This window comes from Nicotiana sylvestris, chromosome 2 (genome assembly GCF_000393655.2).
Source record: "Nicotiana sylvestris chromosome 2, ASM39365v2, whole genome shotgun sequence".
In the NCBI taxonomy this organism is placed as follows: Eukaryota; Viridiplantae; Streptophyta; class Magnoliopsida; order Solanales; family Solanaceae; genus Nicotiana; species Nicotiana sylvestris.
In genome coordinates, this window is record NC_091058.1 from 89,275,876 (window position 1) to 89,347,964 (window position 72,089).

Sequence of the window (72,089 nt, forward strand, 5' to 3'; positions counted from 1 at the left end):
TTCCAAATATTATGGAACCAAAAGAAATACCCTTTTTGAGGTAAAATTATAGTCACTTTGCCTATCTATAACAATATAAAAATTATCATTCTAATATTAAAAGAAAATTTTAAGGAAGAATAGCTATAAAAGTAATACTAACATAGTGTAGGTGAAATTTCTATTTCACTAAATTAATGAAAAAATTAAGGCATATCTCAGAAAATCAAAACGAAAGAAGATGCATAATTCAGCTTCACATTGAATTATGTAGATCTCAAAGAATTTAACCAGTTTCAGAAGCTTTCATTCAGAAAATTAGAACCAGCACAAAATTTCTACAAGTCACAAATGGAACTATATGCATGTAATTAAATAGTATTTGGTTCTAATTAATTAATACAGAGTTTATTTACAAAATCATACCAAAATATATCAGAAAATTAAATAACACAAAGTCCGGTTTTAATTCTAGTAAAACTAAAGTAATGTTATCCAAAAGTCATTTTAAAACAAAAAAAAATTCTCAAAAAACTAATCTAGAAAGCTTAATCAACAAGGAATCCAAGTGTCACCTAAGCTGATTGCTGCAAATATTTAATACCTAAATGTTGTTTATTATTATATTTTTCATATAATAATTCATAAATCACATATTAATCGGACAAAGATCACACCAAAGAGTAAACATGATCAAAATGCTAAAGAATTCATAAAATTCGAACTTCATGGATAATGAACTAATGAAGAAAGTAAACATAAAATAATCATGCCCAACTTCATTACAACACTTGATATTCAAAAGTAAAAACAAATGAAGAGCTAAAACACTTCGAATTCATCTTAATCTATTAACTAAAACTTAGAAGAACATAGGAGTTCAAATGAAGGTTTATTTAAGTATGGGTTTCGGCAATCTAGGGTTTGTTTAAGTAGGGTTTCGGCTGTTTAAATAGTAAGGCTTTGAAGACCTACTAAAAATATACGAAATACACAATTAAATACTAAAAATAGACGAAATTCACAATCAAATACATGTATATAGATGAATAATTTCGAAATATATATGTGTATACTACAAAAAAAAAAAAAGAGGACGGAAATACGTAAAAAAAAAAAAAAAAAAAGAAAGAAATAAAAGCTTTATGGGAAATAGGGTTTGAACCTTTAAGATCTTCCATGTATTGGGAAGACAACTATTAAATGGTGGGAGAAAAATATTCAAAATTAACTGAAAGGGCATTATCGGTATAAAAATACGTCTGATATCCTAATTGAGACGTAAAATTACCTTAATGACCTCATTTGGGTCAATCTAGCCAAAAATGGTGTGGCCAAAAGGATTTTTCCTTTGTAAAATTGTAAAGCCTGATAGGGATGTGTGTGTTTAGATTCGTGATGGTATGCAGATGGTTTCTCCAAATCAAGATTGAGAAACATATATTTTTAGCAGTTTTAAAAAATAATTGCTGACAATTTTTTTTCCGTGTATATATGCGTATATCTTTTCCTTTTTTACGTTATACTTTTTGACTAGCGAGTTCAATTAATTTTAGTCGATTGGTCAATTTTGTAATTTGATATTTTCTTTCTTTTTTGGTTGTAATATGCCCAGGCACCCACACTCTCCTTCCATGTCCCTCTGCCCTAATAACACTTAAATAATTTCTCGTTTGCTAATCCCTTCCACTATTGGCTTTTAGTTTGTCTTTTGCCTTTTCTCCTCTGAGTTTTCTTCATTCTGCAAATTCTTATCCGCCAATGGATTGAGCATTCTCTATATAATATTCTACTTAATTAATTAAGTATTCCATTAGAATTCATCGTTCCCTAATTTACGCCGTAAAGTGGGCATAATATAGGTAGGTTTTAATTTAACTATTGGGTGCCCTAATTAAGCTCCACCAGCCCATGCTATTAATGGCCTCAGATTCCACGTACCGACGAACCACTTCACTAGGTCAAACGCTTAATCAACTACAGTCAGTTATTTATTTTATTTTCCAAGTTATTGTATATAATTTAGCCTGATAGTGGTAAAGTTGCTGTCACGTAGCCAGGAAGGTTTAATCAGTATAAATAACCTCTTGCAGAAATATAGGGTAAGATTGCGTACAATAGATCTTTGTGATCTGATTCTTCCTCGGATCTCGCGCATAGCAGGATTTAGTACAAAGCGCTGCCATTTAATGTGTAATATACAGCGTAACTTTACAAAAGTTAAACTCGGCTAGTTACATGTATGAAGCGTATGGTTATTTGGCTGATGAACTCGACCTATATTGATTAACGAGCAAAATAAAAAAGAAGGAAGATTTATACGCTATAAGATAAAGTCGTCCTAAAATCTTAAAGGAAAAAGATAAAGAATTGATGCTCTGCTCTTTGCTATTGGAAGATAAGCCCTGATTTATCTATTCCAGAACAGCTAATTGTGTACGTGTATGGTTTGCTCAAAGGAATCTAAGCTTAAGCAAATGCCTATAATCAATTATATATACTAGGTAATTTAAGAGTAATAATCCGACTTATACTAGAGATATATATATATACATGGTTCAGAAATGAGTTACGTGTCCTTTCAAATCTTGCGGTCTTCTTTTAAGCAAATTTGCTAGATTTGAGCACATGCTCACCCACTTCCACTTACTAATTTTGTTCTTAATCACAACCCCATTTTTGAATTTTTGTACAGGTGTAGAAAGTTGATCTATGACTGTGGCCATATATCTATAATAATCTATGTTTTATTTCCAGATTAAGATTAAAAAGGGGTTGTGTATGAGTGTCTCAGGTTGTCCCAGATCCGAAGAAAATGGTGTGTGGAAAGCTAATGTATCTTTCTTCTAATGGCTTAGTGGTCCTAAGCTACAAGCTACGAGTTCATTGGTCTGTTTTTTGCTACTGCATTTAAATAAGAAAAAGTTTAAACCGTATAATAATTTACTGATTTTAGCATATTCTGGGCGGTTCATCCAGATCATGTTTGATGTTTTTTGGAAGAAAATATATAATACTGAAAAAAAAATATTTTTGTGGGGAAGGGATGTGTATGTGATGAGATGTTCAAACTTGAGGTTGAGATAGATAAAGTATCTTCTAGTTCTGTTTATATGCTTTCTTCCACTAATTTTTGATGTGCTCTTTTAAGTCATTGTTAATAGCTAAAAATAAATTTCTACGATTAAAAAGAATTTTGGAAAGTATGAGGCATGTAGTAAAGCCAAAATCACTAAAAAGGCTCATCACAAGTTAAAAGACTTAAATTTTGGGCCTTTTTAGAGCAATTGTTGGGCTCAATCATGGGCTAGAACCACCTTAGTTGGTTCGATTTGAAAACAAATAAATAAAAAAAGCCAGATCTACAACTTTTTCCGTTTCAAAAATAAAAAATAATTAAAATTTAATCACTTTTCATATAAAGATAAAATCTAAATAAAAATACCCTTAAAATCCGGAAAATATTCCAGCATAATATGCTGGAGTTCGAATTTTTTACATATGAGCTTTCAGCATAATGTGCTGGAATGTCATAATGTGCTGAAGTTCCAACATGGGAAGTTTAAATATAGGAGCTCCATAATCTGCATATTATGCTGGAACTTTTCGTGTGCTAGATTTCCAACACAATATGCTGGAAATGTATAAGCATGAGCTCCATAATCCCACATATTATACTAGAACTTTCCGTGTTTCAGCAAAACAAAGGTTATTTTTCAACGACTTTGTAAATGCTGGCTATTTTTCGATTACCAATTCGAAAACTGGCTAGCCCGTGCTATTTGGGCGTTCGATTTTTAAAATTCCAGATGATAATACCATGTTTATGCATGGAATTCGTACTTTCAAGTGTAAGAAAACAGAAGAAAAAAAATAAAAACAATTTGAGAAACCCCATGCTATGAATTATACGGCTCTTTCTATTTTCTTTACTTAACTGGAAAGCCAAGGAAAAGCTAGAGATAATACATCTTGCTTTCATATAGTTTCATAAATCGAAATAGGTCTAATATGTCTAGGAATATTTATGAAACAATAACATGATTTAAATTTTGCATCTGTGATATTCTTTTTACCCAAAATAGACGCATTACAAGACTATATAGAATGCTGTCCTTTCTCTCTTCTTCTTCTTCTTATTATTTTCCATAAATATACGATATTAGTAAGAAAATAGTCTTGTTTGGATCACATGCTTTGACGAGGCAGTTCAATATATTTTGGGCTCCATCTACGAGATCACTTGAACTATTTAGACAAGGCCCAAAACCCCAATAGGCTTTAGTTCCATCTCAAGTCTAACCATCGAAATTGTAGGTAAAAATTGCACAGTCGCCTTATTTGGTCGCCCTCATTTAATCTATACCCATTTTTTTAAAACTTTTAACTTGTACTTACTTTTTAAACAACTTCAGCCTTTTTCTCCTCCTTCGTTTTCTTCTTTGTTCTTCTACAACGATGACTTCTTTTTGACAAGCTCTCTTTGATTAATGAAGCTAAAACAAATATACCGAGGACTTCCACTTGGATTATTATAACATAAGTATTAGATCAAAGATCAAAAAAACAATGATTATGAGTAGTTTTGTTATTAATTGCAGCGTTAAATTTCCAGGGAAAACTAATAGCCCACCATGGAGTGGACTGTGCCGTGTAAATAGCCTTGCCTCAGGTGCTTAAATGTCTATGCAAATTCTAGTGAATCCATAAGATGAGAAAGAAATATATGATAGCAAGAATTACAAAACAGTAGAAGGTCCCTATGGAAGCAGAATTACAACGACACCAGTGATGATAAACTCGTCTTCCACAGTTGTAGCAGAAACCGGCACCACACCTATGTTCAGATGAAAATAGAATCAGATTAAAGTAAAACACTTGAAACTTGAATTACAAAAGGAGTAGAATTCTTAACAGAGCACAGGTGCGACAATATCAATCAAATTAATATAACATTGCATACATATTACTCAAAAAACACAAAAACAAAAACTTCAGCGCGCGAGTTACAAAACAAAAACTTCAGCTCATCGCCAATTACAATAACAAAAACTTCAGCAGTTACAAAACAAAAACACAAAAACAAAAACCTGAAGTTCGCGAGTTACAAAACAAAAACTTCAACTCTAGAGCTGAACTTCAGGCCCGGCTACTAGAATGCTAAAGTTTTGCGTGATTGTCTTTGCTACTTCAGCCCCGTATGCTGAAGTTATGCGAAAAAGCGGGTACGCTTGTAATTTTTTTGCAAAGCGGGTACAAGTTAAAACGTGACACAAAAAACGGGTATAGATGCAAATGCCCCAAATTGTAGCGCCAATTATAGAGTTAAGTCGAAAGGGCAAGAAGAGAATCAGGAAAATAAAATTAAAGAAACTATCAGCTATGTCCATTTATAAATAGTTTAATATAAAAATTGGTCAATTTATAAAATATTACTAGTATTAGCCAAATATTACTAATATTAGCCAATTAGCTATTTGTAGAAAAAAAATTAAATTTTTGCTTTCTTTTGTGTGGGTGTTATTAAAATAGATTGGATACATCTTAAGGAGCTTGAATCTCAGTTTTGGGATGATTTGGTGAAGTTTTGAGGTGGTTTGAATTGAAAATTCGAAGTAAAAACTGAACATGAAAAAAATGATATGTGTATCACACTATGTATCATTTGTGTATCACATATGTATCATATTTGTATTAATTATGTATCACATGTATATCCATATATACTTATGTGTGAGATACATGCGTGATACATGTTTGATACATGTGGCGCAGAAGAATTTTTTAAACTCGATTTAATTATGAATTTTGATACAAAACCAGTCCAAATCACCTCCAATCTTTCTCAATTTTTGTATATTGACTTATCTATTTGTTTTCAATGAATTTCTACTATACCCATTGAAAAAGTTCCTTTTTTTGGTTAGATTTTTGGATATTGTATATTTTTTTTTTTGTATTTCATCACCTTATTTGCTACCTCATCCATAAAATTTCATTTCCGTCTTGCGTCTAATGTTACTAATGACGGTGACTTTGCATGTGATTTTTTGAGAGAAAAAACCTTATTTATGTGGTTTTTCAATTTTTATGTGTTCGGCTAATTTTGGTAAGTGTGTGACTAATGGTTAGAAGTTGATAAATTGAGATTTATTTGGAATATTTGTGTAATTTTTTCTAAAATTAAAGAAAGAGACAACTATAGTCCGTTCGGACTTCGGAGTAATATATTTCATATTTTGCTTGACTGTTAGCTGTTAGGTAGGGAGAGAATATCAATATGCTACGTATAATTCTTATATTTTTCAACGGTTGAATACATACTCGACTCTGTAAACTTATTCGAATTTAAATTAAAGATTATTTCTATTAGACACCTATACAAACGGCCTAATAGGATTGGTGGAGCTTTTGTTGAGGTGCTTAATAAGAACAATCTTTAGTTCAATTATTTAAATGAAAAATTCCGGCAAATTTAAGAGGTTGCCTATGTAATTTCAAAATTGACAATAAGAAATTTTCACAAGTGAAACTGATTATTATCTTAAGCACCTTCGCTACAGCAAATTATCAAGCATTTAGTTTGAGTTTGGAGGAATAGTACTACCAAAAAAGAGTTCCAAGGCCATTGTTTAATTTGGTCAGTTGCTCTCATCTCCAATTTGGAATCTGTAAATCGAAAGAGACGATGACTGACACACTCGCTGCTCTGAGGTCTTTAATGTCCGCTCACTCTCCTCCTCTTCACGCTTTGATTGTCCCTTCAGAAGATTATCATCAGGTTCCCATTTTTTTTTTTTTTTTGTGTGTGTGAATCTATGTAATTTCATCGGACTTAGACATATGCAACTGTTTTACGATTCTATACGTTATTGGATGATGCGACAGAGCGAATATGTATCGGCACGGGACAAAAGGCGCGCATTTGTGTCTGGATTCACCGGAAGTTCTGGTTAGTTTAATTTTATTTTTCAATCACTTGATGTTGATTTTGTTGTATTTATCAGTTTTTAATTTCTGATTGCTGCTAATAACGTTTGTAGAACCATCCAGTGTGCGGATATTAGTTTGCATTGGTTGGTATGAAATTTGGTGAAATTAAGCAGAATATTGTTCCTATTTGAGTAGGTTTGGCGCTTATAACAATGAATGAAGCACTTCTGTGGACCGACGGCCGGTATTTCTTACAGGCAGCTCAGCAGCTCAGCGATCAGTGGAAGCTCATGCGTATGGGAGAAGACCCTGCTATTGATATCTGGATGGCCGATGTGACTACTCCTTCCTTGTTTCTTATAAATTCAGTTTACCCTGCATTAGTTTGTGCTTTTTGTAGATATATGTTAATCATTAGCCTATTCTTGACTGCAAAGAATATACCTTTTTCCCAGTCTTACTTGTTACTTAATCTGCATCAAAACAGTTATTGCGTACAGTCATTGGTGCCTAGCTGGTTTTGATTATTAGGAAATCAGCATATGTAACAGGACAAAAGTTCGATAGAGCTCCTACAGTATTTATGTTTTGTCATTTGTATCTCGACTGTGATGGAAACCTCTCAATTGATCCAGCCGATTAAGGTAAGTTTTATGGAAATGAAAAAGAGATAGACAAATTTGAAATTGATTCAAATTCCCAATCCTGTCCATAAAGTGCTGTAATAATCTTTAACATACGTAAACAGAACAATGCCTATTGATCTCAATGTTAATACTCTATATTAATCTCCTTGAAGATTCTTTTCTCGTCAATATGCCCATTAAAACTTACATGTGGAAGTGGTCATTCCATCATTCTCCTTTTGGAATGACAGTCTTTCAGTTCAATTCATATACCTGGTATTCGTGAAGAGAGCTTCATATATCTCCGAGCCAAGTTGAACGAGCATGTAGTATCCTACATTTACTCTTGCCATAATATAAGCTTCCCATCTTTAATTTAATCTCAGATCTTCTCACTTATGACTCTTTAAACTGTGAATGCATTGAAGCCAAAATCTCAATCTTTTACAGTGGACTATTCATGTGTACTGCAGCACACAAAATCATATAGAATAGGCAAAGACGTTTGAGTCCATTTTTGTTTCTCAGATCTCATGGATCATATTTCAGCTTGCTTCTACTATGTATATCTTAGATCTTTATTTTCTTCAGTCTTACTCTTGCCTCTCTTTACTTATTTCAGTAGATATATAGTTTGTTTGAAAACTTTGTCAGCATAAAGCCAATATCTAAATGATAATATAGGAATTTAGTATGTCAAACTGAACTTAGCAGGAAGAGAATATCATAACGCCATCTGTTGTGATTTTATTCTCCACCCTAGTGACTATGATGTCATGTGCCCTTTCAACATTTGTCCTCCCATGTCCAGATTTTATCTTCTAGACACTGTATCCTATGCAACAAGGTGCTGTAAATTTTTGAATCTGAATTTGCAAGTTAGAGGAGTGTGAACTTTGTGTCCCTGAAGTTCAGCTGATATGTTAATTGATATTTATGATGTGCTTTACTAGAATCTACCAACGGATGCAGCCATTGGTGTTGATACATGGTGTGTATCAGTAGATACTGCACAGAAATGGGAGCGTGCTTTTGCTAAGAAACAACAAAAGTTGGTCCAAACTACTAGGAACTTGGTTGATGAAGTTTGGAATAATCGGCCACCTGCCCAAGCAAATCCTGTAATTGTGCATCCATTGCAATTTGCCGGTCAGTCTGTTGCAGATAAGTTGAGAACTTTGAGGGCAAAGCTTGTACAGGAAAAAGGCCGTGCTATGATTATAACAGCACTTGATGAAGTAATTCCGTAACCCTAGACCCAAATTTTTCCATCTTATAGCTTTGGCTAATCTGGTCCTGGATATTATTTATTTCTCCAGTATAATTGCCAATTTACAGGTTTCATGGTTGTATAATGTCCGTGGCAGTGATGTATCATATTGCCCGGTTGCTCATGCTTTTGCGATTGTGACATTAGACTCTGCCTTCTTCTATGTGGATAGACGAAAAATGTCCACTGAGGTTGCTTCTACACTGCATAACCTTCTCATTTTAATTGAATACAGTTGCATTTTGTTGCCTTTTTCTACTCAGAAGTAAGCATGTACATACCATGCAGGCAAACTCTTACATTGAGGAAAATGGAATTATAGTGCGGGATTATGGTGATGTTAGCTCAGATGTCGTCCTTCTTGCATCTAATCAACTCACTCCTTCCCCCACTAAGGAATTTCTAAGGAACCTAGAGATTGATGGGGGAAATGCCGCTAATAAAGGAAATGGTGATAGTCATGCTGTTGAGTTTGTAAATGACCTCATTTGGGTTGATCCAGGAGCATGTTGCTTTGCTTTGTATTCAAAAGTGAGTGCTGATAAAGTTCTCCTTCAGCAATCACCTTTGGCTCTTGCAAAAGCTCTGAAGGTGATTAATACTACCTCTGAACATACTTATCCCCTAAAGTTTGTTGTCTGAGCATTTTAGGTGGTTGAAAGTCTCGTAGGTCTTCACACAGCCTTTGTTTGGTTGGTTAGGTGTCAAGTAGATCAATTGTTCCATCATAAGAAAATAATAGCAAAGAAGTGCTTGAAGTTGCTTGCTTGGTGTGTACACAATCAGCTATAGCTCCAATTTTTGTCAGCTAAAAGAAGGTCGCTGTGACAATTGATGGCTGTGAGCTTGATGAGCATTTCTTGTTCTATTATTATGCATGACCTTAATATGCTTTTCAACATTTTGAACTGAATCTATTTTAGGAGGTGTGGATGTTTAGGATTATATACCTCATGGCGTTATAATTTTCCCTGGATTAACATTTCTAATTTTCCTGTTATATTTAGCGGGAATACAAATCATCAATGTTTTTTCTTTTCTGAAGTATGATATGGACCTCGTGATTTTCCCCCTCCTTACCTCCTCTAAGATTTCTTGAGTAAAATACTAATCAATGATCATAATTTTGACAGTTAAAACCATCCATATTTTGCACTTGTATGATTAACCAAAGCTTGAATTGCAGTTCTATTTTCCTTGTCAATAATTGTTAAATTTGTCTTATTGGTGTCAAACTATTTTTTTTTTCTGAAAAATGAAACTTTTGGTGTGAGGTCGTTCTAATCCAACTAATTTGAAATCTTTATTTATTATTTTGTCTAATATGCACCATCATCTGTGATGGTCTTTCATCATTACAGTTACTTCCAGTTCCAAATCTACTCCCAACTATAGTTATTTCTGAAGGTATCAGGCTGTCTAACATACTATTTTCTTCATGTTATGTGATTAAAACAAATCTTTCTTTGTCCTTTTATGTCTTTTGCGCATTGCCTATGATCTGCTCACTGCAATATGTTTTTTCCTCCATATAATTTCTTTCTTGTTGCTATCAAAAAAGTGAAAGTTGTACTGGAAGATGTTACTCAGTATAAAACATTAATGCGTAGGGGAACAAAATTACCTAGATTTAGCAGTGACATTTTAAAACGCTCCAAGGTTATTAGGCTTTTGAAATGTCATCTGTGTTTTTGTGATCTTACTGTTGAAGTGTGTGACCATCTGATCTAAAAGCTTAAGCTGCAAGAGAGAGCATACTTTTATTTATTCAATTATGTCTTCAACACCCCCCCTTACGTGCAGGCTTGATTCGCTTTGATGAGCCAAACACGTGAAAATTCTTTTTGATATTGGGTGGCGTTGAGACTCGAATCTATGCTTTGATACCATGTTGAAGTGTGTGAAGATTTCATCTAAAAGCTTAAGCTGCTAGAGAGAGACTTTTATTTATTTAATTATGTCTTCAACACGCCTCCTCGTTTTGATGAGCCAAGCACGCGGAAATTTTTTGATATTGGGTGGCGTTGAGACTCGAAACCTAGAACCTCTGCCTGCTTTGATACCATGTGTGTGATCATCTCATCTAAAAGCTTAAGCTACTAGAGAGAGCAGACTTTTATTTATTTAATTATGTTTTCAACACTTACTTTTACTCTCAAACTTACAGTTGGTTGCTAAATTACTAAATTATAATTTCTAGAATCCTGTTGAGATGGAAGGATTGAAGAAGGCCCATATTCGGGATGGGGCAGCTGTTGTGCAGTATCTTGTCTGGCTTGATAAGCAGGTATGTCAGATTCTTAATTTTGATGCTCTCATAATCTTGTGAGTTACTGCCACCTACTGCATTTGCATCTTCCTTAGATTTTATATGTATGTAGGCATGTGTTTATGTATGTACTTCTTTTTGTCTGTGTGTGTGTGTCTGTATACATATGTGTGTGTATATCTGTTCTTTTGAATCTTTACACGAGTGAAGAGTGTAAGCTAGTCTTTGTTGTTATATTCTGGAAAAGCCAAATATGTTGGGGTTAGAAGTTTCAGTGTTTGCTAAACTAGAAGAGTAGAAGGATAATGTATCTCTCAGGAAAAGACATTAGATATACTTGCAATGCCTTTATGCAAACAATGTGGACTTTGTATTTTTAAGGGGGACTTCTTTGTTTTTAGGTGCAGACATACTTGATACAAGCTATCCCTGGTTTCAGTAGTTTGGCAAGATGAGTTTTAACGTTGTTCATGTGGTTCCACTGTTGATGAAATCAATATTTTCCAGATGCAGGAAATTTATGGGGCATGTGGTTATTTCCAGGAGGCTGAGTGTACCAAACAGAAGAAACAACTGTAAGTTTGATCTAGTTTCCTGTACTATTTCATGGTTTTGATTAGTAGGTACATGTTTAGCGCGGAATTGATCTGTTATAGTCCTCTAGTTCAGGACTTATCAAAAAAAAAAAAAAAGAATAGTCCACTAGTCAGGATCCAAGAAAACAAATTGAGGAGTATTGTTAACATTTTAAATTGGGAATTAATCTATTAGAGTCAGCATCTTGTGGTGATCGGAGGGATACATTATTCAAGAAAGTGGTTTCTTGGTTTATTGTCTGTATAGAAGTTTATTGTTGTGTGCTTTTGTGTATTTGAAAAGCTTGTAACATGTAAGACTTTGATTTCTTTGATGATGATAGTGCTAAGAATTTTAGTTGCCTTCGATTTGCTGAAGGAAGCTTCTGCAAATTACTGATCTTCAGCCAATATGTCAAGTGATTCATTGAGGAACTTATCATGAAGCATGGGATGCGTGATTTTGTTTTCCTTAGTGGTGGTTCAATGTTTTGTACCTTACCTTACCATTAATTAATATGTTAGGGGAACTAAAAGGCTGACAGAAGTCTCTGTGAGTGATAAGCTGGAGGAGTTCCGTGCATCAAAGGAGGTAAATCTTTGTATTCTGGTGAAAATCGCGCATGAAATTGTTGTCTCGTCTCTCTAGTCCCTATCTATGATTAAGTTATCATCATCCAGGTAGTTGAGCTGACGACCCTCGAGTTTTTTTCCAGTTTGTGGCTTCTGTTTTTCCGCTATGCTTTTGTATTCAGGACCATATGATATTCTGATTTTGACTCAAACTCTGTCCACTTACACACTGGCACAATTCTCTATCTTTATTCTTTAAAACGTACAGGTGTAATTATAGCATTTTTCTAATGGGTCCCCATTGCAAGTGGGTGTAGTTGAATTTAGAAGTAGAAAAATAAGGGGTTTGCCGAAAACAAAAGGAGGTAGAAATTATGAATATGTATTATCAAGGAGGACTTAAGATAATCTTGGGTGGATGTTTAGTTGCTTCAATCAACAAGAAACTTTTGCCTTGAGCTCTTCCAACAAGTGCAGTTCGGTTCCTTTTCTGATGGGTGTGATCTTGCTTGAAGTTCGCAAAATTATTAAGAAGCTTGTGTTTCAACATAGTATCTCCATTATCTTAATGTACTGGGACAATGTTGTTCCTATACATCTGCAGCACTTTAGAGGACTGAGTTTTCCAACTACCTCTTCTGTTGGTTCAAATGCGGCCATTATCCACTATAAACCTGAGACAGAAACATGTGCTGAACTCGATCCAGATTGCATTTACCTATTTGATTCTGGAGCACAGGTATGTGAGAACATATATTCGGGATAGGCTAGTTGCTTTACATACTTCTATATTTAACATGTCATCTTTCCATATATATGGTGGTGTTGCTGAAGTATCTGGATGGAACAACTGATATTACACGGACTGTTCATTTTGGAAAGCCTACTCCACATGAGAAATCTTGTTACACTGCGGTATGTAAATTCTAATGTATTTTTAATTATCTCTTTTTGCATTGATAATGATGCCAAACCATGTTGAATCTGACCATGCACGATGGAGTGAAATTTCATAACTTGAGTTCTGATTTCAGATTGAAAATCAGATTACCGTTGCTTATCTAATCTATTTTCAGTCTCCTTCTATACTTGGTTAGCCACCACTACGTTAAGACCATCCTAGAAGCTTTAATCCATTTTAAGCCTTGATCAGAGAAACCATTGGAGGCATTATCATCCTAGAGATCTATAGCTCTATTATTCCTGTGCTTGTATCTTGTAATCTTCATCTCTCCCTCCTTTTTTTTATAAAAGTTTCCCCTCCTGTAGGCGTGGAGTAAGAAGCAACAGTAAGTCGAAACTTTTCTGTGAAATGCTTTTGTCTTTATTCTTAAGAGTTGTTTTCTGGTTTATTTCTTGAGGGGTTAGTGGATGAGAAGGGATAATGCTTGCAACACTTTGAACCAATTTCTGTTAATATATATGTATGCAGGTTTGTCTTTTCCTTTTAGTTTTACTTCTCATACTACTTCTATATATGCTGGTTTTTCATTGTGAGATTGATTTGATAGAATCTTATGCTGGAAAGTCTTGTTCTTCTCTTTACCGAAATACTGCTTTAATGGCTAAAAAGTTCCTTTATTTTATTTAGGTGCTTAAAGGACATATATCTTTGGGCAATGCCATGTTTCCCAACGGAACCAATGGTATGATTATGTAGAATCATTCTTAGTATGTTCGATGTCTATAATTTATTAAAGCTTCTTCAGTGGTTGGATGTACTAATGCCTAAATCCACAGGCGATTTTTTGAAGGCCTATGCTTATCACTTGCATTTCATTTAACTGATGTGGCCCTCAAGATAGTTGGCTTATCAGATCATTGTGTGCTTGAATAATCTTTATAGGGCATGCTCTTGACATTCTTGCTCGAATTCCTTTGTGGAAGGATGGTCTTGACTATAGGCATGGTACTGGACACGGGATTGGGTCGTACTTAAATGTCCATGAAGGTAAGCCACCCTTATGACTGAAGAGGTACTTGTAAGAAGGTGCAATTTATATTTACATTCATTTACCTTTGGCAGGACCTCATCAAATTAGTTTCAGACCATCTGCAAAGAATGTGCCACTACAAGTTTCAATGGCTGTAACAGATGGTCAGTAGCATCTTACAACATTACGACTTAGAAGTAAAGTTTTCCTTATCATGATTATGCCTCTGCATACTTGGACGGATTTTCACTCTTCACATGAAGTAGTAGGCTTTAAACTGAAATGCTACTTTATGAAGGACGGTCATTAATAAATGTCCTATCTTAACTTAGTCTGCCCTAAAGTTGTTTATTAGAATTCTACAATTAGATAACTGATATGATCAGGGGAAATACGATGCTTTTTTAGTTGTATTAGTAAAAAGGTCTGTCATAAAATTAGGATAAACCACGTCATGCCAAGTTGTGCCAGCTTCCTGAATAATCTAATTGTCATCACCTTTCTTCCGCACACCTTTACGGTTTCTTGTTTCAACTTCTCAGGACCTAACATTCATATGTTATTTTCCAGAACCTGGTTATTATGAAGATGGGAATTTTGGAATAAGAATAGAGAATGTGCTAATTGTCAAGAAGGGCAATACGAAGTTCAACTTTGGCGATAAGGGTTACTTATCATTCGAGCACATAACTTGGGTGAGTTTGTAAACACTTTGTTTTATTTCTGTACACATTCTGATATGCTTCTATATGGATGGTTCTAGATGAATGTGTGTGGTGCTATTTTACTTTTGCAATCCAAGAGGAATTGAGATTCTTTGTTTTTATTTTTTTATATACGTTGATATTCAGTTTCACTTGCCATTGATATGCTATTTCATTTTCTAATTCCACAGGCTGGAAATGTTTGTGCCGTGAAGGTAACAATTTTCTTTGTTTAATCTAGGCACCATATCAGAGGAAACTAATTGACGTGAGCATTCTGGTGCCCGAAGAGATTGAATGGTTGAATGAATACCATGCTAAATGTAGGGAAATTCTTGCTCCTTACATGAATACATCTGAGATGGAATGGCTGATGAAGGCTACTGAACCCATTGCAGTTTGACACGCCCCTCTTACGTGATTGGAGTTAAGGTTAATCATAGGCCATTGTTCCTTGTTTCCAGCTTCATGCCCTTGATAATATGTAGGTGTTAATTCCAAATACTATTGCACTAATGCAACAACAAATCTGCAGGTTTTTTCGCATATTTGTTGTCGCCTTGTGGAGATGGAAGATTTAGCTCCTGATGATTTCACAAAGGGGTCAGCACATTGACAGATCTGTTGTGCTCTTTAGGATATGCCACAAGTCTTTCGAGGGTTGCGCAAAATTTGGTACCATAACCAGGAGCAGACTTCCACTTCCAACCAAGAGGTTGTGAGTTCGAGTCTCCCCAAGAGCAAGGTGGGAAGTTCTTGGAGGGAAGGATGCCGGGGGTCTATTTGGAAACAACCTCTCTACCCCAAGGTAGGGGTAAGGTCTGCGTACACACTACCCTCCCCAGACCCCACTAAGTGGGATTAGACTGGGTTGTTGTGTTGTAACCAGGAGCAGACTTAATTATAAATAGAATTTACTTTTGCTGGCTCGCTCTGTTGTCTCTCTTCTTCGTCCCCTCGTTTGGTATTATTGTAATACTAGATGGCGTGTGCCCTTGCGTATGCCCCACCATTAGAATTTGATACTGATATACATGACATATAAATGCTTATATACATACGTGAAGTTAATTCAGTAAAACAATCTCAAAGCTTAAAGCCAATAATAGTAGAGTAAAATTTGAGTACATAGTCTTATATATTCTATTGTCTAGAAAAAAAGAGATAATATGAGATGCTAAGTATCACCACGAGCATGGTGGCTATTAAAACAAGTGTGTATACGTTGCAAACTCAAAGGTGAGCTGCAATGTAAAATTCTTATAGATAAAACTTTTTAACGAATAAGAAAATGAAGGTAACTTCGTGTACTATAAGTATTTGAATCCTTCTTAAATTAAGACACACAGTTGTTGCACAAAAAAACACTCAAGGATCCTTGAAACATAAATTATTACTCCAAGTACCAAGGAGAGGTCCTACTGACAGATCGATTATATTCCAGGCAAACAAATTCAGCATATACCATTTAAGGTGCTTCACTTGGTCTGGCTAAAGCCATTTTGCTACCTCTTGTTCTTACAACATATATTGGTAAGAAAAAAAAGGGGCCAAATTCCTACAACACATCATCCGGTTTAAGATGGCATGCAACTCATGTTAAAGTCTGTCTTTTCTCGTGCTGAAGAAGTGGTAGAAGTCAGTCAGAAACTATCAAGGAAGTTCATTAAAACCAATACCAAAAGATGAAGACAAAATAATTCTTAACCAATAGCAAAAGTTGAAGACAAAATAATTCATTCTTAAAGCACCTACAAAATGAGAATAAAGGACAAGCAAGTTACTTCAAGTTTAATACTAAAGATGATTACTTAGCTATATAACTTGTGTGTTTCAAGTTAATTGAGCAACAAAAAATCGGAGACTCGAACCGCCGGTGATAATCGTCAACAGCGGTTATATTGCATCTTGAAGAGATGAAGGCAAAACTGGAGCTTTGATGACTGCTTTGTTGGCGCATTGAATTGGAAACAATATGTAGGTCGTGACAGGTAGGATTATAATTCATCACAAGATTACTATATTAGTAGCATGCTATGCTATGAAATGCACATAAATTGAGTATTTAGATACAAGAAAAGTTCAACGATTTACGAATTTAGTTGAATTAAATGGAGTTCTCTCCTCATTATATAGAGTATAGGACATGTTTAGGCTGGAAGTTAGTAAAATTAAAGAGGGATAGCACCCTGGTACTCCAAAAAACTTAGAAGTTTAATGTCATGTTGACTATATGCATCTGTGCTAAGAGAAAAGGCACATGCACATTTAAAAACGTACTTAATATAGTTAATAATGGAAACCTTCTTTTGGGGGATAGTTAGTCATTCCAAAACCTTAAGCAGCTAAACGGACTTGGTTTGATGAAAAAAATAAAGCTGAAATGAATCGTCATTAAACTGCTTAAAGAAATCGTCATTAGTTGGTGTACTTTGTTTCCACGGTGTAGTCGAATTACCTTACACGCACTTTAAGATATCTTCTCATCGTATCAATAAGTAATCGTTTTAAGTATATATAACTTTTAATTTCTGCATAAGGTCTTGTATTATATATATATATATATATATATATATATATATATATATATATATATATATATATATATATAAAGGAGAGACTTAAAAGAATGATGTGGCAATTCCTATGAGCAGCATTTATATTTATCTCTTTTTCTCCTTTTTCTTATATTTCTCCTCTTTTTTACGCAGGTTCGATGCGGTAATAAAGACTCCAAAAGCCACATGTCAAAACCCCGTAACTGCCAGAATAAAGGGCTGTAACTCCTTTTTCTTGTATTTCTCCTCTTCTTCTCCGCCCTCTCTCGAAACCGATGACACGGCTTTCTTTCCATTGATAGAGAATGACTTTTCTTTCCATTGAAAATCAGAGTAAGAGTACAAATTTTCAACCGGTAGTACCTTCCCTCTCTGTTGCTGCATCTTTCTATCCTCCTTTTTCCTTTTCCCTTCTCCCTTTTTCATTAGAGTTCCATCTCTGTCTTTTGATGTTCAGATTATTTTTGCAGATTTGATTCATTATCTTTTTTGGTCTAATGTGCCTTGCTCTGTAAAATTTTGCAACTTTATTGTTCAAATTTGTCTCACTGATTTGCTCAATCAAATCACTTATTTCCTCTTTTCAGGTTTCAGGAATCGCTCTCTACATCAAATCTCGGTTCTCTCGGTCAACATTCTGAGCGCTAATCTACCCATTTGGGTTTTCTGATTACAACTGCTTTTTGAATGTGTTTAACTACTTCGGTGAAACACTTCACTTATTCTCTTTTATCATGTTAATTAATTCCCTATTCCCTCTTATATTTTGATTATTTATACCTTTGTGACAGAGATGTGGCCAAGGGCAAAACAAGGGCCTATAACAGACACTCTTGGAACTTCTATTGGTTCATCATTTATACTTTACGTTTTATTTTCATCTGCTTTTTGTTTTCAACTGTTAGAGAGACTTATTTTGCCTATCATGTAATGTGGATTCTACATTTTAATTTTCATGTTAGTAGGTAAATTTGTCATTATTGGCAGCAAGTATTGCCCTCTCAGGTACCTGTTCATGTCATACTGGGTTTTTATATATGGCAAGTGTTAGTATAAGAGAATTTATGTATCTGAAACAGGACAACTCAAACTAATTCAATGCCATGTCATTGCGTGTGCACCTCGCTGCTGCTTATCACTTGCTAACAACTCAAAATGATATGACAAAGGTTGTGTAACAGCCCAGCCCGTTAGTGATATTGTCCGCTCTGGACCTAGGCCCTCACGGATTTAAAACGCGTCACTAGGGTCCAAGGCTTGTTAACTTATACACCCAGCATATGTCTTGTGTTTTGTCGATGTGGGACTCTGTCTAAAGTCTGGGGTGTTACATACACCCCCTCTTATGGACTCAGCGTCCTCGCTAAGGTTTGTCCCACCTCATGGGATTGGCCTAGACTCAGCACTGAGGTTTGTCCCGCCTAACCGGGATTTGCCTAAACTCAGTTGAGCTCTGACCCACCATCAGCATGGCTGACACAAGAGTGGCTCTGATACCATCTGTAACAGCCCAGCCCACTAGTGATATTGTCCGCTCTGGGCCTAGGCCCTCACGGGTTTAAAACGCATCACTAGGGTCTAAGGCTTGTTAACTTATATACCCAGCATCCCTCTTGTGTTTTGTCGATGTGGAACTCTGTCTAAAGCCCGGGGTGTTACAGGTTGGATAGCTTATGATTTATCTGTTACACCTCAGAAGGTTGATAATGTATTAGTAATTACTGTTAATCTTCTGGAATTTCTCATGTGGAGAATGTAAACTGTCACACCTCCTTTTTACACACCCGAAGGTATATAAGAGAGTTTTTCCAATTTAAGTGACATTATTCGAAATGAGATTAATTATTCAATTCAGAGTCACCACTTGGGATAGTTTATTTGGTGTCAAGTCACCGATTTATTTTAAATCCCAAATCGAGAAAATTTCGACTTTCCTTTTGAAGTCTGCGAACCAGAAATTCTGAGTAGGGAATTTTGCTAACCTGGGAGAAGGTGTTAGGCATTCCCGGATTCCGTGGTTCTAGCACGATCGCTTAAACTATTACAATTGGCCTATTATCTGATTTTTAAAACATGTTTCAAGGAATATTTTTAACTTATTAGCCGCTTTTAATTAATTTTTTTTTTTTTTGGAAAAATTCAACGTCATATAAAACACGTATTGAACCACGTCACATGAAATGCACCCGCGGTCCACGACACATTTTATCTAACGTTGTTGAGATTTGGATTTGGGTCACATAAAATGCACACCCGAGTTTAGGAAATTAATTTTTTTTTTAAAAAAATAGCGCGCCTAAAGCAATTACGCACTTTCAAGTTTGCGAGGGCCATGGAAAATTCAACTAAATGGCACGCCTCGATTTTTAAGGATTAAAATTAATTAAATGAGGGCCATGAGTTTTGAGATTTTATTTGGCATGGCGCGCCTCGATTATTCTAAAAGGATTGTATTCAATTTAAAGCAAACTACAAATATTCATGATTATGTTTCTTCCTAAAACTACTTTGAGATTATTGCAAGGTCATGATTTATGAATATGGAATTATTATTGAAGAAATATATGATTTGAGTTATTATGGACCTAATCACCCATGTCGGTATCAAATTTGCTATTGACTTAACATCCTTTAATTTGGATCCAAGCTATTACATCGTTCTCTCTCCATTTTGAATACATTTTCCTATCTTTCCCTATGAACTACAATCTCATTGAAGAAACTCATTCTGTCTTTCACGAATTCTATTTCTTGATGCTCTTCCTTCATTTTTTTTGTTCATATCTTTCAAGTTGGTAGATAACCAAAATATAATATACAAATCAAAAGGAAATACGGTGAAAGAAAAATAATGGAAACATTGGTTAAGAAAAGAATGAACCTTTTATAGATGAAGATCTTATTCAATACATATGGAGCAAACAACCATCAAATTTAATGTGCAAATGAACCACAATCAGAGGCAACGAGCGGAAACCTTTCGAACCGAACTCGACTTCGACCTCTTCGGGCTAGTATTTTGGGCTATCTTTTAAATTGAGTTTGAAGCTTTTGGATTTGATTTTTGGTGTGATTTAGCTCCTGTTTTTGAGGTATTTTTTTTAAAACAAGGTAATGAATGGCTATATGTTTTTTTTTTGAAAGAAATAGGTAGAAAGAATAAAACTAGTAGAAATTCTCTTTAGCATAGAAGAAGAAAAAAAATTTTCTCTCAATAGTCTTCCCTCTTCTCTTCTTTTCTTTTCTTCAAATATTTCTCTTCTATTAATAGGAGAATTTTCAAAAAAAAAATCAGATTTTTTTTTAATTTTTTAATTTAAAAGAAATCTCACTTACATTTTGCTTTTCTTTTTTTTATAAAAAGAATTACCACCTTTCTTTACTTTTATTTTTTAAATTACAACTTTAATTACTTTTATCTTATTTAAAATCCCACTTTTTTTACTTTTTTAAAAGAGAATTCCACTTATTTTACTTTTCTTAAAAAAACAATCCACTTTCTTTTACTTTTCTTTAAAAAAAAATTCTACTTTATTTTAATTTAAATTTTCAGCTACCTTTATATTATTTTTTAATTCCAACTTTCTTTTACTTTTTATTTTTAAAAATTTCCACAAAACTTTACTTTTTTTTTTTTTAATTTTTCACTTTCTTTTACTTTTTTAAAAGAGAATTCCACCTACTTTTACTTCTTTTTTTTAATTTCATACTTCCCTTTTTCTTATTTTTTTAAATCTCTCCCGAAAATTTAAAAAAAATAATAATATTTTTCGGATTTTTTATTATTATTTAAAAATAAGAATAAAAATAAAATAATATTAATAGTAATAATTCACCTTCTAAAATTTTGTATTTTTAACCTATAATAAAAAGTATAACAAAGCTAAAAATTTGTATGTTAAAACCCCCTAAAATATTTACATAGAAGAAGACAAAGAAAATAATAATTAAATATTGTCAAAAATTAGGTGCTCACATAAACCATAAGAAGAGGGTCAAGGAACTTGGAGCATATGTAAAAAAATTGTGTCTTTAGCAGAACCTTCAATACAGCACAACCACCATCATGCAAAAATTAAAGTAAGTACCATTTTATCATTCTTGGACGTAAGGATCAACGTCATAAAAATATTAATCATAATTTTTCCTACAGCGCTCATCTTACGTGACTTCTTTATTTTTATCATAGGAATAGAACAATTTACCGAATTTTCTGAAAGATGACCTTATTATTAAGTAGCAGAAACTAAGCAATTCCTTAAAAGTTAGGGAAGAGCTGGCTTACTTTTGTCAAACTAATGGACGAAGCCCTGCATTAATTAATATTGACAATCAGTAAATACGGCAGAACAAGTTAAAGATTAGTATTTCTATTTAATGTGCTTAGGAGGAATACCAATATAACTGTGCATAGACCTAATTGTTATTGGCATATTGTTGCTCCAATTCTTTAATTTTTATCAATTGACATTGGTTTTCTCATCATATGAATATCTGATGTAGGGTGCTGGAATGAAAAGACCAAAACCGATATTGCAGATTCAGCAGCTGAAAAAAGCACTTGAACAGCTCAAAACACAATGAATTCATTGGAAAGAGAACTGCAAGATATTTTCTTAATTTCAATCGTATTTAAAGAGGGAAAAAATTAAAAGTTTAATTCAGTCCCTTAAAATTCAAAGCATTCAAATGGCAATAAAGTATGTAGAATGAGGGGAATAATTCTATATAAAGAAGAATATTTCATTAAATTAAAATGTGATTTGATATCTTGTAGAATGGTTTTTTTCCCCCAACTTTTACTTCTAAAAGCTGTTAGCCACAGAATGTTAGACAATGATAGATGGAATCAAGAAGGCATTGGTCAACTCATGCTGTCTTCTCCTTATTTCTTTTCTGTTTTACGTATGTACTTGATTTGTTGGTACGAGACCTTGGAATTATTGGCCATCAGGATACTTACTAATTGAGTCCGGAATCAAAATGTGTTTTTTTTTACTCAAAATACGTAAATACGTGTTAAAAAAAAAGTTACCAAACTATATATAACATCACAAAAAGTGGCGCTATACAGTAACGGTAACTGCACCGTTACTGTATAGCGCCACTTTTTGTGGCGTTATATATAGTAAAACTGACACATCTTACATAGCGCCACTATTAATGGCGTTATACCCCTTATTACATGACCCTACCAATAATTTCTGGGTTCAATAACTCAAAAGCGTATAAAGCCACTTTTTGTGGCGCTATATACAAAAAAAAAAAAAAACCTCCGACTAGCCATTTCTTATATAAACATCGTAGAATCGCCACAACTTCATTCAAAAATTGTTTTTAACTCTTGTTGGTTTCTATTGTTGTTAAATTCTCCAACATTTTTTCATTATGTCTGAAGAACGTAGAATAAGAGTATCATTATATTGGGGGGTGAGGTTGTGATGGAGAATAACTCTGTGGGCTACAGTTTACCTGCTAAGTGTAATGTTAAATTGCCACTTTCAATGGAGTACGAAACATTGATATCGTTGTTATGCAAAAAAATGAGTGTGAGAAAACGTTCAGTGATACTCAAAGTAACCGGAAGATATCCGTATTCCGTTACGCCGCAAGGGGTTGCTTTTTACTCAGAGTTTAACATCGACGATGATGACACTTTGAGTGATTTCCTGAGGACTCCGGACGAATGCCGGGAATTTCTTGTAATCACAATGTTGGAGATGTACGTGAAGGTCGAAGACGTTCCAAAAAACGAGGTTGTGCATAGTAGAGATAACCCCCAGTCATCGGGTGGTTATTCTGGATCAGTTTTTGCCGGACTTGTTCCAGATGAAAGATTTTTTCTTGATTTAAATTTATCACCGTCGGCGAATGAGCAGCGAGAAAATAATTTATACCTTGCTTTCCAAAATTCACAAGAAGAGTGGTAAACTTCAATTTTAATTTGTGTTAATTATGTATATTTTTGGCGTATTGAATTAATTTAACGCTCATTTATTTAATAGGGGGTACCGGCCGGATATGAATTTTACAAGTGGCCCATCCGGTAGTCATCACCTAACTGAAAACGTCCATCATGGAATGTCATCACATTACGACTTGTAAGTGAAATGATATAGCCATATATAAAGCATTTATTAATTTAGTAGCTTATATTTTTGTTGAAATGTGCAGTGAAAACGAGCAAGTTGAACTACCCGTACTCACTCAATTGCCCGAAAACGACGTATTACATCAGGATCTGGTAGATGCACAGAGTGAGGAAGAGAACAGCGATTACGATAACAATGCCGATGAATCGGGAGACGAGACACCATTTGCTCGTGAGGATGGTGATGAAGAGGACGAGGAGGAAGGACCCGATTTGAAGAGAGCCCCCATAGACGAAAAGTGAACGAGTCTGAAGTGCCGTTTCATTCAAGGGAGATTCCTTATATTGATAACTTGCCAGCCGTGCCGGATGTGGAAGCTCTCACAAGGGATTTTGATGAAATCCGGACAGCAATGTGGGATGAGTCTAGACCAACGGTGCTTGCAAAGGGGATGCTTTTTTCCTGATAAAGCACGCGTAAGCAGGGCTTGTAAAATGCACAATGTTAAAGAGTGTCGTGAGATGCAGGTATCAGAGTCAAGTCCGACGGTATACAAGGCTATTTGCCGCAGGTGGTTTTGGCCATGTAATTGGATGTTGCGTGCGTCGAAGAAGAAGACAGGTATGTGGAAAGTGGGTAAATACATTCCCACCCACACATGCGAAATGGACACTTTCAACGGGAATCACTTCAACTTGGATATTGACTTGATATCTCTTGTACTTATTCCGCACATCGAAGCGTCCATAAGGTATAAAATCAAAGAGTGCATTACAGCAGTCCACCAGGAATATGGCCACACAATTACTAAAAGAAAGGCATAGCTTGGGCGCAAAAGAGCGTTTGAAATAGTCTATGGTAACTGGGATAAGTCATTTGCGGATTTGCCTAGGTACATGGCTGCACTGCAGCACTTTAACCCCGGAACAGTTGTTGAATGGAAGCTTGAGCAGAGTCCGGGTAAACCAGAATATATATTCAATTACGTGTTCAGGGCGTTTAAGCCAGCAATTGATGGTTTTCCGTATTGTCGGCCCGTAATATTCATAAACGGAACTCATGTCTATGGAAAGTACGATATCAAGCTATTGATAGCCGTGGCAGTGGATGCTAATGGACAGATATTTCCTCTAGCCTTTGCTATTTGTGCCAATGAAAGTACAAAGACGTGGACAATGTTTTTGAACCACCTGAAAGAGCACGTTGTCAAACAGCGTTCATGTATTTGTCTAATATCTGATCGGCATGGGGGTATATTAAGTTCTGTGGGGAACCTTCCTGCCTAGCAAGAACCTTATGCATACCGCCGTTATTGTGTGAGACACTTTAAGGCCAATTTCAAGAAGGCACATCCCAAAAAGGATCTACATGATTTGATGTGGATGGCAGCAATAGACCACCAACAACATAAATTCCGGAGGCATATGGATTTTATCAGGCAAGAAGACGAGGCAGCATATCGTTGGTTAATGCGACATGACCCTGAAAAGTGGACGTTGCATGCAGATGGTGGAAGACGCTGGGGAATTCTTGCTACAAACGTGTCTGAATCCTTCAACGGGTTATTAAAGTCGGCAAGAGGATTGCCCGTCACAGCCATGGTGCGTATGTCATTCAAGCAGATGGCGGAGAGGTTTGTGCAACGGTCTGCAGCTGCAACGGAATTGATGGAAATGGGTGTTGAATTTATGGCAGTGCCTATGAAGAGATTAGATAAATACAGACGGCGAGCACATTGGCATTCCTTTTTGCAATATGATAACGAACGAGGTATTTTTGAAGTTCGCACCGCTATCCATAATAATCGGGGTAATAATGTACATACTGTAAATGAATCTACAAGGTTATGCTCATGTGGGAAATGGTCAATCTACCACATGCCTTGTTCACATGCCATCAAGTGTTTTCAACGTGTTGGTTATGCGGAGACCAACTATATTGATCAACAATATAGTGTTTCCAAATACCTAAATACATATAGTGGTCAGTTGCAGCCAATGGGTGCTGAGCATTACTGGCCCCCAGAACCATTTAAAATGGTGTGTAACAAGTCCTATTTGCGTAAAAGACAGGTGCAGAAGAGAACGCGTATACAGAACCAAATGGATGTTAGTGATATCGTATATGCGCGCAAAATGTGGTATATGCTCGCAAACAGGACACGACCGTAGAAAATGTCCTTTGGGTAGCAACAGTAATCAAGCTCAGGGCGGGTGTTCTTCTATTGTACCTAATTACCCATGAGTTCATGTTGTAATAATTAGTTGTTATGTATACGATTTAAGTATTTATGAAATAAAATTTTCTTGTTTGTTAATTATGATTTGTACTTTCCCATTTTACCTATTTAAATAATAATTTAATATAATTATCGGTATATTTATTATGTGTGTGTTGTCTTGTCGACATCACGATATTTAATACGCAAAATATAGCGCCATTATATATGGCTCTATGTGTGTCTTGTCTTGTCGAACTGAAAAAGCTGAAAAAACTGACCAGCTGACATAAAGTCGTCTTGTCAACATCATGATATGGCGCCATTAGATATGGCGCTATCTAATATAGCGTCATTAGATATGGCGCTATATGTGTGTTGTTTCACCTATAAATAATGGGGTCATTGTAGTTATTTTGTGTGCTAAAAATTCCCCCAGAAATATTTCATTAAAAGTAAGTAAGGTTTTTTATTATAAGCAAATATTTCACAAATGGCTCAACCTGGTCGTCCACCAATTTGCTTCTGTGGAAAACCATGCATGATGGATTGTGGGTGGGAAGGTGCTAACGCTGGACGCCGCTATTGGTGCTGTATGAACACGTTGTACAAGCAACCCGACGAACCTACTTGTGAATTTGATGAATGGGCTGAGGAACCATGTTATCAGGAAAGCTACAGGGAGAGATTACAGGATTTTCATAATATGTGGTTATACCAGCAGAGAATACAAAAGGATGGAGATAGAATTATTACAGAAATGAGGGAGAAACTGAAGGAGGTGGAAGATAAAAATGGAGAGCAGAATGGAATTGTGAAGCACACAAGGAACACAACGAAAAATATAAACGGGAACTTGCAGAGGTAAAGGCGAGAGTGAAAGAGTTAGAAGAAGAAAAAGAACAAATAGAAGAACGATTTAAGTGGTTGGAGCGAAGAATAAATGACAACTGAGGATGGAGCATTGGCGTGTATGTGTTTAGTGTCATTTTCATATTTCATGTATTTTTATTATGTTGGCCTGTTATGTTTGTGTTTGTGTTGTAGTAATGTTTTCCTTGTTTGTTGTACTAAATTTTATTTTAATTTAAGTGGAAGTTAAGTTTAAGTTGTTGTGTTACTATACCAAATACTATAAAACGAAATGAGAACTAAAAAAAGTAACTGTCATATTCGATTAAATATTGTTGTTAATGTATACAAAAATATTATTTACACCAAAAAAACATAAAAATGGAAGACCGAATCAATGTGTCCCGCATCCGGTGTGTCTCAAAGTAGCCGTTGGCCTGAGGCGCATCCCCTGCCGCCCGGGTACGCTATCAGGATCATCATCATCAAGTCGTCTCCTTATGGCCGGATGCGGCACAGGATGACATGTATCGGTGGTGCTGTCAGGTCCAGTAGAAGGCTACATAATAATATCAAACTTAGTATAGAAAACTACATAACAATTCACAAAAATTTATATTGTCTTACCATAATCGTGTCTGGATCTGAATGTAGTCATCTGTCGCAGCATCGCATGAAGCCTAAAAAAGTAAATTAATAAAGTTAAAGAAAATAAATAAGTTATAGTAAAAACAGGAATAAAATTAATACTAATAAACTCATACCTGCGCATGTGATGAGCTGCCATAACTCAGTCGGTGCCCACTATCAAAATCTTGGATCGGTCGAGACTCATCAGTGGTAGAGGGCCAGGGAAATATCTACCCAACTCCACTCCTTGAAAATCTGAGCCCGTGATCAAGAATTGACCCGATGGGGTCACCTGCGACGTCCCTGGAGTGTCATAAATGCCAAGGCTGTAAGACGGCATGTCGATCTCATGCATGCCACCTCCCATATCAGCAGCAACATCATCAGCAGGAGCCTCAAAGCCCCCTTGCTGGGGACCTCCTCTCCGCCCACGACCACGTCGTCCGGCACCAACAGGTCGTCGTGGAGTAGCAGCAGCTCGTCAGCCACCACCTCATGGCATACCACAACCTCGCTGGTACGTGGCTGGGTCAACATAATCTGGCTGGTGTGCCAAACACTGATCCGATCGGCCTCGCTGCAGTGTCTGGGCAGCCACATCCATGAAGCGACGACTATAGTCCTGCATGATCACAAGATCGTGGACATAACTCTGCATCTGCTGCCCCATACGATATAAGGTATGCAATCCAATCGCCTGCACAAAATTTTTTAATATAAACTACGTATTTGACTCGAAATTACTATTAATGTAATTGATAATAACAAAAAACATACCAGAGCCTCATGTCTCTCGGCGTATGAGACGTACCGACCATCTACCTGATGAACTGGGTTCCCGATAAAAATTCGGGAAACAGTGCGGTACCATGCCATATAAACTTCGATAGGAAAGTGTTGCGGAGCTGGGGTCAAGTCCCCTCGGCTGTCCCAAATACCCAACTGCGTTGTCAGCCAATCAATAAATGTGTCGTCCACCCTCATCCGATCATCCCTCTCATAATGTAAAAGATCCCATGCAGGCCGAGTCGGTATAGGCTGCGGAAATCCAAACTGACGAAATACTCGCTCTGAGGCATGATGCTCGACAATATCGAGGCACGTGAGAGGGACGAAAGCCCTCCAAATATGGCGGCCGTGCGTGCAATACGCTGGCAGGGTACCTATCAGCTCTTCGCTGTACGGCGTCCAGATGATCTATCAAATAATAACACAAACCGTTAGTATGCGCAACACCTAGTTAAACAATAATTGGTAAGTTTAGTTAGATATTCACCTGTGCGTCCTCCAGAAAATCCAACACATCCCTACAGAAGGGGAGATTATGATGGCCATGATACTCTCGTGCAAGTCTACGACGCAATACCCACCTACAAGCTAGAGGGAGATCAGGAATATGTACATTAGCCGGTAGCTGTGGTAGAGGTGGCCGAAGCTGCAGAAATCGCTCCCACACCCAAACCTAACATACAAAGTTGACGTAAAGATTAACTATAACTAGGTAGAATTGTAACTAAAGGACATATTATTTGAATAAGTTGTCACCTGTAGAAGTGGCAGAAAGCCAGAAACGTCTCTCTGTGTGCCCATGGATGTCCGACACATCTGCCTGTACAAAAATGATAGGACAGAACCACCCCAGCTGTAGCTGACTGTATCATCGAAGTCCGCAATATGATGCAGAAAACGAAGGCTCACTAGGTTCCCCGAAGTGTTTGGGAACAAGACCCCCCAAATAGAAGGAGCAACAACAGCCTCGTATATTGCTCCACATCCACCTCCGCTGAGTCGTCGATGATAGTATCGTGGATCTGCACCAAGTGGTCTCTAATGGGGACCAACTGCATACGACTGCTCCCAATTGCTACAACTGGGTCCTCGGACCTGAAGCCCGTGAGCCTGTGCAGCATATCCATATATGAATCCCGATTAAAATATCTCATATTCCCATAAAACTAGCAAGCCATCAGTGGACATGCCATATAAAATCTCGACGTCTTGGAGTGTGATGGTGGCTTCGCCGATGGGCAAATGGAAAGTGTGTGTCTCCGGTCGCCACCGCTCAATCAACGCCGTGATCAAAGCATAGTCGAGTTGTATCCGGCCAATGCTAATGATCCTATATAATCCCATCTCCTCCAGGCGATGGACCACACGGGGATGTAGAACGCGGGGAGGAGTCAAAAACTCCCACAATAAATCCACTCTCCTGCCCCGAAAAGTCTGCGTAGGCAACTCTCCCCCCCATATATGCTCGGATCTATGCTGGGGCTGTAGGGATAGTAGCTCCGACGTCCGAGGGCCGGGATGTATAGGTGCATCCATGTCGTCAACTGTAAATTCATAATTTTTAATAACTATCATTAATAATTATGTGTTTTTTATAATTTAAATTCGTATTTTTTAACAACTTAATTGTAAAAATTATATATATACTTATGGGTTTCGTGCTAGATTTTCTGAGGCCTAGTGGTACCAAACTATCATTAATAATTTTATATTTTTTTAATAATTTTTATTCATATTTTTTAATAACTTAATTGTAAAAATTATATATATATATATATATATATAAATTTTTTATAATTATGGTGTTTTGTGCTAGATTTTCTGAAGTCCAGTGGTACCAAACTATCATTAATAATTTTATATTTTTTTAATAATTTTTATTCATATTTATTTAATAACTTAATTGTAAAAATTATATATATATATATATATTATATACTTATGGATTTCGTGCTAGATTTTCTGAGGCCCAGTGGTACCAAACTATCATTAATAATTTTATGTTTTTTTTAATAATTTTTATTCATATTTTTTAATAAATTAATTGTAAAAATATATATATATATATATATATATATATATATATATATATATATATATTTTATAATTATGGGTTTCGTACTAGAATATAAGATAATTAAACAAAATGAATTCTAAGCTAAAATACTACACAATACTACGCTACAAGGCTCTAAATTTTACTACGCTAAAAGGGTCTACGTTTTACTACGCTAAAAAGGTCTACATTTTACTACGCTAAAAAATAATCTAAACTAAACGGCATAAAAACACATAAATATACATGAGGATATTAACAAACACATTTTTTAGACTAATTTACATATTTTTATACAACACTAAAATTAAATCCGGATAAAATTTAACATGCTAGTTTCGGAAAAAATAAACACAAACCGAAATAGAACACATACAAATCAAGTAATATGCATTGTTATAAAAGTTTCAACTTAAAATAAATCGAAATACCTCGATTTAGAATTTTCGGAATGTAAATAGATCGAAATTTTGACTCCGGAAGAGTGAATCCACAATAACACGAAGCTCTACTCGACAGTGGGACCACCAATCTTCAACTTTTATGTGCCGGGGGACCCAATTTTTATTTTTTTTAAATGGGGCAGAATCGGGGGGGAGGGGGGACCAAAAGGGAGTAAAATAACAAAGATGGAACGAAGAAGAAGAAGACGAAAGGATTTTTAATAAGGGGTATAGCGCCATTAATAGTGGCGCTATGTAAGATGGGATTTTGGAGTATAGCGCCATTAATAGTGACGCTATGTAAGATGTGTCAGTTTTACTATATATAACGCCACAAAAAGTGGCGCTATACAGTAACGGTGCAGTTACCGTTACTGTATAGCGCCACTTTTTGTGGCGTTATATATAGTTTGGTAACTCTTTTTTTTAACACTTATTTGCATATTTTGAGTCAAAAAAAAATCACATTTTAGTTCCGGACTCCTTACTAATTTATGCCTTTCTATTTCTATATCAGCTTGGAAAATGTAACTATGGTACGTGTTTAAAAAAATAATGAATGATTTGCTTAACAAAATGATTTCATGCTCTGTCAATAGCATTTTGGATTGACACCCGTTGGGAAAGTTGAAATGCATACATTATCGTGATAGGCTAACGTAATGTGGTGTTGCATTTACTGACTCATTGTTCCTAATTACTATTCAAAATTTAAGAATGAGCATGTCAGCACAAGTATTTCAATGTTAGAGTACCTAATGGACTTTGTGCCCATCAGAAAACCAGCTTCGGCATGTTAACTGTGAAGATAACCACATTTATAAACCATTCTAATCTGACATTTTTGTGGTACTTTTAAGCTATTGAAACTAATTCCTTTGTTATCTGGGATTTTTCTGAAGAGTGGTATGATAGAGGTCATTGACAAAGGAGTATACATGTGTATCATAAAACTATTAGAACATGTACTACGTAGTGTGCCAAACTTCAATTTTTGCATTAAATCATAAAGATCTAACTGATCCGATGGACATGTCGTTAAAACTTCAATTATCTGTTTTAGTTTTTGGATTGGGTCCGTTTTTAGCACTGCTAACCACCCGTAATATTTACAAAATGCATGAAAACAAAATAAATTACATTATTAATAGCTTATAGTACTATTTAAGGAATGGTTCGAAAAATATAGTTCTAAAAGAATCTATCAACTTCTCATTTTATATCTTATCTAAAAAATAATTGTGCTATAAATCTACTAATGTTCTTTAACAACCGCGCAAAGCGCGGCAAAGTTTACTAGTTTTTATATAAAATCTTGCTTAATTAATATAATCTCGTTTGATTTAAGGTATTAAATTCCGCATGATAATTCCCATTCCTTCTTTGCTTTAGTGAAATTTAAATTCTAAACTCTTATGATCCATTTCAATTTTATTAACCGCTGTATCTCATTGTACTGTTCCTTCATTTATTTGTTCAAAAAGGATGAGAAGACCCCCTCAAGACATGCATCTTACTTAGAGTTCTTTTTTCCTGATAAAATTAACTTTTAAATGATATTTTGAATATTTTCTTCTATTATTATTACAATATCTTATAAGTCAAATTTTGTACATAAATAGAACAAGAAAAAGGTACTATAATGCACTTGAGGTGAACATTTATCAATCGTGTTAATTGGTACAACTTATATGGGTTGTATAACGAGATTCTTCTCTCCTTTTTATACTTAGCATTTAAAACAAGATGTAGGGCGAGTTGGCGACTTGTTTCTGAGCCAGCAAGGTGACATTAGTATTCAAAATAATGCTTGAATACCTAAAAGTTGAAAATGATATTTTACAAATGAATATCATCGACATGCTAATTGTTTCCCCTTTTTTTCTTATTTTTCTTTCATGATTTTACTTGTACGTACTAACATGACTTGGCCTCTGCTAGTGCATATACTTCTAAATAATTTTCTTTCACCACATGTACCAACTTTAATTGTCAAGATCGCTTGCTATGGATTAAACGTGAGAAAAATCAATCCAATATATGAAATCTGTTATTATTACAAATTAAATAGCATTGGAAGAATACTGTAAATTACAGTACATATATAAAAGGCATAACATAGACCATTTTAGGGAAATATATATATATATATATTATATATGGCCTTTACCATTTGCTTTTTAGACAGTTTCCTCAGACATGCTTTTCTTGTAACAATATATGGATTCTCTTCTCAATGTCTTTGAGGACTTCACACATTGAATTATGAGAGGAGCCTCCTACACTTAGTGCTTTTTCAGCACTCATCTTCAGTTTCTTCACATTTTCCCTCAGTTCTTTTCCTTCTTTATAATGCATTACCGTTCTCACTAGTTTCTCTATTTCCTCCCTTTCCACCACTTTCTTCGTTGGCAACACCTTTGGTCGAACAGCTACCCCGAGTTCCTCCGTAAGTATAGTGGCGTTTTGTCTCTGTTCAGCGTATAGCGGCCATGCAATCATTGGTACACCATTTGTTATACTCTCAATGTTCGAATTCCATCCACAGTGTGTCAAAAATCCCCCAACGGATGGGTGACTCAAAATTCTACCTTGATCAGCCCACATCTCGACCACCAACCCATAATCTTGTGTTCGTGTTAGAAAACCTTCAGGCAAGTATTTCGGTGCGTCATCGCCCTCTTTCCCCGTTGTGAAAAATGACTTGTCTGCACCAACCTCGGACGGTGGCCTCACTATCCAAATAAATTTCTGTTGACTTAATTCCATCCCAAAAGCTATCTCAGTTAACTGTTTCGATGAAAGAGTTCCACCACTTCCAAAAGACACATACAAAACTGACTCGGAAGTTTGTTCATCCAACCATTTAAGGACAAAATTCCTATCATCACTCCCATCTATGATTTGTTCGTCACGTCTACATAATGGTCCAATTGGATAAATCGTTGACTTCACGATTGCTTTCAATGTTTCATTTTCTCTGAGCGCTTTGAGTGAACCGGGCTCAGCATCTTCCCACGTGTTCATTAATATCCCATCCGATAAACAGAATCCAAGCCCTAGTACTCTCATGTACTCGCTATACTGCTGATCATTCCGGTCCAGCATTGGGTCAACCACATCTTCCGGTCGAACCGGTTTGCAACCCGGAATTTTCAACGGTTCGTCCTGATCAACATATTGACCCTCAATTTCTTTGTCAAGAATTTGACAGTACACAGTCAAAGCTGTAAACCACGCATTAGTTGGAATATAAACATAGTTTGGTAACCCAAATTCTTTGGCAATTGGCAAGGCTTCAGTGCAGAAAAGATCAACGATGAGAGCGTCCAAAATATGCTTCTTAGCAAATATTACAGACTTAACAAGAGGTAAACTTTCACGAACAAGTACACAAAGTTGGGTGACCATTTTGGTATTCGCATCAATAAGGTTAGAGATATCCACCGCTGGTATTTCAACTATATCGATCAACTTTGATTTATTGGCGGATTTGAGAAGCTCTTTTTCCGCCAGAGAGCTGCCGGAGGTGATGACGAATACGGTGACGGAGACGTTGTGGTGGGTGGCGAGGTGGTTGCCGAGGACAATGACGGGGATGATGTGGCCTAAGCCTGGACTTGAGAGAATACCAACATGAAGTCGTTGTGAGCTACTCATAGTTACAAAGTAGTACTTGAGATTTTGTGAAAGGAAAGAGGGGATATGGGGGGACTAATACGAGATATATGGGCAATGAAAATGGGAACACATGAAAAGTTGATTGTAGCGATTGATATATTTATAGTCATAGAGCCTGTTTATTGGTGACTTCTTAACGTGCGCGCCTCGATTGGCTACATATGATTTGGTAGTTTGGTACGGTGGGATATATCTGAATGCAGTACGAAATAAATAATTCATCGTCAACAACGATAATCGTCTCAAATTTTAAGCAAGTTGAGGTCATAACAATTCATCAACTTGTGAAAAATAATGGAAGACTACGATTTTAGTCATGAGTAATTCATCGACCTGCTAAAAAATAATTGAAGACTAAGATCTTGTAGTGGTTAAGTTTGGGAACTAAAATTATACCACTGTTTTAAAATCTTTAATAAATGTGAATGTCCACTACTCCCACTACTTTCACCCATGATGTAAATAATCTCCTACTACTCATTACTGTATAGGTCCAAATTTGGCGACTCAGCAGCAACGGATAAATAAGGCAAAAAACGGGGTTGACCATGGTGTGAAGCCTAAAGTCACTTTCAAAAAGGCTGGTAACAAAAACAGGTAGCCAAGATGAAGAAATAATGGTAGAATAGGTTCAGAGACAGACATAAAAAATATTTCTTTGGATATTCTTTATACTGTACTTTTTAGGGTTTTTGGAAAATATCCCTCATAAATAGGAAGAGAAAGAAAGCAAAAAGGGATAGAAACTTATTGATAAGAACACATTGTAAAGGTTGACAAAAGAGAATATCCAAAAGTTGTCTTGTTCATTGATTATATTATTCAAGCACACGTTGTCAATTTTTATTCACAAGATCCAAAGGTTCTGCACCCATCTTCATCTCCCTTTTCCACACCGTCTGACTGAAGAAAAGAACATTCCAATCATACAATAATTGGGTGGTAGATCCTTTCTTATTACACTCACTGCCATTATCTACATTTACTACATATTCATGATATCATATTTATTGCCAATCATAGAGTATTAAATACATTTTTTAATGTTCTTGAACATTATTCGTCTCGCGAGTGTTATATTTTATTTGGTCTAGCATTTATTAAGTTCGACTAAAAATCGCCATTTAATTCATCATTAATTGGTTTTACTAAAAGGTTTAATACTTTTTTGGTCAAAAATTTTGGCGCCGCCTGGGGGGAGGTTTTAGTTAAAATTTTAGTTTCTTCTAGATAAAAAAAAAGTGTCATCTCTTCTTCGTTTGCACAAACTAATGATGGCAAGAAAAGGAGATGCAAGACTGAAAGCAATAGCAGGCGTCACTACCAATATTTTGAACACCATCAACAAAGATGGCAGGGAAGATAACGAGAACGTGACGCCAAGCGCTACGCCCAGGCGGAGTGATTCACCTCCCCCTCATGAAAGCATAACAGCTTCACGCGAAAGGGGAGCCTCCACGCCTACAGCTGAGGAAACACCACCAGTAGTGAAAAAATTACTGGAAGAGTGGCTGACAAGCACTCTACACAACATACTCGACAAACTCGTTCAAAGGGAGAGCAGAAATACCGCGTAGGCAGATATCACAACGATCACTGGCGAGCAACCCGCCCCTCAAACAGGTAACACTTACAGTATTATTGATGCAGGTAATGATGCAATTGCAGCCATTCTAAAGAAAATAGAAGAAATGAAAAATGAAAACAAATCACTCCGCGACCAGATGAGGGAACATCAAGAAAGGGTCGATAAGATACTGGGTGCCCCAAAGTTATTACCAAAATAAAACGTTGGTCGGTTCGGTGAACAACCATACAACAAGGAAGCGACTCCACATGCCATTCCCAAGACCTTCAAAATGCCATCATACTTGAAGATATACGACAGTACTACAGACCTCGAAGATCACATCATCCATTATGTCACAGCGGTGAAAGGCAACGACCTTTCGAAGGGCAAGTATTATCAGTGTTACTGAAAAAGTTCGGCGAAATCCTAACGGAGGGAGCCCTAACCTGTATTCACAACTGCCGGCATGGTCAATAACAACGTTCGAGGAAATGGCCAACAAGTTCATCACCGCCCATGCTATGGCCAAAAAGACGGAGGCCAGGGTAAATGATATATTTGCCGTTAGTCAATCGACCGACGAGGGACTCAGGGACTTTCTCACCCGGTTTAACAGAGTAAGAATAATCCTACCAAATGTATCAGAAGGGATGGTGGTAGCACCTTTCCATAACGGATTGAATAGGAACAGGTCGAGAGCAACCAGAAAGTTATTAAGCAGGCTCTTGAAATACCCTCCCGCCACTTGGGAAGAAATCGACAACGTCTACTGCGCCGAGGTGAAAGTCGACGAGTACGACCTTAACAGTCCGACCCAACGGTTGACATCAGTTCATACGGAGTCGAGAAAAGATCATCGTAATGATGGTCGAAGAGATTAGTCAGGTCCCTATCTCAATCGAGAAAGACATAAATCCTGCGTCAGAACAATCATCCCACCATCTCCTCGACATGTGGAAGGGTCGTCCAGGCCACATACAGGGACTCAACGTGTCACGACCCAAACCGATGGGCCGAGATGGGCACCGGTACCTTACTCAATCGAGCACCAACATAACGTATCTTTTAATGTCATACTATCATAAATAACTAAGCCGGAGAGGTTGCCGTGAAATAGCTAGCATACAACAGGTAATGCCAACTTATACATAAGACATATGTGCCTTTAAGACCAAAATAACCACGTGAACGCTGAACATAGACCGATAAGGTCATATAATATTTTACGTACATGACATTTATCTACAAGCCTCTAAGAATACATATTTTTCATATAGGTCGGGACAGAGTCCCGCCGTACCAACAATACATATCTAACTCATACTAACTAAACAAGCAACTCCGAAGCAAATGGAGTGCACCAACATCTTCCGCTGAGCTGATAGCCTACATAGAGGGCTCTCGAACTGTCTATCGGGACCTGCGAGCATGAAATGTAGCGTCCCCAGGCAAAAGGGACGTCAGTACGAAAAATGTACTGAGTATGTAAGGCACATAAATAAGTACATAACAGACATGAAGGAAATATAAAGTAATGACTCTACCTGTAAGTTTGAATAACTTTGTAAATCATGAAATAATTATAATATCATGCATATGTGTATGAATGTCATGTTGTGCATAGGTACATGTTTCATAACATCATCAGCCTCTAAGGGCATCCCATCATATCATCTTGGCCATTGTAGGCAAAAACATCAACGTATACCAGCTGATCAGGTGGTGGTGTGTATATAACGCCATAACCTTTCCCATATCCCATATATATATATATATATATATATATATATATATATATATATATATATATGCATATATAACACCATCTAGTTATGGGTCAATGTACATGAATGCAATGCATGAGAAATACGTCAATAAAATCTTTCGAAATGTCATAAGACCATTTTGCCTTTGAGTAATATCATTAAGTAAACTCTTTTCAACTTTCGTATTTTTCTGAGACCCATGAAAAGATGATAGAATAATATGACACATGGAAATTCAAGAACATAGATATCTCTAATACTTCTATGAATAGAGTCATTTATAGAATTTGTGCATTTGCTCATTTCGTTTGTGTCGTATAGAACATGCCAAAAGAAAGAAGGGATAGCCTTAACATACCTGAGTTGATTCTCTTGAAAATCCCGCTAACACACGTTAATTGTGACAAAACATGTTGCTATTGGAAAATCATCTTTGTTCAAACTCTTTCTCAAGAGAATTAGCTTAACGTTATGTATGGAAGCTTGTTGAAACTCTTCTTAAGAGTTTAGAGTTAATGTTGAAATGGAAGGCTTTTGGCTGAAATGTATAACATTACAATTGTATGAAAATCTTGGTTGGAGCTCTTGGAATTCACATTACTAGTATTGGGAAAGTGTGGTTGATATTTTTTTAATAATACTTTAAATGGTATGACTAAGCCACCTCATCCTTCAATTGTGACACCAATCTTATGAATTTTAAGAGTCACATTATAAGACTTTAGGGGCTGCCATGTTTAGGATAATGTTCCCCCTTAATCTTATCCACCGAACACCTTAATTAATTACTAATCTTCCTCCAAATATTTACAATTAACCAAATACCAACATAATTAAGAATTACCCCAAATTACTTATAATACTACTTACTTTAAACACACCTTATACACCTTACTATCATGGCCATGGGGTACCTCATATGGTATTAGTCCATAAATATGGGGTATTAACGCGCGACCCATATTTTATCCAACATGTCAAACTTGGATGAAAATTCATTTTCTTTGACTTGCTTCCCCTCTCATCTTTACGAATTTACTCATCACTTGTGAAATAGCATAATCCTTATAAACTCCGAATAATCTTTTCCTTAGACTGATGTCAATTACCTTACGGCAAATTCAACATACAATACTACTGGGTGGAACATCGTCGTAATTTAATACTGCGAAGCGTAACATTACCGTAATGTAATACTGCAGGGTGCAACATTATTGTAACTTATTACTACGAAGTGTAACATCATCGTAACAATACTGCAAGACATAATATCATTGTAATATAATACTGCAAGGCTTAACATTGTCGTAATATTGCGTGGTGTAACATCATCCCCCCCTTTGGAACATTCGTCCTCGAATGTTGACTGATGCTCTTATCATTTTCATAACTTATAGCTCTTGTGAATATCTTAATACTCTCCTTGCCATTTAAGCAGTTGATCTGTGAATAAATTCAAAGTCTAGGGTATTCCCCCCTTTAGTCTTCTTGCTCATATCATGACTTGTGATCGAAATCTTTCTAATCTCACCACTGCTGATACCTCCTGTCATGCGGCCTGTATGACCCTGGTTTTGTAAGTGAACTTATGCGATTCTTCTTTCCTTTTTCCTTTTATCTTTTAGTTAATCTCTAGGCCTCACTTTGTATATACAAGGCTTAATAGGATGCCTCTCTGGGCATCTATAGGTGTACTGAAGTTCTTTGCTCGATATTTTGTAGAACTTGTGAATATGGCCATATCTTATTTCATATATCTGGTTATCCATTCGTATGACTTTACTGCATTTACATGGGTTATACTATACCATAAATCTTACTTAGATTTATCGTTGCTGAGGTCTGCTCCCAAATTTCAGTTTACTCCCGTTGTTTATCATATATGTATATGTCTAAGTCCTTAAATGCTTTCTCATTACTGTTCATCTTAAGAATGACGGCCTAATCTCATCTCATACTTTATGATTTTTATCCATCTATTATTGATTCACCTCAATATTGATCTACACTCTACCACAGATAACTTGAAACCTTTTATGTAATCACTTGGGCTCGAGTTGCATCGACGAACATTTGAAGTGATTTCCATAATCGTATTTCATAGTATCTCGATGTGATTCACCTTATAGGGGTATTCTGATCTCGTGCTGTCGACGAAATCTTTTCTCCTTCTCCTTTTTTTTTCTTCAAATCATTATTCAATCGAAAGCCCACACGTTAGCTTTTATCTGTCACAATTACACCTTCATTTCACTACGAGAGAAGCAGTCCATCTCTTCTAAATGCTACTAGTCTTAGACTCCTTAAAGTTCATTCAGGCTATGCTGAGCCTTCTATAACTTATAGAACCCATCAGCTCTCTTATTTTCATGGGATTAATCCCGAAAACTTATTCATTCTCGTCACCTTCTCACTCACCCTTTCTTGTTCTTACTCTTGTCTTCCTAAAACCTTGTCGCTCTATCATACTTTAGCTTGCAACCTACATATATCCATTTATACTGCTCGCAATCTTGCTTCATCATAGATTTTCTTGTATTATTCTGGAACATCAAGCGAGATTCATCGTCTCCAACTCTTCTTTACTCTTTTGGCTAGATCTCTCGGTACCTGGAAACTATAGGATGGAAAATATACTATTGACGATGCTGTTATCATTCCTGGATATTGAATCCCTGCGCTTCTAGCCTTTTGTCCGAAGTATGGAATATTCATGATCTTCTACCTTTGAGTATCTCGTATGTTGTTCACCTTTACCTTACTTACCTTGAAATCTCGCATCGTATCTTCTATCTCTTTCATGCCCTTCCGCCTAGGTGTAATTCACGTCCATAACTTGAAGCTCTATTATAATACTCACACCTCTGGTACATACATAATCCGGTGGGAGCTTCGTACTGACTTCTTATGAAGCTTGTACTTTTTCTAATTGGCTTCTTTGTAGAGCCATTATAGATTTTGGTTGTTGTGTTATTTCTCAACATTTGATATTTAAGAGTGATTCTGCCATGTTCTCAAGCACAACTTCTATAATTTTCTAGGTCCAATAATCAGACTCCTGATTTACTTGGGTGATGTAATTCTTTAGTTTCCTCTTCTTTCTGATCAATCTTTATGTAGGCTTAAGCTATCTTCCGATCTGTGGCTCATGGTATTAGTTATTACCTTAGCCTTTTATGGGCGTTATGGAATATCCATGATACAATCTTTTAACAATTCAATCCTTTGTCTATGCCTTAGGCTCAATTCTTTCTTTTAACTTATACCGGAGTCTTCTATGGTTGTGTGATTGCCAACATATATGTTGCATAGATAATGCTCTAAAATCTTGAGTGTATCCATAGTGTACTAACTCTAGATCATTGATCAAATAATTTCTTTTGTTCCATCTCATCTTTTTTTAAACGTGTGCAATTACGTTTCTTGGTCTTTCTACCTATTGTTGCGTGCATACTTAACTTATCCTAGTTCCCACACATGCCAGAATTTTTGTGCAACTTATATAGTCTCGAATATTACCTTCGATCTTTCTCCCCATTCATTATCCATGATAGGTGCCACTTTCTTTTGGAGGGCATACAATTTTTGTTGTGAGACTGCTTTTACATGACCATTTCTCCTTCGAGTTACTATGTTTAGGTTGAAGACTTCTTCCTTATTTCCTCAGCTAGTCTTCCATTGTAGTACTTAGGGAGGACCCTCTAATTCTTGTAAAGTTGTGGGCTTATTACATTGTATACTCGATGGACCTCCTGATGTCCTTCCTTGCCTACACTTATCCGTAGTTACTTACCTCCATGCCCTGGAGCTTGTGGGGTTGCTTCTGAACTAATATTTTGACTGTCTTCCCAGTGGCACTCTCTTTTATTTCCCTAGAACTCGTATGATACCTTTTTAACTTCCCCATATGAATATATCTCAAGTATTATAATGTCATACTGTGAGGCTGAATTCCCTATGTTGGGGTTCACTCTGTTTATCTTGCACGATCTATTGATTTGTTGGTAACCTCTTGTCTAGTCATAACTAGGCTCTTCCTGAATCAACTACTAACTACTCGTCGGCCCATTCTCACATCCATATTCCGCGTAATCTTTCTTGGGTTACTTCCTTTGTCTTAACTTACCTCATGTAGTGGCTCCTTTTCTATCAATAACATCCCGGGCAGGAACCCTTACTTTTTTTTCTTGACGTCGTGCTTACTAACGTTCTGGAATCATAGCATATCTGTAACATCTGGATAGGTGCAATCTCATCCCTTTCTTATTTTTATCTCATTCTTCCTTTATCATTCTATATTCCCCCTTTTAGGGGAGTACGAAGACTTGGAGCTATGACGACCTGCCTACATATATTTTTCCTCTTCATCTTTGGTGTCCTTTCACATCATCAATGACCCTTACTCGCCTTGCGGTAATACTTCTGTATCAAGGATAACAAAATTCCTCACTCGCGATGGAGACACTTAGTGTAACTGGCACATACAGTCCTTTAAGCTTAACTTTGCTCATATTGCTTGCTTTAGGGAAATTCTCCCTGAATGACCATTCTCTGAATTTATCATGGATCTTCTTCTGTTGTTCATTCTATTATCGCCGGAACGAAATTTGAAACTCTCATGATGATGATTGTTATCAATCACACAGTCCCTACTTCATGTTTAGTTTATCTTGTTCACTTATCCATACTTGTTCTATTACTCTGGGGTCTATCTTTTCCTTTTGGTAATCGTGTTAGATTTGCGAAGTTATTTCTCGAAATGAGGACATTACTGTGTGGCATATACTCTTTTGTTGTCCTAAAGCCTGTCACCCCTCGTCTCTTCCTTCACTTGACTATAGATCCTGTAATACTGTCATCTTTTGATCTATAGTTGTCATCTTTATATTATATCTTACTCATAATGCTTCATTAACTCTTTTCTTATTTCTCGCTAACATTTATGCCTATCACTTTATTCTAAAAACCCGAACAAGACATCCTTTTGATTTTAGCTCCCCTTTGCTCTATCTAGTGGCTTTTCGGGTTGCTCAACGTCCTCGCTCTACTAGGGACGATAGTCACACTAAGGTAATTTTTATCCCTTCTAGGCTTTCAGTGCCTATCATCTGAATATTTTTTTTGATCATACTAGTATTCAGAACTAATTGTAATATTCTAGAATACATCACCTGGGTGTCTCACAAGGAGATCTATTAGCACATTTGCAATATCCTTTGGTAATGGCAACTAATATAAGCAATCCATTTACCAATTTGGGTTACCCTAACCCCAGCCGGATCTTGATATCCCGTCCTTCTCTTAACTATACCTGTTAGCCCCTACAAGGCATAACTGAAATGGGTGTGACCAATTGTACATACCTCTGTTACTGTTGAATATAACTCAAAAAGCGTATGTTCCTCTGCTTGAATTATAAACACTATTAACCTTCATTAACTGGGCGCCTCGTACCCTTCTTCATCTTGCTTCTTTTTCTTGTTAAAACTTGTATTTATCCTCTTAATCTCTCATTGTCTTTCACCATAAAGATGGATAGGCATTCTTGCCTTAAGTCTTCTTATCAGGAAGTTTACACCTTTCAGTACACCCGTGATCTACTAAAGACTTCACATTTACTTATCGAAGGCATCATACAAAAACCATATTCCTCTGACTTAGCTCTTCCACAACTATCAATCTTTCCAACCTTCTTTCTGGATGTAGGTATCGTCTAATTACGAATAATATAGAATTTCGAAATTTAAATTCTTATAAGTGAGCTCTACCACACGATCTAGAGTAAGAAGAAAGAGTGATAATCCTAAATTCCATGTAGCCTCCTACTTATAAGTGTGGTGCACGACACACCCATAAATAAGACTCTACTAGACACAGCTTGTAGACTCCCTAGGACAGAATTGCTCTGATACCACTTTTGTCATGACCCAAACCGATGGACTGAGACAGGTACCGGTACCTTACTCAACCGAGCACCAACATAATGTATCTTTTAGTGTCATACTATCATAAATAACTTAGCCGGGGAGGCTGCCGTGAAATAGCTAACATACAACAGGTAATGCCAACTTATACATAAGACATATGTGCCTTTAAGACCAAAATAACCACTTGAACACTAAACATAGGCCGATAAGGCCATACAATCTTTTACGTACATGACATTTGTCTACAAACCTCTAAGAATACATAATTTTCATAAAGGTTGGAACAGAGTCCCGTCATACCAACAATACACATCTAACTAATACTAAGCAAACAAGCAACTCCGAAGCAAATGGAGCGTACCAACATCTTCCACTGAGCTGATAGCCTACTTGGAGGGCTCTCGACCTATCTATCGGGACCTGCGGGCATGAAACCCAGCTTCCCTAGGCAAAAGGGACGTCAGTACGAATAATGTACTAAGTATGTAAGACACATAAATAAGTACATAACAGACATGGAGGAAATATAGAGTAAATGACTCCACCTGTAAGTTTGAATAACTTTGTAAATCATGAAATAATTATAATATCATGCTTATGCGTATGAATGTCATGTCGTGCATTGGTACATGTTTCATAACATCATCAGCCTCTGAGGACATCCCATCATATCATCTTGGCCACTGTGGGCAAAAGCATCAACGTATACCAACTAATCAGGTGGTGGTGCGTATATAATGCCATAATGTTTCCCATATCCAATATACATATATATACATACATATATACGCGTATATAACGCCATCTGGTCATGGATCAATGTACATGAATGCAATGCATGAGAAATACGTCAATAAAATCTTTCGGAATGTCATATGACCATTTTGCCTTTGAGTAATATCATTAAGTAAACTCTTTTCAACTTTCGTATTTTTCTGAGACCCACGAAAAGATGATAGAATAATATGACACATGGAAATTCAAGAACATAGATATCTCTATTACTTCTATGAATAGAGTCATTTATGGAATTTGTGCATTTGCTCGTTTCGTTTGTGTCGTATAGAACATGCCAAAAGAAAGAAGGGATAGCCTTAATATACCTGAGCCGATTCTCTTGAAAATCCTGCTAACACACGTTAATTGCGACAAAACATGTTGCTATTGGAAAATCATCTTTGTTCAAACTCTTTCTCAAGAGAATTATCTTAACGTTATGTATGGAAGCGTGCTGAAACTCTTCTTAAGAGTTTAGAGTTAATGTTGAAATGGAAGGATTTTGGCTGAAATGTATAACATTACGATTGTATGGAAATATTGGTTGGAGCTCTTGGAATTCACGTTACTAGTGTAGGGAAAGTGTGGTTGATATTCTTTTTATAAGACTTTAAATGGTATGACTAAGCCACCTCATCCTTCAATTGTGACACCAATCTTATGCATTTTAAGAGTCCCATTATAAGACTTTAGGGGATGCCACGTTTAGGATGATGTTCCCCCTTAATCTTATCCACCAAACACCTTAATTAATTACTAATCTTCCTCCAAAAATTTACAATTAACCAAATACCAACATAATTAAGAATTACCCCAAATTACTTATAATACTACTTACTTTAAACACACCTTATACACTTTACTATCATGGCCATGGGGTACCTCATATGGTATTTGTCCATAAATATGGGGTATTAACGCGCGACCCGTATTTTATCCAACATGCCAAACTTGGATGAAAATTCATTTTCTTTGACTTGCTTCCCCTCTCATCTTTACGAATTTACTCATCACTTGTGAAATAACATAATCCTTATAAACTCCGAATAATCTTTTCCTTAGATTGATGTCAATTACCGTACGACAAATTCAACGTACAATACTACAAGGTGCAACATCGTCGTAATTTAATACTGCGAAGCGTAACAATACCGTAATATAATACTGCAGGGTGCAACATTGTCGTAACTTATTACTGCAAAGTGTAACATCAGCGTAATATAATACTGCAAGGCATAACATCATCATAATATAATACTGTAAGGCATAACATTGACGTAATATTGCGGGGTGCAACACATCGAAACGAAAGAGGTATGCCTCCACTCTTATCTGCTCACAATTTTTGTGTTTCCCCTTCAGAAATAGTGTACGCACTAGAGAAGTTTGGCACAAAGGTGAAGTGGCCACAAAAGATGAAGTCCAACGCAAGTACCCTAAAGCAAATGTCCTCTATGAATTTCACCAAGAGCGGGGTCACAAAATCAAGGAGTGCATAGCTCTATGGCAAGAGGTAGTAAACATGCTAAACCAAGGGCACCTGAGAGAACTGATGAGTGACCGTGGATGAGCAACTTCGTCCGCGGATGTGAACAACACCAGGGCTCTCAAAAACCACCCTCCCCCGCCTGCATCATCCAAATGATCATCAGCGGAGGCGATGAAGCAACGATCAACCATGTGAAGTTCACCACTACGTGCAAATTGAAGCGATCGATCACCCACGAACGGTACGAAGACCTCAGAGACAGTATCATCTTCGATAAGTCAGATACTGACGGTTTTACCTTCCCTCATTTCTATTCTTTTGTTATTACTTTACGTATTTCAGATACTGATGCGAAAAGAATAATAGTAGACGATGAAAGTGTGATAACTAGGGATTATAGTTCATTTTACACTCTTTCTTGCTTGAGTTTTGATTAAAAATGTGTACAAAATAGTCTCAAAGACTTACATTTTGTACTTGTTTGTAGGGTTTGGTAAAAAAGGTGACAATTAGTCAAAACCAGCTCAAAAAGGAGTGAAACATGCATAAGTACCAAGAACAAGTCCAAGCACAGTGCAACGGGTCCATTGTGGCCGCATTCCATTTGGTGCGGTCCGCAGTGAAAAGATTCAGAGAGTGCAAATTTTGGAAACTCAAGCATTGCGGCCGCAAAGCATTCTGTGCGGACCGTAATGACCTCACCACAAATGCACTTGATATTGTGCGGTCTGCAAAGACGGAGTTTAGGGAGTTGCCACTTTGGAGAATCAATGCCAATGCAGTCCATGGTCCTTTTTATGCGGACCGCAATTGAAGCCACCACGGTCGCGGTGCATTTTATTCGTCCGCGGTGGCCAAGTTCAGAGAGCAGATATTTGAAGCCAAAAGCCTCACCGTGGCCGCACTCCATTTCTTGCGGTCCGCTGTACCCCGATGGGGTATTTTTGTCCAGAAAATTCGGCCTAGTATAAATAGTTTCTTTTCCCATTTTTAGGTCATCAGTTGTATTTTGACTTTGAGCTGCACTCGTGAACAGGGTTTCTTAACCATTTTGAGTAATTTTAGAGTAGTTTTATCATTGAATTTTCAAGTATTAGCTTGTAATTAAATATTGTGGGTTTTTCTTCATCTATTTATCAGTTTTCTTCTATTATCATAAGTAGGTAGACCCATTAGCTAGGGTTGTAGCTCAACCCTAGTATGGATATTTGATGGGTCTTGAGTCTTAAGGCTTGAATATCTATGGGTGTTTGATATTTGGACTAATTTGTGTTTTCCATGTTGAATTAGTGGTTGCAAACACTAATTTGTGCCTATTTGACTTGGGTTCTTCTTGAGAAAGAGAACTTGAGTCTAGGAAAATTAGTCTTACAAGGAATTAGGTCGTATTTAAGAGACTGATAGTCCAAATTAAAGGGTTAAAACTAGAGATAGTAATACCCGACTTGAACATAAATTGCTTGCATAATTTATCTTACCCAATTGGTCTTGAGAAAGTCAATTAGGGCAAAATCACTCAAACTACTGAGAGGTATAGAGTAAGAAGTTTAGTGCATTGGTTATATCGTAATCCCCAACATGACAACCTTGCCTTAGACACGAGAGCCCATCAAGTATCCACCTCGGAGAAAGTCACTTCCCTAGTGCCTTATTAACAAGCCACTGAGGGCATCCCATCATATCGTCTCGGCCACTGTGGGCAACATCATCAACATATACCACTGATCAGGTGGTGGTGCGTATATAATGCCGTAACCTTTTTCCATATCCCATATACATATATTTACATATATACGTGTATATAAAACCATCTGGTCATAGGTCAATGCATATGTATAAATGGGTGAAATGCATGAAAAATACGTACTAATCCCAATATTCCTTTCAGATAAACTATTTAATTGCGTATTATTCTGAGACCCATGGACATAAGATAATAAAAATTCTCATGGGGAATCAAGAATATAGACACCTTTAATATCTCTATGAATAACGTAATTTATGGAAACTGTGCGTTTGCTCGTTTCTTCTGTATAATTCGGACCATGCCAAAAGAAAGAAGGGATGACCTTAACGTACATGTTCTTGGAATTATTTGAACGGAATGAAGCTTTTGCTTCTGTGAAATATGTTGAACGAAATTCTACTTGAATCCCTTGAAATTTTGAAATGAATTTGTGGTTGCTTCTTTTGAAATTTCAATCGAAATTTTGGCTAAGAATTTGGACGAAATGGTTTCTTGTTTCAACGTTCTTGGTTTCCAACCAAAAACAGATTGTTGTTTTGATCATTTTTACAAAGAAGTGATATCAATCTTCCTGGATAAGGTTTTCAAATACAAGTCTTATTAAGACTTTAAGCTCAAGTCATGACTTGGTTAAGTTACTTTAATTCTTAGGTACACACCTACACCTATATTATAATGAGTCACCTTTCAACAAAACTTAATTTTCTTTAATCCGTGTACCCCTTTTTCCTTCACAACACTTATTTATCGATTGTTATAAATAGCGTAAGTACGTTAACGTCAAGATGATCTCATCCCCGAGGCTACATCGGTTAATTGAAAATAAAATTTTAACGTACGAAAACGCGAGAATAATATACATGAAGGAAACCTGCCATCAAGGCATATGTACGTATACCTGCAAAACACAATGGGCGAGCCGGCAAGGCTGCTATAGACAACTATACATCCAAAACTGAAAACTGACAAGGCCACATACAACCCAACTAGACATACTGTCTACAGACCTCTAATAGAAACATAACTGTACAAAGATGGGACTGAGCCACGTCATACCCATATATATATACACACACACACACACACACAAAAGTATCGTACCAAAATCAAAAGCAACTCTGGATCAAGTGGAACACTCCAACTCTCGCTAATAAAGGATCCTAAGAAGGGGGACCGTCAACTTGCCTACCCGCACCTACAGGCATGAAATACAGGCCCCGTGAAATAGGGCGCCAGTACGAAAAATGTACTGAGTATGTAAGGCATGAAAATTAGTACGTAACAGACATATATGAAACATGGAATATAGAAACACATCTTCAAATCTGAATAACTTTGTAAATTCTAAAACATTTATAATATCATGCACGTGCGAATAAATGTCATGCCATGCATAGTTATGGGTGTACATTATATCATCAAGCCACGGAGGGCATCCCATCATATCGTCTCGGCCACTGTGGGCAACATCATCAATACCAGCTGATCAGGTGGTGGTGCATATATAACGCCGTAACCTTTTCCTATATCCCATATACATATATTTACATATATACGCATATATAACGCCATCTGGTAATGGGTCAATGCATATGTATAAATGGGTGAAATGCATGAAAAATACGTAATAATCTCAATTTTTCTTTCGGATAAACTTTTTCAACTGTGTATTATTCTGAGACCCATGAACAGAAGATAATAAAAATTCTCATAGGGAATCAAGAATATAAACGCCTCTAATATCTCTATGAATAGAGTAATTTATGGAAATTGTGTGTTTGCTCGTTTCTTCTATATAAGTCGGACCATGCCAAAAGAAAGAAGGGATGACCTTAACATACCTGTTCCTGGAATTATTTGAACAGAATAAAGCTTCTGCTTCTATGAAATATGTTGAACGAAATTCTGCTTGAATCCCTTGTAATTTTGAAACGAAGTTGTGGTTGCTTGTTTTGAAATTTCAATCGAAATTTTGTCTAAGGATTTGGACGAAATGGTTTCTTGTTTCAACGTTCTTGGTTTCCAACCAAAAACAAATTGTTGTTTTGATCATTTTTACAAGGAAGCGATATCAATCTTCCTGGATAAGGTTTTCAAATACAAGTCTTATTAAGACTTTAAGCTTAAGTCATGACTTGGTTAAGTTACTTTAATTCTTAGGTAGACACCTACACCGATATTATAATGAGTCACCTTTCTTGATCAGTGGCCTTGTGCCACATTTTTTGGGTATAATTAATTAAATTTTGTCCGCTTATTAATTAACTAGGTAATGTTCTATTATCCGGTAATTAATCAATTACCCGCATAATTTAAAAATTACCACAAAATTACTTAAAATTTTATTTATTTTTAAAATACTTCATATATACTTTATATATTATACTGTCGTGGTCATATGGTACCTTGCATAGTACTAGTTCATATTTATCGGGTATTATCGCTCGACCCGTATTTTATTCCAAATTGACCATTTTCAACGAAACTTCATTTTCTTTAATCCGTGTACCCCTTTATCCTTCACAACATTTATTTATCGCTTGTTATAAATAGCGTAAGTACGTTAACGTCAATGGCATTACAATGGCAATACCGTGAAAGGGGTGTTAAAAAGTATTCTGAATTGTTCTCATGCCTTCTAGTGGTTGAGCAACATAATACCCTTTTGCTGAAAAATCATGAAGCATGTCCCACAGGGTCAGCGCCGCTTCCTAAGCGGTACCGCATCTGCGTATGGGGAGTCACAAGTGCGGAAGGCTGAGTTTAATGATTTGTCGCAGATGCGACCTTTGTTCCGCAAAAGCGGGACCGCAGGTGCAGTCCCATGATCGCAGAAGCAGATTAGCTGGGCAGAAACATATAAATTCTTGCCTTCGCGAATTTGAGCTATTTTCACCTCTTTTCAAATGGGAAGAAGCCTTGAGGAGCATTTCAAGAGAGATTTTCAGAGGAATTCATTGGGGATAAGGTCTTTGGTCACTAAACTCGTTATTGGGGTGATTTTGATCATTATAAACATGAAAATTTAAGGGAAATCAGTGGTAATTTGGGGGTTAGGGCTTGACTAATTAGAAACCTTTGAGTGATGAATTAAGGGACCATTTGAGGTCCGATTTTGGTACTTTTGGTATGACAGAACTCGTGAGAGTGTGAAAATTCTAGAAATGTAAGTTTCACCCGATTTCGAGATGTGGGCCCGAGGGGCGTTTTGGTCATTTTACCAAAATTCGCGCATTAGCTTAGAATTTAATTGTAGAATCAGTTACTTGAAGTATTATTTACATTATGCAATTGAATTGAATAGATTTGGGCCATTTGGAGTCGAGTACTCGTGGCAAGAACGTGGTTTCGAGTTGATTTTGAGCCGGTTCGAGGTAAGTGGCTTACCTAACCTTGTGTGGGGACCTTCCCCTTAGGATTTGGTATATTTGATAATTGAAATGCTTGTACGTGAGGTGAAGAGTGCGTACTTGAGCTAATTATTGAAAATCCGGTTTTCTTTAAGTAACTTCAATTGTGCTCCTTTTTCCTATTTTATACTACTTGCAATTTAAGCCTGTTGTTAGTTTAGAAAAAGCATATTTAATTGACTTAATTGCTTATTTGCTTAAACTGCCTTAATTGCATTATGTGAAGCATGTTAGGTTAGAATTACCTATTTTATTTGGTACGACATTGAGCTTAATTGAGTATTCCTTGTGTTGTTGCTGCGTGTTTTACTTTGGGACTACGGGACGACATCCCGGGAGATCCCCTGCACGTAATTATGATTTGACCTGAGGTGCGAGATATCGAGAGATCCCTAGCACATATATTGAGGATACCAAGAGATCCTCGGGATACTGAGAGATCCCTAGCACGTATATTGAGGATACCAAGAGATCCTCGGGATACCAAGAGATCCCTAGCATATATTGAGGATACAGAGAGATTCTCGGGATACCAAGAGATACCTGGCATATATTGAGGGTACTAAGAGATCCTCGGGATACTGAGAGATCCCCGGTTATTATCCTTGTGAAGAATGGTATCTCCTTGTGATTGTTTTTGCCTCTGTTCAGTTATTGAGTTCCTTATATTCCTGTATTAAATTCTTATTGTTAGCTTTCAACTGTATTGCTTATCTTACTCTATCATACCTTATAATTTTATTTTATCTCAGTAGGGCCTTGACCTTCCTCGTCACTACCCGACCGAGGTTAGGCTTGGCACTTACTGAGTACCGCTGTGGTGTACTCATGCCTTTTTTGCGCATGTTTTTCATGTGCAGATCTAGGTACTTCGACTCAGTCCTATCACCCTTGAGGCGAGGCGACTGCTCCAGAGACTTCGAGGTATATCTGCCGCGTTCGCAGACCGAGGAGTCCCTTTCTATTCTATCTTGTAATGATAGCCCTTCTATTTTTTCTGTTGATGTAGACATTCCGAAGTTAGAGCATTTTCAATATATTCATAGCTTGTGATTCATAGGTTTTCGGGTTTTGGGAAAAATGTATTAGTTTTTGAGAGTTAATATTGTGTATGTCGAGCGGCACTTTTAAACGCTGTTTTATTACACTATTTCTGTTTTAAATTGTTTTCTTCTGTAAATTGGTTTATCTTCCGCATTTTATTCTTACCTAGTCGTAGAGACTAGGTGCCATTACGATGGTTCACAGAAGGCAAACCGGGGTTGTGAAAAGTTGGTATCAGAGCTCTAAGTTCATAGGAGTCATGAATCACAAGCCGGTTTATTATAGTTTCGCTGATCAGTACATAAACATTTGTATTTATCTACGAGAGGCTATGTAACTGTTAGGAAAATTCCACTTCATTTGATTTCCTTGTCGTGTAGGATTTTGACATCACAATTCTAAACTTTTGTCTTCTATTCTCTCACACATGGTGAGGACACGCGCTACCCGAGATGATCAGGCACTCGCGCCCCCCTACTGCAGCCGTTAGAGGCCGAGGTAGAGGCCGAGGACGTGCACGCGGTGCAGCCAGAACACCTGTGCGAGCTGCTACCGAGGTACCACCAGCAGTTCCAGTTGGAGTCTAGGCACCTGATACGCCTACTGCTACTACTACTCCAGCACTTCAGGAGACTCTGGCATAGTTCATGAGCATGTACACCATTTTAGCTCAGGCATGGTTGTTTCCCCTTGCTGCGGCTACATCTCAGGCCAGGGGAGGAGCACAGACTCCTGCTGCCCGCACTCCTGAGTAGCGAGTGAATGTTGAGCAGGTCCCTAAGATTATTCCTGTATAGCCTGCAGTCCGAGATCAGCCCGAGGACAGGGCAGCGATTTCCAAGGATGAGCAGTTGAGGCTTGAGAGGTTCAAGAAGTACAAGCCTCCTGTATTCAGTGGTCTAGCATCGGATGATGCTCTAGGATTTCTAGATGAGTGTTACCGCATTCTTCGTACCATGGGTATATCAGGGTCGAGCGGGGTTTCCTTCACTACTTTCCAGTTTCGAGGTGCCGCCTATGAGTGGTGGCACACCTATGAGTTAGACAGTCCAGATGAGGCTGCTTCACTGACTTGGACTCAATTTTCAGATCTGTTCCTGAGAGAGTATGTTCCTCAGAGACTTAGGGATGCATGGCGTGCAGAGTTTGAGCATTTGCGCTAGGGTGCTATGACCGTCTCAGAGTATGTTGTTTGTTACACTAGTTTGGCTAGACATGCACCAGCCTTGATTTCTACTATTTGCGAGAGGGTTCGTCGGTTTATTGAGGGCCTTATTCCTAGCATTAGCTCTAGCATGGCTCGTGAGTTGGAGATGGATATTTCTTATCAGTAGGTGGTGAGCATTGCTAGGATGATTGAGGGTATGCATGCTAGGGAGAGAGAGGAGAGGGAGGCCAAAAGGTCTCGAGAGTCGGGCCATTATTCGGGTGCCCGTGCCCCAACTACAGGTCGTTATGGTAGGGTTTATATGAGTCGCCCTATTTATTCAGCTCTTCCGGTAGCCAGTGGTATTCCAGCTCATCCTAGGCCTTAGGAGCCTTATTATGCACCTTTGGTATCTAGCGCGCTTCCTGCGCGGGGTGCTTTCAGAGGTCAGTCCAGCAGACCTGGACCGAGCCAGTCACAGCTGCCACGTCCTCCCAAAGCTTGTTTTGAGTGTGGTGACACACACCATGTGGTGAGGGATTGCCCTAGACTTGGGAGGAGTGCGCCTCCACAGACTTCTCAGCCACAGCGCACCCCGTAGAGCTCTCATGCTATGGTTATAGCTCTAGTTGCTACCCCACCTGCTCACCCAGCTAGAGGTGGAGGTCGGGGAGGTAGAGGTTGCCCTAGAGGGTGAGGCCAGGCCCGATACTATGCCCTTCCTGCCTGTACCAAGGCTGTTGCCTCTGATTCTATCATCACAGGTATTATACTGGTTTGTCACAGAGATGCATCGGTTCTATTCGATCCAGGCTCCACTTACTCTTATGTGTCTTCTTATTTTGCTCTACATTTGGGTGTACCTCGAGACTCTTTGAGTTCCCCTGTTTATGTTTCTACTCTTGTGGGAGATTCTCTTGTTGTGGACCACATTTATCGGTCGTGTTTGGTTGCTCTTAGTGGTTTTGAGACCAGAGCCGATTTAATTTTTGCTCAGCATTGTAGATTTCGATATTATCTTGGGCATGGACTGGTTGTCACCACATTATGCTATTCTTGATTGTCACGCAAAATCCATGACATTGGCTATGCCAGGTGTACCGCGTGTTGAGTGGAGGGGTACTTTAGATCACACACCCAGTAGAGTTATTTATTTCCTTAAGGCTTAGTGAATGGTTGAGAAGGGGTGTGACGTGTATTTAGCTTATGTGAGAGATGTCAGTATTGATACCCCTTCAGTTAATTCAGTCCTAGTAGTACGGAATTTTTCCCGATGTGTTTCCAGCTAATCTTTTGGGCATGCCGCCTGATAGAGATATTAATTTTTGCATTCATCTGTTGCCGGACACTCAGCCCATTTCTATTCCTCCGTATCATATGGCTCCTCCTGAGTTGAAGGAGTTGAAGGATTAGTTACAACAATTGCTTGATAAGGGTTTTATTCGGCCTAGTGTGTCACCTTGGGGTGCTCCTATCTTGTTTGTGAAGAAAAAGGATGGTTCTATGCGTATGTGTATTAATTATCGCCGGTTGAACAAGGTTACAGTAAAGAGCTGTTATCCTTTGCCTCGTATTGATGATCTGTTTGACTAGCTTCACGGAGAACGAGTGTTTTCTAAGATTAACTTGTGCTCAAGTTACCATCAGTTGAAGATTCGGGAACCAAATATCCAGAATACTGCTTTCAGGACTCGGTATGGTCATTACGAGTTCCTTGTTATGTCATTTGGGCTGACCAATACCCTAGCAGCCTTTATGCATTTGATGCACAGTGTGTTCCAACCGTATCTTGACTTGTTCGTCATTGTCTTTATTGATGATATTCTGGTGTATTCCCGGAGTCAGGAAGATCATGATTAGCACCTGAGGACAGTGCTTCAGACCTTGAGAGAAAAGAAGTTATATGCTAAGTTCTCGAAATGTGAGTTTTGGTTGGATTCTGTGGCATTCTTAGGCCACGTGGTGTCGAGTGAGGGTATTTAGGTGGAACCGAAGAACATAGAGGTAGTGCAGAGTTGGCCCAGACCATCTTCAGCTATAGAGATCCGCAGTTTTCTTGGCTTGGCGGGGTTATTACCGTTATTTTGTGGAGGGGTTTTCATTGATTGCAGCCCCTATAACTAGACTAACATAGAAGGGTGCTCCGCTCCAGTGGACGGAATAGTGTGAGGCGAGCTTTCAGAAGCTCAAGACAGCTTTGACTACAGCCCCAATTTTGATATTGCCTATAGGTTCGAGGTCTTAGACTATCTATTGTGATGCCTCGAGGATTGGCCTTGGAGCAGTTTTGATGCAGGACTGTAGGGTGATTGCCTACGCGTCTAGATAGTTGAAGGTGCACGAGAAGAATTACCCTGTTCATAACCTTGAGTTAGCTACCATTGTTCACACCCTGAAGATCTGGTGTCATTATTTGTATGGGGTTCCTAGTGAGATTTATACTGATCATCGGAGCTTGCAACACCTATTCAAACAAAAGGATCTAAATTTGCGCCAGAGGAGATGGTTAGAGTTGCTGAAGGACTATGATATTACTATTTTGTACCACCCGGGCAAGGCCAATATGGTGGCCGATGCCTTGAGTCGTTGGGCAGAGAGTTTGGGGAGTTTGGCTTATTTACCAGCATTGGAGAGGCCTATGGCGATGGATGTTCAGGCCTTAGCCAACTAGTTTGTGAGATTGGATCTTTTGAAACCCAGTCGGGTTCTAGCTTGTGTGGTTTCTCGGTCTTCCTTATTTGATCATATCAGGGAGCGTCAGTATGATGACCCTCATTTGCTTGTCCTCAAGGACAAGGTTCATTATGGTGATGCCAGAGATGTGACTATTGGTGATGTCGAGGTGTTGAGAATGCAGGGTCGGATTTGTGTGCCCAATGTTGATGGGCTTTGGGAGTTGATTCTGGAGGAGGCCCATTGTTCGCGGTATTCCATTCATCTAGGTGCCCCAAAGATGTACCAGTATTTGAGACAGCACTATTGGTGGAGGCGGATGAAGAAAGATATAGTTGGATTTGTAGCTCGGTGCCTCAACTGTTAGCAGGTATAGTATGAGCACCAGAGATGGGTGGGTTGCTTCAGCAGATAGAGATTCTGGAGTGGAAGTGGGAGCGGATTACCATAGACTTTGTAGTTGGGCTCCCACGGACTTTGAGAAAGTTTGATACTATTTGGGTGATTGTGGATCGGCTGACCAAGTCCGCGCACTTTATTCCTATGTGTACTACCTATTCTTCGGAGCGTCTAGAGAAGATTTATATCCAGGAGATTGTTCGTCTGTATGGTATTCCGGTTTCCATCATTTCAAATAGAGGTACTCAGTTCACATCACGGTTCTGGAAGGCCGTTTAGCATGAGTTGGGTACTCGGGTGAAGTTGAGTACAACATTTCACCCTCAGACAGATGGACAGTCCAAGCGCACTATTTAGATTCTTGAGGATATGCTCCGTGCGTATGTGATTGAGTTTGGAGGGTCTTGGGATCAGTTCTTGCCATTGGCAGAGTTTGCCTACAACACCAACTATCAGTCCAGCATTTAGATGGTACCGTATGAGGCTTCATATGGTAGGCAGTGTAGATCCCCGGTGGGTTGATTTGAGCCGGGTGAGGCCAGATTATTGGGCACAGACTTGGTTTAGGATGCTTTGGAGAAGGTTCAGGTGATTCAGGATGGACTTTGTATAGCCCAGTCCAGACAGAAGTGTTACGTGGACCGGAAGGTTCATGATGTTTCCTATATGGTTGGAGAGTGGGTTTTGCTTCAAGTTTTGCCTACGAAGGGCGTTATGAGATTTGGGAAGAAAGAAAAGTTGAGTCTGAGGTTTATTGGCCTTTTTGAGATATTGCGGCGTGTTGGGGAGGTTTCTTATGAGCTTGCCCTACCTCCCAGCTTGGAAGGAGTTCACCTGCTATTTCATGTTTCGATGCTCCGGAGGTCTCACGACGATTCGTCGCACGTGTTGGATTTTAGTTCAGTCCAGTTGGACAAGGATCTATCCTATGTTGAGGAGCCAGTGGCAATATTGGACAGGCAGGTTAGAAAGCTGAGGTCAAAGAACATTGCATCAGTGAAGGTTCAGTAGTGGGGTCAGCCGGTCGAGGAGGCGACCTGGGAGACCGAGCAGGATATGCACAGACGTTACCCTCATCTTTTCACTACTTCAGGTATGTCTCTATGCTTGTTCGAGGACAAACGAATGTTTAAGTGTGGGAGGATGTAACGAACTGGTAGGTCGTCTTAAGAATTAAAGCCCCGATCCCCTATTAACTGAAGCTGCGGTTGATTCGTCGTTTCGATGTTGTTTTAGGTGTTTTAAGGATTGGTATAAGTTTGGATAGTGGTATTGGACTTGTTGGTTCCTTTGGTTGAGGTCCCGGGGGCCTCGAGATGGTTTCGAAAGATTGTCGGATGAATTTGGAATTGTTTGAGCAGCTTCAGTTGCTGGTCTTCTGTCATAACCGCACCTGCGGTTGGGTCTCGCGGGTGCGTATCCACAGAAGAGGCATTGTCATCGCAGAAACGAAAATGGGGAGGAACAACAGGAGCCGCAGAAGCGGTACCTCATCTGCGTATGGAGAGTCACAAGTGCGGAAGGCTGAGTTTAATGATTTGTCACAGATGCGACCCTTGTTCCGCAAAAGCGGGACCGCAGGTGCGGTCCCATGACCGCAGGTGCGATCACATGACCGCAGAAGCGGATCAGCTGGGCAGAAACATATAAATTCTTGCCTTCGCATATTTGAGCTATTTTCACCTCTTTTCAAATGGGAAGAAGCCTTGGGGAGCATTTTCAAGAGAGATTTTCAGAGGAATTCATTGGGGTAAGGTCTTCGGTCCCTCTTTGCTTGAAAGCATGAAATGTTTTCGGGCAAAGATAAGTGAGCAAATACGAGAGATTTTTTCCCGTTTGAAAATTCTGTGTGAAGCATTTTGAAAAGTTTGACCGCATCCTGCTTCGGAGGTTGCCTACATATCCTGGGCTAAACAGGAATCAGGTCAGTGTAGTTCGGGAATGTCTGGTAGCTGGGACTACCAGGAACTGTGATTGTACTGCTCTTGCTGTTGCTACTACTGCTGTTACTGCTTGCTGACCTCCCTTATTACACTACGTCAAAGATAAAAAAAGCTAAACTAACTATGCTCTATGAATTACAAAAATCCTATCTAAATTTCTTCATACTTGCTCTTGTACTTCCTTGCTGCCTTGTTGTCTTGTGTCTTCTTGTTGACTCGTTGTCTTGTTCTTTCTCGATAAAACTCCATGTTGTTATTCCTCTAGGTGGACTCCCAACTTCTGAAACTTGAACTGTATGTATTCCTCTGTTATCCAGGCGGGCTCCTGACTTCACAACACAAATACAACAACGAAAACTTTATCCTCCGAGCGGACTCCTGACCTTCGAAACTTGAATTGCATGCCTCTATTCTTCAGGCGGGCTCCTGACTTCAAAAATAGACACAGAGATTGATTGAAAACTAAAATTGAATTATATCACCTCTGTTCTCCAGGCGGGCTCCTGATTTTGACTGCTTGAAATATTTAACACCTCCATTTTCCAGGCGGGCTCCTGACTGTTGAACTTAAAATTGAAACTACTCCTCTATTATCCAGGCAGGCTCCTGATTGCTAAAATTAAATTGTATGTCTCTATTCTCCAGGCGGACTCCTGATTGCTAAAATTAAATTGTACGTCTCTATTCTCCAGGCGGACTCCTGAATTCAAGATAAACAAAGAGATTGAGGGGAAGCTAAAAACTTGAATTGTATCACCTCCGTTCTTCAGACGGGCTCCTGATTGCTTAAAATCTGAATGGTATGTCTCTATTTTCCAGGCGGACTCCTGATTTCTGAATTTAAAATTGAATGTATTCCTCTGTTATCCAGGCGGGCTCCTGATTGCTCCAAACAATTATGAACCTAAGGTGTTACTTCTCACTGCACCAAGGTATCTTACCTGGGTATATGAATTATGTCCTATTATCCAGGCAGGTCCTGACAACTTGCACTTATTCTAGTCATGCAAACTTTGCAACCAAATTCCATTCCCCTTATGCATTTCAAGATTATCTTGTATTTAATCAAACCGCACTTTGCGATCAAACCTGATTACCGCTTGTTTTTCCTTCTTGGAGAATTCCTTCTCAACGGCTGACTTTCTGCCCCTGTTACAATCAAAGAAAATTTCGTCAGTTTAAAACGGTGGTTAGTTGATGGCCTTCTTGCCGAAAATTCCTTCCACTGTCTTGCTTTGTGTTGACTGCTTTCCATGCACTGTCCCTGAACCGCTTGACTTTCTGACCAACTTTTAAATTTCCCCCACATCTGGCGACCTAAATGTTTTACACCCATGCTGTTATTTCATTTTCTGACCTTTTGTTTAAGTTTTTGCCTTTCCCACGACATTCCCCCGATCATTTCAACGATGAAACTTCCGTTAATTCCCTATATTCCTCCTGACATTAAGTTGTTTTTGACATGCTCTGAACACGTTGTGCTTTACAATTCTAGAAGCCGGTAGTGAGCTTTGAAGTCCTTTCTGTTTGCATTGACCAAGACTAGTACTGAAATATCTCAACTAGATAAAACCCTCAAAAGAAAATGAAATGCAATGATTTTTGAGTCAAGGATAAGAAGAATCCAAAACCAGATGGCTATTTTAAAAAGAGAAGGAAAGAAAATTATCCGAGCGAGACAGCTGGTACCAATGGTTATGACATGCATTTTGAATTGATCGGCCCAATCTGTCCAAATAACCGGCTTTCAATTGCCATACTTTGTTGCCCAGAACTTCCATCATTTGTTTGAATTACCCAGACCTTAACTTTGCTTTCCTGCGGTACCTCGAAGCATTTTTCCACCCACCGACCTTTTGCCCTTCAAACATTTTCCAACTCACTTTCACCTCAAGGTGCCCGTGAGGGTTTTCATCAATAAGACTCTCTCGTTTATTTTCTCTCAGCTCCCGTCGTCTTACGGTGCCCGTGAAGGTTTTCACCAATAAGACTCTCTCATTTTTACCTTCGTTCTTTCTTGCTTGAACCAGAGTGTCGCCACTGATACGAATTACCGCTACCTGCTCGACCTGGCATTTCTTAGAAATTGATCAAAAAGTCTTTCTTTGGACCGTAATGTAGGCTTTTGGATTGGGTTAGAAAGAAAGGTATAAAAGGCTCAAAACAATTCGAATGGGTTTAAATTACAACTTTCGGAATCCGATTTCCACAACAATCACAACTTCTGCCCCAGTTTCTTACCTGGGGGTTTTTGGATTTCTATTTTGGTATGACTGAACCTCGGAGTAAGGCTGCCTACGTTTTCTTTCGAGATCAAGTCAAACGTAGTTCACTACCTTCTTTTCTTTGATTTTTCTTTCTCCTCTTTTCTTTTCTGCTCTTCTTTTTCCTTTCATTTTCCTTTCTTTCCTTTCATTTTCCTTTCTTTTCTTTCTTTTCTTTTCTTTTCTTTATTTTCTTTTCTTTTATTTTCTTTCTCTCTTTACTTCTTTTCTTTTCCTTCGTTTTTCTCTTCTTTCTTTTCCTTTTGTTTTTCTCTTCTTTCTTTTATGTTCGGCACCTATGTTCCCTGATAGTGCCGTTGATTCCGAAAGAGGGGTATGAAAAATAAATAAGGCTCAAAGGGGATAACAAGGGATAAGAGTGTTTGGATAGCAGGACAAAACTCCTTCATCATTTAAATCTTTAAGATATGCCAAATACAAACAGATACATTCAGAAAATAAAGAAATCATACATAATATCTCTTGACCGCATCGGAATTGATGGCCATTTCTATACATTTTCCTTCCACATCTGTCAAATACAATGCTCTGTTAGACAACACTCTGGTTATTACAAATGGTCCCTGCCAGTTTGGGGCAAACTTTCCTTTTGCTTCAGCCCAATGAGGCAGAATCTGCCTCAGTACTAATTGCCCGACTTCGAATTTCCTTGGATATACTTTCTTGTTGTATGCTTTTGCCATTCTTCGTTGGTACAGTTGGCCATGACACACTGATGACAATCTCTTCTCGTCAATCAAACTCAACTGCTCAAGACGGCTTTTCACCCATTCAACATCATCGATCTCAGCCTCTGCAATGATTCGCAGAGATGGGATTTCCACTTCTGCGGGTATTACTGCCTCGGTACCATATACCAATGAGTAAGGAGTCGCCCCCACCGAGGTACGAACGGTGGTGCGATATCCTAACAATGCAAAAGGAAATATCTCGTGCCACTGTCTAGATCCTTCAACCATCTTCCGGAGTATTTTCTTTATATTCTTATTGGCTGCTTCAACCGTACCATTTGCCTTAGGACGGTATGGAGTAGAATGCCTATGAGTAATCTTAAACTGCTCACATGTCTCCTTCATCAAATGACTATTAAGATTAGCCCCATTATCTGTGATGATTACCTTTGGAATCCCAAACCGACAGATGATATTTGAATGTACGAAGTCGACTACAGCTTTCTTAGTCACAGTCTTGAACGTCTTAGCTTCCACCCATTTGGTAAAATAGTCTATAGCTACCAGAATAAACCTGTGCCCATTTGACGCTGCTGGATCAATTGGCCCAATAACATCCATGTCCCACGCGACAAAAGGCCATGGTGCGGACATCGTATATAATTCTGATGGTGGAAAATGAATCAAATCTCCATGCACTTGGCATTGATGACACTTACGCACAAAACTGATACAATCTCGCTCCATCGTGAGCCAATAATAACCCACTCGGAGAATCTTTTTTGCTAGATCATACCCACTCATATGCGGTCCACAAACTTCGGAATGTACCTCAATCATGATAGTTGTGGCCTGCCTTGCATCTATACACCTCAACAACCCGAGATCTGGAGTTATTTTGTACGGCACTCCTCCACTAAGGAAAAACCCACTTGCCAATCGCCGAATCATTCTTTTCTGATCAACGGTGTCCTGTATCAGATATACTCCCATTCTAATGTACTCTTTGATATCATGGAACCACGGCTCTCCATCAATTTCCTCTTCTATCACATTACAGTAAGCATGCTGATCACGGACTTGAATCTGCAATGGGTCAACGTAAGCCTTATCTGGATGGTGCAACATTGACGCCAAAGTAGCCAAAGCGTCAGCAACTTCGTTATGAATCCTTGGAATGTACCTGAATTCTATGGCCTGAAAACGCTGGCAAAGCTCATGCAGACATTGCCGATACGGTATAAGCTTCAAATCCCGTGTTTCCCATTCTCCTTGAATCTGGTGTACCAGTAAGTCCGAGTCACCCATGACCAAGACTTCCCGTACACCCATATACACAGCTAACCTCAATCCCAATATACACGCCTCATATTTTGCCATGTTGTTTGTACAGTAGAAACGAAGCCGAGCTGTAACAGGGTAATGCTGACCTGTTTCCGAAATAAGTACCGCTCCTATTCCTACGCCTTTCATATTTTCAGCCCCATCAAAGAAAAGTTTCCATCCCGACTTCTCAGCTTGTTCCAATTCATCAATGTGCATCACCTCTTCATCAGGGAAATAGGTTTTCAAAGGCACATAATCTTCATCGACGGGGTTCTCAGCCAAATGATTGGCTAATGCCTGTGCTTTCATGGCAGTCCGTGTCACATAGATAATGTCGAACTCTGTAAGCAAGATCTGCCACTTTGCAAGCCTTCCTGTGGGCATGGGTTTCTGAAAAATATACTTCAATGGGTCCAAGCGAGATATAAGGTAAGTAGTGTAAGATGACAAATAATGTTTCAACTTCTGTGCCACCCAAGTTAGGGCGCAACATGTCCTTTCCAGATGAGTATACTTAACCTCGTAAGATGTGAACGTCTTGCTAAGATAGTAGATAGCCTGCTCCTTTCTGCCCGTAACATCGTGCTGCCCCAGTACACAGCCGAATGAACTGTCCACAACTGTCAGATATAGAATCAAAGGCCTCCCTGGTTCCGGTGGAACCAACACGGGTGGGTTTGACAAGTACCCCTTTATCTTATCAAAAGCCTCCTGACATTCATCAGTCCATTTGACCGCGACATCTTTCTTTAACAACTTGAAAATTGGTTCACACGTTGCCATGAGCTGAGCAATGAACCTGCTGATATAGTTCAATCTTCCCAACAAACTCATCACCTCGGTTTTGTTTCTTGGAGGTGGCAACTCCTGAATGGCTTTGATCTTTGACGGGTCTAATTCAATACCCCACCGGCTGACTATAAACCCCAGCAACTTCCCAGATGGCACCCCAAAAGCACACTTTGCAGGGTTGAGCTTAATATTGTACCTGTGAAGCCTTTGAAAGAATTTTCTCAAATCTCTGACATGGTCGGATTGCTGTCTAGACTTCACAATCACATCATCCACGTATACCTTGATTTCCTTATGTATCATATCCTGGAAGATAGTTGTCATGGCCCTCATATAAGTTTCCCCAGCATTTTTCAAACCAAACGGCATGACCCGATAACAATATGTTCCCCACGGCGTGATGAATGTCGTCTTTTCTGCATCTCCCTCGTCCATTAGAATCTGATGATAGCCCGCGTAACAATCCACAAAAGAGCCAATATCATGTTTGGCACAATTGTCAATCAGTATATGGATGTTGGGCAGTGGGAAATTATCTTTTGGACTTGCCTTGTTAAGGTCTCGATAATCGACGCGCACCCTGGTCTTGCCATCTTTCTTCGGCACAGGCACGACATTGGCTAACCAAGTGGGGTACCGTGTAACCTGAATGACCTTTGCCTCAAACTGCTTGGTAATCTCTTCTTTGATCTTCACACTTATGTCCGTCTTGAACTTTCTCAACTTCTGCTTGACAGGGAGGAGTGCCGGATCAGTGGGTAATTTATGAACTACCAAATCAGTGCTTAGACCTGGCATATCATCATATGACCATGCAAAAATATCTTTGTACTCATGCAATACTTTAATTATCTCCTCCTTGAGTTGTAGCTCCAGATGAACACTTATTTTAGTTTCCCGCACATTGTCTTGGTCCCCTAGATTAACTGCCTCTGTGTCATTTAGGTTAGGTTTGGGTTTTTCTTCAAAATGACTTAATTCTTTACTAATTTCCTCATAAGCTTCATCATTGTTACAATCCACCCCATCATCACACTCGATTTCTTGTATTATTACTTCCGAGCTAGATTGGCTTTTAAAACTGGGCCGAAGATTCCTCATGCATGTCATATCATTGATATCAGCATAAAAAGAACTGTACAAAAGAAAAGAAAATGGAAAGGGAATTAGGGACGAAGAAAATTGCATTTCATTGAATGTAAAGATAACAAGGTTTTAACTCATCCAAACGGACGGAACATAGCAACTGGATTACAAACCCTGGAATAATCCAGGTGACAAAAGGAAAACAAAACCCACTACCACGACTCCCTCCGAATTGGAAGAGGAGTAGCTTCCCAATTGTTGATGTTAGCATGTGGTCCGATGTACTATATATCTGCTCCGCTTGACCCTTCCCCGGCCTCAACCATGTTTACTTCGGCAAATACTCTCTCGAACACCTTATCCAAATTCCCATCTGCCCCAATCAATGAACCTGACATCTTTTCCAATGACTGTTTCTTGATACCCGGCCTGACGAAGGACATGGACAAACGTGGAATAGGTTTAGGAAGAACCCAAGCTTTCTTTTTCAATTTACGAGCCCTTCTAACATCTGCCGCCGTTGGTTTGAAACCTAATCCGAAGGTGTCCAGATTTTTGGGAAGGGACACAGGTTGAATAATTCCCTGAAGTTCAGCCCCCAGACCTTTCCCTGGCACGAACCCGTTATTCAGCATTTCTGATACTACCATGACGGTCGCAGCTGCCACCCTAGGACATGGCATGCTTTTACCTTCGGGCACTCTGCTCACCGGGACCGTGTCGAAGACCTGATAAACCCATGGTCCCTTATCATCTTCAGTTTCTATAAAGGGCACAATGGCATCATTCATGGCGCATGTGGGATCTTCCCCATGTAACATAATTTCTTGTCTGTCCCACTCGAACTTGACCATTTGGTGCAGCGTGGAAGGCACGGCTTTGGCCGCGTGAATCCATGGTTGACCCAACAAAAGATTGTAGGATACTGCAACATCCAACACTTGAAATTCCATAGTGAACTCGACTGAGCCAATAGTCAATTCGAGTACAATATCCCCTACTATGTTTGTTCCCCCTCCGTCGAACCCTCGAACACAAATGCTATTTTTCCGGATTCTATCCTTATTGATCTTCAACTTGTTCAATGTGGACAACGTGCAAATATTAGCGCTCGACCCGTTATCAATCAGTGCCCGAGTAACCATTGAACCTTCACATTTGACCGTCAATTAGAGAGCTTTGTTGTGTTCTGTGCCTTCTACAGGCAATTCATCATCAGAAAATGCTACCCTGTTCACTTCAAAGATTTTGTTGGCAATTGTCTCCAAATGGTTCACTGAAATTTTGTCAGGCACATGAGCCTCATTCAATATCTTCATCAAAGCTCGGCAATGCTCATCAGAGTGAATCAATAATGACAACAACGAGATTTGGGCCGGTGTTTTTCTCAGTTGTTCAACAATGGAATAATCTTGTACTTTCATCTTTTTCAGAAACTCTTCTGCCTCTTCTTCCGTCACAGCTTTTTTGACTGGCACTGGATTGTATTTAGCGCCCTTACCCTTTCTCAACTCTTCGGGAACGAAACAACGTCCCGACCGGGTCAGTCCTTGTGCTTCACAACTTTCTTCCTCAATTTCCTTTCCTTTGTATGCCACCACTACCTTGTCATATCTCCACGGTACGGCTTTGCTATCAACCATGGGTAACTGGACTACCGATTTTATGACAACCGGTTCTACGTAAGCTCCTTTCACAACCACCACGGGTGCAGATGATGACCCTGGTACTACTAACTTGACTGGCTCCGGCTTTTTTGCAGCTACGAATGGTCCCTTTCTCATTACCAACACTGGCTTGTCTTTTATTGCTTTTAACTGAACCACTGGCCTTGCACTCACTGTCTTTTCTTTGGCTTCCGTAGAACGAATCACCATAACCACCTGCGAAGGTTTTTTAGGCTCTGCCCCCTTATGTATCAGTTCGATCATGTTGGCCTCATAATGCGCTGGTAATGGATTTTGATTGATGTTCGGGGCCTCTGGAGCCTGTACTTCAATACGGTGATTATCAATGAGCTCTTGTATCGCGTTTTTCAACTTCCAACATTTTTCAGTATCATGCCCCGGCATCCCTGAGCAATACTCGCAGCTAACAGAATGGTCCAGGTTTCTGGGAAGGGGGTTTGGTGCTTTGGATTCAATCGGGGTCAACATTCCCAACTGTTTCAATCTATGGAAGAGAGCAGTGTAAGATTCTCCCAACGGAGTAAATGTTTTTCTGTTTGGGGCCTTCTCACTTCTAAAAGCTTGGTTTGGGCGGAAGCTGGTTCCTGGTCTGTTTGCCCTGGGAGGTGGATAGGTGTTTTGTGGGGGTGGATGTGTGTTTTGGGGATTCGGTGTACGCCATTGCGAATGCACCGGGGGTTGAGTGTAGGTATGGGCGTGGTGGATAGAAAAGTGTGGTTCTGATTGTGGATAATAGTGTTGTGGTGGGCCATATGGGGTATATTGGTAGTTTGGGTGGTGGGGTCTGGGTTGGTTGTAATAGAGTGGAGGGTTATTGGGCCTGGACCAAACACTAGCTTCAATTGTAGCAACTTCTTCTTTCTTCTTCTTTCCAAGCACACTACCAGTACCGCTTTGGATGGCCTGGGTGGTTGCTATCAACGCCGAGTAGCTCAAGATCTTGTTAGATTTCAATCCTTCTTCAATCATGGCTCCCATATTTACCACTTCATTAAACGACTTTCCGACAGACGTCACTAGATGACCAAAATAAGTAGGTTCCAATGTTTGCAAGAAGTAATTTACCATCTCACTCTCCCTCATGGGAGGATCAACCCTTGCAGCTTGTTCCCTCCAGTGGAAACCGAACTCTCTAAAACTTTCCCCAGGCTTCTTTTCCAGTTTTAACAATGACAAACGGTCGGGGACTATCTCAAGGTTATATTGAAAATGGCCAATGAATGCTTGTGCCAAATCATCCCATGTATACCATCGGCCGGGGTCCTGTCTCGTGTACCATTCTAGTGCTGACCCGCTCAAGCTTTGACCGAAATATGCTATCAACAATTCATCCTTTCCCCCAGCACCTCTCATTTTGCTACAAAAGCCACGCAGATGGGCTACTGGGTCACCGTGCCCCTCATACAAGTCGAACTTCGGCATTTTAAACCCCGCAGGCAACTGAACATCAAGAAAAGGCACGAATCTTTGTATGCAACGCTGACTTGGTTACCTAAACTGTGCATGTTCCTGAAGGATTGCTCCAGGCTTTTGACTTTACGAATCACTTCCTCCTGTTCTGTATTCTTAAACGGTTTCTCAACCTCTCCCGGGATTTCAAAATGGGGAGAATAGGTATATGGCTCAGGCGCTTTGAAAGTGGGTTCGGGGGGGGGGGGGTAATATTGGGTGTCATGAGCTTGGAATAGCGGCTCACTGGACGATCTATGTAGTGGGGCTGGGGGAGGTGCCACAAAGACGGGAACCATGGGTGGTGGAGGGTTCTGTTTAGGGGGTGGGGCTGGGGGAGCGTATGAAGTGGTACCATAACCCTGGGCATGATAGGGGAAAGCTGAGGATGCATGGGGGGTGGTGGGCTCCTGAGCTTGGGCCAAGGGTGGGATGCAAGATGGATTAGCAGGATATAGTGGTGTCGGATGTCCCTGAGACCATGCCCGATGCATTTCAGCCATTTGTGCTTTTAATTTCCTCATCTCTTCTTTCATAGCACCCACATCTGTTACCTCAACCTTATTCGACGGGTCTACGATGCTGATTTCAGAATCCTGCCCTGTCATTTTTACTTGATCTTTCGACCGGGTGTTGTATGGGTGACTTGCTAGAATTGCCAATCAACTAACCACCTGCCTGGACTCATACATTTAGACAAACACTTTGTTAGTGATTAAGCCTTAATAGATTTAACAACCGCACGTTGGCATGAATGCACTTATACAGTTAATCATTTCTATTATGCGTTTGCTCGATTGCATGTGTCATCGCGGCACTTCGTTCCTTGTTTCTTTTTACCCTTCTTTCAAATTTCCTCACCTCATCCCTCTCTTGTGCTCTTCTCTTTCTTTTATTTCTTTCTCTTTTGTGTTCCCGCTCATTTCTCTTTTTGTTTTTCCGCTCTTTTCTTTCTTTCTCTCTTTCTTTGGTTTTTCTTTTTCCTTTTTTTTTCTTACGATTACGGTCGAATCCTATGGAGATTGCCTACGTATCGTGACCCCGCACGAATCAGACCAAGCGTAGTTCATGAAAATCAATGCAAAATTACAGGGTGAAAATAAGATTTTTTTTTTGAAATTTTCAATTTTCATTACTAAAACAAACTATTACAAACTAAACACTTTTCGGAATGAAACTAACAGACGCAAATTAAAAGAAAATACAGACTCTAAGACTGCAGACGTACTTGACCTGGAAAAATAACAGACATACGAAAACCTGACTCAAAATGGTAGAAAAGTACAGACACGAACTATGCATACTCTAGTGCTTCAAACCTAGGTGTCCGCGGGGCGTCGTTCGGCCTCGCCGCAGGCCTAGGATCCAAATCCCTTTCAAGCTGCTCTAATTCATTCATGGTTCGCTTCACATAGATCATTACTGCTGAGACAAAAGTAGTATAGGTCATGTCTTCACAAACCCGGCATCTCCTGAAAATGGCATGAGCAATGGCTCTAATCCTGTCTTTTGTTTGCTTCTTTTCTATGAGCAGGAGTCTTATCTGATCGCTGCACGTTTTTAAAGCTCGAGAGTCTTGCAGGTGTTGGTCTTGCAGCCGCTGAACCTCTAACTCCATTTGGGCCAACAAGTCGTAACAATGTCCACTTTCAATTTCAAAATCTCTAGCCTGCCTAACCGCTTTACCCTTAAGGGCAACCACTTTTCTCTTTAAATTGGCAACAATTTCCTCATGGTCCCTTTTCAACTGATTTAAGTATTGGCGATGCTCTTCTGTTCTTGTAGCCCATTGTGCTTTAAGTTCTGCCATGACATTCTCAGATTTTTCTAATTCATCCCGTCATTCCCTGACTTCGTTTTCCAATCTTTTTATCAATTGCTCATCAGATCGGCTCCTCGGTTGCTTATCGATGGTTATCTTCAACTGCCGGATTTGGGCCTTAAGTGCTTCATTTTCTCGAGCCAGTCTATTCTTTTCACCTTGATCCGCGGCAACCTGTACACTATTCTCGAATTTCAGACTCTCAACTTGCTGCTTTAGTTTACCAATCTCAACTCGATAGCCTTCTTCCTTTGCTAACCAGTCCCACTGCTCTTGGGACGACTTGGCAAAATCTTCGAGATGAGGTCTTTTAGCCGGTCTCCCACATGCCACATCACCTCTGAACCAATCGTGATACCCTGGGGCTACTTCCCCTTTGACCCTATCTGACACATAAGTGTTTGCCATCAGATGTTGACAATCACTCCAGATTTGGCGAACCTCTTCCTCGGGGAACCGACCGTCAGGACTAATTTCGACCACCTGGGTACTCAAATCTTCATCTCTCGGTACTACTTGATATCTCCCGAGTTGCCTCAGAACCCGATATGGTGCATAGGGATGGATGCTTTTGAGTCCCATCAGCAGAAAGTGCAGCCGGGCTGCTGGCATATATACGACTTCTTCGTCAGGCAACCATCCAAGTACCCACTGTATCTGGCTGGCATTGAGGTTCCGAAATAATAATGCCCAGGCCGTGACTCCTTCGGGTAGACTAGCCCCTTTGATTCTTGTGTAAAATTCACCTATACAAGTTTTCTCAACCGAACCATAACTCAATAACTGAGAGCGAGTGCACAAATGCTCAGTCATCCACATTTGTAACAGCAGGTTACATCCCTCAAAAAATTTGCCCCCAGCTTTGCACGCAGTGAGAGCTCGGAAGGTATCAGCCACGATCATAGGTGCTAAAGTGCTTTTCCCCATGGTTTTCAAGGTACTGACGACTCCTGCTACTTTCAAATCGATATTACCATCTTTCCTTGGGAATATTATGAGGCCCAAAAAGGCTATCATAAATGCCACCTGCCTGTGTTCCTCCCATTTTTGTCGGCTATTTTTACTGCATAGCTTAAAAGCTGGATTGTTGAACCCACCCACATGGCCATATCTATCATACATGAAGCGGAAACTGCAGAAACCCTTTGCAAAATCTGGATGATGAACTGTTCGGGGTATTTTCAAGGAATCCAAGAACCGGTGTACGGTAATGGCCCTAGGAGCAATCAAGTATTTAAACCTCAATGGAGCTTGATCACTTCCAATATACCCCGCTATTTCTTCCAATGTCGGGGTAAGCTCAAAGTCTGAGAAATGAAATACATTATGTGCCGAATCCCAATGGGAGACCCATGCCCTGATAATATCCCCCCGAGGCTGAATGTTTAATAAATCCGGAAGGTCTTTCAAATATTTTTTCACTTCGTCTTGCCCTTCTTTGCCTAAATTATTCCACCATAATTGCAGCTCAAAAGGGATTTTGGTCATTATTGAAAAGGGCTCATTTACCGTCGTGCTCATCCTGCACATTTGTTAAAGCGTTTAGGCAAAAAAGAAAACTTTTATTTAACTCCAAAAAAAACTATCTATATTATCGACTCGAAATTACCCCTATATTTTCAAACGCGGCCTTTCAGCATTTCGGGAACAAAGATTTTAAAACCGCGGAAGTCAACCGGTCACACATCAAAAGGTGACCTAGATGGCTGTTTTTTGCAAAGTCAGCCTTCCGGCGTCCCCAAATTACTTGTTTTTATTTAAGATAAAAAGACCCGATATTGCAACACGGCCTTTTAACGCCTCAAGGACGAAAACTTAAGGCTGTGAGGGTCGGAAAAATATGCAAACACGACCAAAGGTGGCTACCTATGCCAGGTCAGCCTTCCGGCGTTCCGTTTGGGAACATTTGGCTATTTTTGACAAAACGGCATCACCTGGTTTATTTATGACAAAATTAAAGTTTTGATATTTTCTGGTTTATTATTTTTGAAAAAAGGAGGGTTGGACCCGATGAGGGTTGCCTACGTATCTCATGCCCCTGTGAGAATCAAACCATGCGTAGTTCGGGCAACTTACCCGAACTATTTTAAAACAATACTCTTTTCCATTCATTTTTGGCATTTCATAAACGAATAAAAACTATTTTTAGAAATGAGAATCTCTTTTTTCTTTTTTTTTTCAAAATAAAACAGCCTATTTTTCTAAGCTAAAAATAACAGACTCTTTTTTTCTTTTTCATTTTTCACAGACAATAAAACAACCTATTTTTCCAAACTAAAATAAAAGACCCCTTTTCTTTCTTTTTTTTTTCAACAAATAATGAAACAACTTATGTCTTTCAAACTAAAACAAAGACTCTTTTTATCCTTTTCTTTTTCAACAACCGACTTTCCAAAAATAAAAGACTCTTTTTCTATTTTTCTTTGCCTTTTTTTTAGTAAAATAAAACTATTTTTTTTATTTTCTCAGAATTTCGGCAGAGTTTCGCCAGTAATTGGTCATTGATTTTTATTTCTAAAATAATCAATTAACTCCCTAACTGATATTTTCTCTCTTTTTTCCTCTTTTCTCTCCCTCTTTTTTTTCCCAACATTCCCGAGATTCAGAAACTGGTCAACATGCAAGCTTGAAACAAATATATGTACAGAGCAAGCAGGATGCATTAGGATGGTCTTTTTATTTCAGGTTGCTAGTCCTAGACGGACCCAACCCCTGTGTTGAGTCCCCTAAGTCAAATGCAACGTGATGCAAATAAGCGTTCCTACTAGGGATCCGGCATGAGGTCACGTTATTCTATATTCAAAACCTGGGTCAGCGTTCTAGACTGTGTACCCAAGCGGACAACTCGGGTCGAGGAGGGGGCAACTTACCGGGAACCAAAAGGCCATCCGACTTC

The 72,089-nt window shown here is 38.5% G+C and overlaps 2 protein-coding genes and 1 long non-coding RNA gene across 5 annotated transcripts; 2 read left to right on the plus strand and 1 right to left on the minus strand.

The window, feature by feature from the left end:
- The first annotated feature begins 6,417 nt into the window (after positions 1 to 6,417).
- Positions 6,418 to 15,793, plus strand: LOC104241084 (aminopeptidase P1-like). 2 transcript variants are annotated; one of them, XM_009796000.2, is made up of 17 exons: positions 6,418 to 6,760; positions 6,868 to 6,931; positions 7,108 to 7,247; positions 8,492 to 8,776; positions 8,877 to 8,999; positions 9,097 to 9,399; positions 11,009 to 11,095; positions 11,585 to 11,652; positions 12,178 to 12,244; positions 12,830 to 12,964; positions 13,060 to 13,140; positions 13,817 to 13,871; positions 14,072 to 14,176; positions 14,252 to 14,323; positions 14,730 to 14,854; positions 15,105 to 15,295; positions 15,399 to 15,793. In XM_009796000.2, exons 1-16 carry the CDS (start codon positions 6,668 to 6,670, stop codon positions 15,264 to 15,266), a joined length of 1,965 nt encoding a protein of 654 aa, XP_009794302.1. In that variant the 5' UTR covers positions 6,418 to 6,667; the 3' UTR covers positions 15,267 to 15,295; positions 15,399 to 15,793. The 2 variants fall into 2 exon arrangements, with proteins under 2 accessions (XP_009794302.1, XP_009794304.1); XM_009796002.2 differs by lacking the exons at positions 6,418 to 6,760; positions 6,868 to 6,931 and adding an exon at positions 7,400 to 7,556 and having other exon boundaries at positions 7,185 to 7,247.
- A 1,809-nt stretch (positions 15,794 to 17,602) lies between these two features.
- Positions 17,603 to 18,541, plus strand: LOC104241085 (uncharacterized). 2 transcript variants are annotated; one of them, XR_714620.2, is made up of 2 exons: positions 17,603 to 17,777; positions 18,009 to 18,541. It is a non-coding gene; the product is annotated as an uncharacterized lncRNA (long non-coding RNA). The 2 variants fall into 2 exon arrangements; XR_011405049.1 differs by having other exon boundaries at positions 17,603 to 17,754.
- Positions 18,542 to 32,561: 14,020 nt separating this feature from the next.
- LOC104217645 (anthocyanidin 3-O-glucosyltransferase 5-like) lies at positions 32,562 to 34,238 on the minus strand. The gene has a single exon (XM_009767945.2). It carries the CDS (start codon positions 34,159 to 34,161, stop codon positions 32,695 to 32,697), a length of 1,467 nt encoding a protein of 488 aa, XP_009766247.1. The 5' UTR covers positions 34,162 to 34,238; the 3' UTR covers positions 32,562 to 32,694.
- Positions 34,239 to 72,089: the final 37,851 nt, after the last annotated feature.

Excerpts from the sequence above, each read along its gene's own strand:
- LOC104217645 (XM_009767945.2), bottom strand. The coding sequence starts at position 34,161 with ATGAGTAGCTCACAACGACTTCATGTTGGTATTCTCTCAAGTCCAGGC.
- LOC104241084 (XM_009796000.2), top strand. The coding sequence starts at position 6,668 with ATGACTGACACACTCGCTGCTCTGAGGTCTTTAATGTCCGCTCACTCT. Across the intron at positions 8,777-8,876 it reads TTATAACAGCACTTGATGAA|GTTTCATGGTTGTATAATGT; the intron begins GTAATTCCGTAA and ends GCCAATTTACAG. Across the intron at positions 11,653-12,177 it reads ACCAAACAGAAGAAACAACT|GGGAACTAAAAGGCTGACAG; the intron begins GTAAGTTTGATC and ends TTAATATGTTAG.